Source organism: Trachurus japonicus, chromosome 15, assembly GCF_045865225.1.
Source record: "Trachurus japonicus isolate A0001 chromosome 15, Traja_1.0".
Lineage (NCBI taxonomy): Eukaryota > Metazoa > Chordata > Actinopteri > Carangiformes > Carangidae > Trachurus > Trachurus japonicus.
In genome coordinates, this window is record NC_140921.1 from 22,562,534 (window position 1) to 22,633,965 (window position 71,432).

At 41.0% G+C, this 71,432-nt stretch overlaps 2 protein-coding genes across 4 annotated transcripts; one reads left to right on the forward strand and one right to left on the reverse strand.

The window, feature by feature from the left end:
• The first annotated feature begins 12,430 nt into the window (after window positions 1–12,430).
• hs3st1l1 (heparan sulfate (glucosamine) 3-O-sulfotransferase 1-like1) lies at window positions 12,431–38,663 on the forward strand. Of its 3 annotated transcripts, none has more exons than XM_085800549.1 (2): window positions 12,431–12,779; window positions 37,182–38,663. In XM_085800549.1, the coding sequence occupies exon 2, from the start codon at window positions 37,359–37,361 to the stop codon at window positions 38,298–38,300; it is 942 nt and encodes a 313-aa protein (XP_085656675.1). In that variant the 5' UTR covers window positions 12,431–12,779; window positions 37,182–37,358; the 3' UTR covers window positions 38,301–38,663. The 3 variants fall into 3 exon arrangements, with proteins under 3 accessions (XP_085656675.1, XP_085656673.1, XP_085656676.1); XM_085800547.1 differs by having other exon boundaries at window positions 12,431–12,764; XM_085800550.1 differs by lacking the exon at window positions 12,431–12,779 and adding an exon at window positions 13,664–13,752.
• A 30,601-nt stretch (window positions 38,664–69,264) lies between these two features.
• Window positions 69,265–70,168, reverse strand: ventx (VENT homeobox). Its single transcript, XM_085799031.1, has 3 exons — window positions 69,991–70,168; window positions 69,676–69,875; window positions 69,265–69,546 (listed from the first exon to the last, which is right to left on the reverse strand). Exons 1-3 carry the CDS (start codon window positions 70,142–70,144, stop codon window positions 69,310–69,312), a joined length of 591 nt encoding a protein of 196 aa, XP_085655157.1. The 5' UTR covers window positions 70,145–70,168; the 3' UTR covers window positions 69,265–69,309.
• Window positions 70,169–71,432: the final 1,264 nt, after the last annotated feature.

The window sequence follows — 71,432 nt, forward strand, 5'->3', positions numbered from 1 at the left end:
TAAATGAGTTGCAACACCTCGCTTGGTGTGATGAATGTTCCAACAGTTTTTCAGAAAGCAGGACATGTTGTGTGAATATGTTTCTCCAGCTGCCTTGAATAGACAGCAAACTGTGGCCCTGGCACCTCTGTTAGGCCCCGCAGATGTCACTTAACTGTGAATGACTAACTCACAAGAAGCTTTATGGCCCCAAAGGACTTCCAGATGAAATGAAATAAATATATACAAGACATACAATTCCAGATGGATGTCATTATATTCATACACATGTGGTTGCTGTAGACCTCAGCGATGTTTTTGAGCACAAATATGAAAAATAAATAAACACAAAGAGATGTAGAGAGTTCCATTACAGTATGCAAATATATAAGAATACGAAGCAGATACTGCTTCATTCAGTGATACCTACTCAGAAACCTGCCTCCGCTTCATGGATGAATTATGAGAAAATGGACCCCTGGGCTTGGAAATGTAAAACTCCTCCCACTCCTCTTTCATGGTGGAAAGCAAGAAATCCAGAGTCTCTCTCAGTCTGTATGATTCAGTTTGCATCTGTTTGTTACCTTTACTGCCTCTTTGTAGTCGTTTTGTGTCTCCTTGTAGTCATTTTTGTCTCCTTTTGATTCTTTCAGTGACATTTTGCAGGGGAGTTATCTCAGATGCTGCTGTTGATTCCAAAAACAAATCACACCCTGAAAGTCAATTTTGATCACATTAGAGAGTGTCTGTCCCACAGTAGATCCCCAGTTCTTACACAAAATACTACACATATAGGAAATTATGATTAAATCATTAAAGAAAACTGACATAGATGTCTTAAAGCAGAGCTATTTTACTGTTCTGCTTTAAATTGCTTTCTCCTTGAGCTCTGAGACTTCTAAACAACCAATTGTAATGGTCATTTTAAGGGGCTGTGTGCCCTTGAAACAATGGGCCTCTGCCCTTCAGGCTCATTCAGTAATCCAACTTATGCTTGGTCACTAGAAGAGGGTTAATCAAGCATGTTTCAGTGAATTACAAAACACTTCTTAAAGTCATTCAAGAATCATCCCCTCCATGCCCACACTCACGGGGCTGATCAGACTAACACTCACTCCTGATTAAAAGAGCACTCACAGAAATGTTCATGCAGTCATTTATTAACCACTAAGTAGGGAAAATGCCAATGAAGTTTGAGTGCCGAATATCCCACTGTGTTCACTGGCACGACCAAAATGACAAAGTTTCTGTGTGTAGTGTTGTTGACCTTTCAACACTCATCACAAAAATGTGACAAAACTAAAATGTTTCAGACACTAGATTTACATCCGGCATAGCCTATTACTTCTCAATCGGTAGTGTTCATCTGCCTGAAAAATAGTCCCCACTGGCCCAACATGACCCCCAAAACCTGAACCCAGTTCACAGCTGAGTCGATGAGAAGTCAGATTAAAATATCCTCTGATGTACTGCCAACTTGTTTCCACATCAGGTTCCCACTGGAACTACATAGCCAATGCAAAATGCTGTAGGTCACCTGAAGTGGATTTGAGAAACTCTTCAACTCTTTTAAAAACTGTCTAACACCTGTATCTGCAAGCAAATAATTCATAATTTCATCATAACATGAAACCTTATAATACAGTTACATACAACAGCAACATAGATGATAGTTGTATTTGTAAATCAGCATGACATGAATTATAATATGAAAACAGCAAAGTGCAATGTTTATTGCTAGATGTTAATACTCAAAACAGTAAGAGAGTGGCTATAGGGATGGTCAGACTTTTCTATGGTATTTCCTCAACATTCATGGTCCCCAGAGTGGAATCTCAGTAACTCAGTGATATCCTGACTTTTTTTTAGCGTCACCATAAGGAAGAAAAACAGATTTTAGTGAAAATATTAAGTCAATATGAAATTTGCTAGAGATTTCCATGGTGCCCAGATAATGAACCGCTGACTTTGGTGATTTCCTGGATTTTTATTTTTGACCACCAGGCTAAAGCTGTCTCAATAGATCGATCAAGCTTGATGTAGCTTAGTTCAGAAAATGTATTTTAAAGAAAGCTTTTATGATTGTTTGATATGTTGTGTTTCAGTTTTCCAGAATACTGACAAGTACGCATAATTTAAATGTTCATGTTAATTAATTCAATTAAAGAGAACCAACCAACCAATCCTAAAAGAGAGACTTGTTTTCATGCTAACATGTTAGCATTTAGCTTTAGCTGGCAGTTAACATAGATATAGCCTAAGTACTGACATAGTTTTAGCTGGTAGTTAAATATGATCTTTTTAAATTTGAAGGTAATTTACATTGAATTATTGTAGCTGTCAAACCTAACAACAGACATGTTGTAGCCTATTTAAGGTGTAATAGATTTTCTGTCGCTACAGCTTATGGCTCTAGTAAAGGTATTTGCCCCGAAACCTATAGGCCAACATTGTGACTAAGGAGAGCAAAACAAATCAAAACAATAAACAAATAAATTTGTCACCAGAACAGCTATAAAGATTTGCCACATTCCTCCAGCGCGTCTGTATCTTTTTATTCAGTGTTATTTTGATCTCCATCGCTAGAACCTAGAGACCCTAACAAGTGCACTCTGCACGCAGACAAGCTGTAACTCCCTCAGGCTCAGCCGCCATCAGTGTGTCTAAAATATGCTACGCTGCATAACAAAAAGTTGAGAAAAGAAACAAAACAAAAAACCAAATGAAACACTGAATAAGAAACTATCACACTCAGTACTTCTGCTTTGCCTGAGGATGCAAATAACTTCAAAGATCTGTCAGAGAAAAGGCAAAGATGCACAAAAAAAATTACCCCAAAAGTACTGCCCTTTCTCCTCTTGTTCTCCTTTTATTTCCAGGGATGAGGGCAGAGCTGAATGTGGGACAAAGCCATCATATTTGGTGATTCCTCCACGGTCATGATTATAGAAGTGATCAAAGTTAGCCTGGACAGCTTCCAGCACCACCATGACAACAATATGACTACAAAAGACGAGAGAGAGAGAGAGAGAGAAAAAAAAAACACCCCCCAAGGCCATCTGTAACTGTACTATCAATACCAAGACACTTTGGCTTTGCATTTCCCTGGTAATCCAGCATGGCCTTCCAGCAGCCACAATAATTAGGATGTTGCATGCAGAATATAACACAAATCCATCAAAGGCCTCTGTTCTGTATGTGCATTTGCATTATGTGCTGTGCATTGTGTTTTCAAATTATGAGCCAGAGAGTGAATTATAGGCCCAGTGAAATGAGTGATAAATGTACAAGGAGTCCATTTGCAGAAGCCCATACTTCCCCATAATCACAACTTTATTGAATCCTCTGCGAGCCATCAACACAGTTGTTTGCTAAGGCTTAAAAGCAAATACATATGCAAACACAGCATATCTAGAAAAAAAGCCTTTACATGCCATTAAATATTTAGATACACTGCATAAAATAGTTATAGACTTTGCAAACAACGGACACACACACACATTCCATGCTTAGCATCCATCCAAGTATGTTTCTCACTTGTACATCAGGTTTCCACCTGCCTGCCACTGTTCTCTTCATCTGCACCATTTCTCATCTGCAAAACTAACATCAAATCATCATCATCATCATCATCATCATCATCATCATCATCATCATCATCATCATCATCATCATTATTAATGCAAGGTTACATCTAAAACACTACAACTTCAAACTGCTGTCAAATCAAAAGAAAACTACTCAACTGTCATCATTATCCAAACATGACAATGTACAGTATCAGCTCTCTGATGATAATTTAAAAAAAAACAAAAAAACATATCTAATCCATGCTACCCTTATACTTAAACTGTAAACATGTCAAATGTTTAACGATGGGCTCATTTATTATTAATTTGTTTATCCCAATAGAAGAAATCCTTTGTATGTTTACACCATCACTTCTAAAGGAAGTGAACTTTGTTTCCTGATTGCAGTGATTGCTATTTAAAGGTTATTATGTACTGATAAGTGATCTGAGCATTAAGACCTGATTGACTTTACGATGGATGTGTCCTGCCCTGCTGAGTGCTTGGCAACAACAATGGAAAACTGAGATACATTCCTTGTCTTTGGGGAGTGGATGCTCTGGAAAGCTGTTACATGAATTAATTGGCAATTAGCTGGTAAGAAACCATAGCGGGTTGCAAGCGGAGACGATATGGTGCAAATGAGCAATGATTAGTTATTTAAAAATGGCCCTGAAATGCCCCTACAACTTCTTTTTGTTTCAAATTGTTATACTTATATACTCCACATTAAGCCTTTATGCATATTTTATTCATATCATTTGAAAACCAGTTTAACTGTGAGCAAAGTCCTACTCTGCATTTCTTAAATTCAGTATTGTTTCAGCTGAACTATTGCCAACACAAAAACATGTTTTTATTTTAAACATGCCTCTCTTCTCCTCCCTTGATTGACCTACTTTTCGGGATGCTAATAAGTCAGCCAGGAGACGTTTGGTGTAGCCCTGTCAGATTTGCTAACCAAGGGCCTGTATCACGCTCCTGTCAGCCTCTTTATTGTTGATGAAGTCTCTTTTTTTTCCAGGGTAGTGAGGGCGTATGGGGGAGTTGATGCTGTGTCAAACAGAAATAGCCTGCAGGATGTATGTTTTAAAGAAGGGAAACAAAATGCTTTTCGACAACACTGCTTTTGTCAAGTAACTACATAGGTGGTAAGTTCAGGAACTTGTGCACCATTGTTTCAATCGAGTGAAAGCCTGATCAGTTTCAATCAAAGTCAGCATTCCATTGTTAAAAGGAAAGTTTCAGAGATTTGACAGGGAAGCCATGCACCTCTGTCACTTCCAAACAGCATGTCTAAAAATACCTCTGTCTGTCATACAAAGTGGCTCATTCATAGGCTGAGTTAGAATAAACTAGTTAACTAAAAACCATGTGATGGGGTCTAACACCTGCTCATTGGTTTGTTCATCAGTTGACACCAGGTCTGGAGCAGGACAATGAACTTCAGCCATGGTGCATATTTCATATTACAATGAAATCCACTCCAGTTCAGGGACTGTCTGACATTTTAATGTATCTATTACACAAAGCACTTTAATTATTGCCTACCTTAATCTGGACTATAGTACTATGATTTCATGGTAAATCACAACTCTTTTCAAAATGAAAAAACAAATGGCACACCAAGGAACTGCATTCAGCAGCTCAGCTCCATTAATTCCAGCAGAAAACATTTGTCTTTTGGCAGAATTCAGCAGTTACAAGGACGCTTAACTTGGAAAATTCAGTGAAGAGTGTAACTAATAAAAAACAAAATCTGATTTGGAAAAGAAAACCTTGGTTGTCTCTAAAAACTATTTCCCTCCTCATTGCTCATGTCATAAAACTGTTATCAAACCACGGATTATGAATCATGTTTTCTTGTCTAATGTTGTTTTGTGCAACCAGTCAGCGCATGTCATTGATTGTTACCATGGTAATGTTGGTTTTGGGCCGAATTAACCTGAAAGTTATCCCCAGATGTCAAATAATAACGGTCCAATACATTTAAGTTGCGGATGAGGGTTGAAGGGTTAACAAGGATGAGGATAAGGACAGAGGAAGGTAGGCTGTCAGGCTAATGGAGAGATAGAGACCAGCTGAGGGCTGAGGACTGGTGGCATGGTCTGGTGGATGAGTTGGTGGTGGTGGTGGTGTGAAAGGAAAGATTAGTCTGGCACTGGAGAGGTTTGGTCTGTCAGAGCGCGAGAAGCAGCACAAGTAACAACGGTGGCAGAGAGAGTGAGAGAGAAACAGAGAGAAAGAGAGAGAGAGAGAGGGGGGGGGGCTACTTGTCAGGCTGAACAATCTAGCAATGAGTGAGGGAAGAGCTGGGGTACTTGAACTGAAGGTTGATTATAGACAGGTGTGGAGAGGGGCCAGGATTGAGGGGAGGTAAGCCACACCCAACCACACACACACGCACACACACGCGCGCACACTCAAAAGAGAGGACACGGAGAAATAGAAGGGAAGGGGAAAAAATGAGCCTAGGCAGCCTTGCTTGAATTGACAGTATGGTAATGTATTTATGTGGTAGAATATGAAGTAATGCATAAATGTGCTGAAATATGTTACTATTAAAGAAGATTATGTTCTGAATCTCTAATGAGCTTATTTGCAAAGCATGTCAGGATTTAAGTAGCCAGGATGGAATGTGTAACACAAATACCGGGTGAAACCCACATGGCAAACGCAGGCAGCATATTATCAGTGTGCGATTCACACTGTGGCAGGTGGCACATTGTCAGCTGTGAATGTGTGAACAAAAGCACAATTATAACTTTCCCTCATCACCTGCTCCAAATTAGCTCGGCAGATCCTGGGATTCAGCCTCAGTGCTGGACAGAGACAGGAAATGACAGCTTGGAGATACTTCCTGTCACACGCAAAGTGAGTCATTTAAAAATCAGACATCACTTCTTTCTTTTTCCATTGTTCAGGAAATGATGGGATGATGATGAATGATGGTAAACCACCAACCTGAGCAGGAAAATCCTCAAAAATCTGACTTCGTTTCATGTATTACACTTAAGACACTATTTATACACATTCTGTCATCATCATATCAGTTATATAAGGTGATAACGGGGCTGCTGGCCCAGGGGACTAAAACTATTAATGTAGCTATAAGATGAGCATCTGACTGCATGTGTGACTGCAGTATCACAGAAAGAAGTAAAGTTCTTGGTGTGTGATATAGCGAGGTGAGTCAGTGTGAATGTTGTCACAGACACACACATTTGTCTGTGTGTATGTCATGACAGCTACTGTATCTTTCCGTTTAGCTGGTACATTGGGCTGTGTCAACATGCACTGGAAGAGCACATGCATTAAAGCAGAAGTAAGCGGAATGTTTGTGTTAATATAAGTCTTAAATAGTTTTATACCATGGTCTGGGTGAATCCTCGATTCTGATTGGCTGCGGGGTGTCCATTAAAAAGTGATAATGGACACCTATAAAGATGTTCCAGTAAAATAGCCTGATTACGTTCTAAATATTACTGCGCTGGCTCAAACGCTTGTTGGTAACCACGGCAACGGACACTCGGACCATAACAATTTTTTTTCAGCGCATCACGGCACTGGAGTCTGTAAACACACAAGCGGTAAGAAGTGCACTGGCCGTCTGAAATAATACTTTGTGTCACGTAACATTTGAGCCGTCACATCACCTCCCTTCACTGATCAACTATCAGGCTGTGGCAGTCACTGGCTGTAACGTTATGCTGCAGTCACAGCGGGTCCCTCTTTTTTTTTTTTTTTATCGCCGACGAGTGTTATTAAATAGTCCGCTCGGCTCAGCCGCTTAAAGACGTGTGATTTTAACGGTAAAAACAACATTTTAACGGTAAAAACAACATTAAATTATAAGTAATTGATTTATTTATCTCGTAAGTGACCATATAAGCGGGATAATGCCCTTCGAGGTGTCCGATTATCAGAGATTAATGGACTTTGCGGAAGCAACCGTCCTCCGCTTCGCGTCGGACGGTTCACGCCTCCGCGTCGTCCATTAATTTCTGATAATGGACACCTCGTCGGGCATTATCCCTTACATATCTTCCGACAGCAATCACTTACATAGAGTGTTTGGTCCGAAACACGGGTCTGTCAGTCACTCTGCTCTGCTGTAAGCCGAGGAGAAAACTTCTTGTATACTTCCTTGTATCCTACAACCTTTATCCAATGAGGAGAGAGAACGGCATGAAGGGCTGTGTGTGCAGCCAAGGGATGCGCGTGAATGTGGTGACGTAGGGACGAGGACCAATAGATCCATGACGAGGGCGGGGACTGCTAACTGCATCGGCTGACAAAAAGTTAGCCAAAACGACCGGATCGCTTACTTCTGCTTTAATTTGCTTTTCATTATTCGCATGACTCTAAACCACTGTAACACAACACAAAGTGAAAAAATAATAGTTGAGATTTTTTTTCCTGCATTGAAATATTTTGCAATAATACCAGTCCTGTTTTATGGACATGAAATGTAATGGAAACTGTCAGATGGGCCCAGTTTTCACCAAGAGCCTCCTCTGATTTCCAAATGTTTAAATAAACATGAAGCATATGCCACAGTTGCAACAGTTTGGCAAGACACATTGTCCCAAGAGCGAGACAGACGTTTCATTGTTTTCACCCCAACATTAAAGTATCCGAACATGTTTGATGATGAACTGATGCAAGACGTTTGAACTTTTCAGACGTACTAAAAGGAAATATGGTAACCAGCTCTATTAGCACGTGATGATGCATCTCGGAACAAAGCGTCATCTCTGTCCTCGCTCGAGGAATCTCACGCATCGTGACGTGTTTGAATCAGCATTAAATGTTGACCACAGACTTCTGCAGGGCTTCGATTCTGTGCATCAAGGAGCAATGAGGACATTTGAGTCCCTGCAGTGACTTTTATTGATGGATCCCTCTAATAAACCCTCTCAGAGAACTCATTGTTCAAGTATCTGCTTTCTCTACTTCACAGAAGATATTCCAGCAGCTAAGTCCCTGTTGGGCATTCCCTTGAAGTTGGTCATCTTCTTGTCACTTCAGCCACAGAGCATCATTGTATTGACAGCTGAAATGCTCGGAAGGAAAAAGTCCCACACCCTCTCAAAACAACATGGTGCAATTCAGTGAACGCACCATGAGGTGAGAAGGGGAGGATCTCCCTGCAACTGAACGGGCTCTCCGAGCTATCAAGACATCAAATGTGCTCTTAGCAGGTCCTGATAGGACGATATCACTACAAGCTGATGCAACCCGCTGGGGAATTATGAAACTACGCTCAGCTTCCACTGCTCAATGAAAATTTCATCAGGATAGGACAAGCCTGAGCAGCACTGGAGCAGCTCTCTGGTTGTGTCGTGGAAGCTGATTACACAACACAGCAACAACAACAACACAGCATGCTCAAATGACATAAAAAGGCACTTGTAGTGAGGTTAGACGGGGAGTGATTTAATGCATGTGTGGAGGTCAGTTCACATATAGTCCATCCTGCAATGATCCAGCGTGGGGGATAAGAACAGACAGGGTGGGATAGAAGTGAAACGAATGGGAAAGTTAGAAAATCCCTATAGCTTGCGCTGCAGATTTCATCTTCTCGCTTAAAAGTTAACAATATTAAGGGTATAATTTTCAAATATCTATCAAAACTATCACTGAGTCAGCATGAAAAGTTCATTCGGAGCATCGAGACGTCATGACTCAAGGTATCCAGAAAGCTGTGGGCTGTACGTTAACGCTGCCTCTTGGAGAACAGGCGCCTGATAAATTATCAAACACATCTGCACGCTGCAGTACAGCCTCTAACTAGTCCCAGCTCTTAAACCCCTCCGCTCCTCAAAGAAGGGTCAGAACCCCTTGGGGTGTTCGATTTCCCATATCCCAACCCTTTTCATCTGGCACAGCATGATATTTTATTAAGAAAGACAGAATTTAAGTCTCCAGTCCCCAAACGGTTACCCCATCACTTGAAACTGCTCTTTTGTGCTCATTTACGGCTAAAACTGACTTTCTTTTCAGATTCGGATCCCCATGCCAGACCCAGCGGTGCTGACGAGGCTGTGACTTGTTCAGTGTCCCCGTTTTTCTCAGCATCAGGATCTGCATACAGCTGCCATCTTCTGCCCTACAAACACCATGCATTTTTAAGCAATCAAGTATGATCTCTGTCTTTCTCGCTGTCTCTCTCCCTTTCTCCCTCTCTAAAGGTGGACTCTGGGCTGCTGAAATATGAATGTTTCATTTGCTCGCCCTCTCTATGGCTCTCCTTTTAGGCATCCGGCTACAGCAGCCAGGTTTCTGAGACAGTCTCTAGCAGGAAGTAGTCGGTGTAGTCAATGGGGGATGTCAGACACACACGTACACTTCCATTATGAATGGGGATTTTGGATTCACATGTCGCTCCCAGGCATATCTGACCGTTTCTTTGTAAGAGCGCTTTGTCTTCCTCAGACATTATGTCCCACCTGCGAGGTGATGAGTCTGTTTTTAGACTTGCAGACTCCAGCAGACATCAATAGAGGGTGGAAGAATGACTGACTACAGTGTGGAGTTGTGCATACACTAATGAGTGTAGGGTATACTTTAAGAGACAGACTGCTTTAAATGAGGGAGAAGTTAAATGTTTCCTCTATGTTGGGTGCATACTTATTTATAATCAGTTATAATGCAGTTATGGCACTGTATAACTATAGTTATATGTAAACACTCATAAATGATCAGAATGCTTTATAACAATAATCATAACACACAGCATTTTATCATGACTTGTAAGGTCAGGTATTATAATACGTTATAATTGTTAGTAACTCGCTGACAGTGCACATCGATAATGCATTACAGTATTAAGGTTTATAATTGGCTTATAAACGTGTATAACTATCATTATAAACACTCATAAATTATCATAAGGCTTTATAACAATAAGCATAACACATTATAGAACATTATAACTCTGTTATAATACTTGATCTTACAAGCAATTATAAAATGCTCTATAATATGTTATACTTATTGTTATAAAGCATTATGTTAAGTGTTAAGTGTTAAGAGTGTTTAAAACAATAGTTATACACGTTTATAAGCCAATTGTAATACATTATAACTATATTTATAATGCAAATAAAAACTTAGTTTGAATGGATACAGATGTGGGATATTTTATGGGCACTGTGCTCTTAGACATGAGGGTCCCAGCAGATCAATACAAAGATATTCTCAATCATCATCCTTATCTTGCTGATGGCAGATTTCTATCCTGATGGGAGGCTACACATGAGCAAACAAGTTGAAAAGAAGGCAAATGGCCACACTCTGCTGTCTCATGGAGGGACAAGACGTGACAACAATGTTTCAAATGGAGGGTGGTGATCTTTCCTGAAGGCATTTAGAGCATTATACTCACAAGTGTGTAAAAGAGTGTGGACAGTTTGAAAGAAAGGTTCAAACCCTGATTTGTCAGCCCAGGGGAAGTATGTGTGGAGGGGAGCTTCAGCAGCTGTTCCACCATCCGACGAGCACTTCGGTTTGAGGACTGGCACATGTAAGAGGCCAGAATATTGTTTCAGAACTGCTTGTTGCATGGTTGAATAGCACCACAACTATTTATGTTAAATGGTTCTGTCTGGCTCCTAAAATCTGAAGTGCCAAAAACTTTGCATTTGAATGAGCTCTCGAGTCTGACTCCAGAAAGAGACATGTTTACAGCCTGGTGGTTTTAGTCTCTGTAGCTAATTTCCTCTGACGACTGTACGTGGGATGAATTTTTAGATTCCTTACCTGTTTGAATTTTATTATGGCTTGAAATTCTGCATTTAAGTTTTGGTGACTGGTGCTCTGCAGTGAAACAGGCAACCTTTTCTTTACTAATCATCTTCACAGAAAATTCAGAATGTCAACGTCCTGCTCTTCTTTGGCCAACATGCAGTTAATGTGATCAATTTTTTAATTTTTTTTTTTAGAAAACTATTCATACTAAATCAGCTGTCAATCAACAGGGTGTCACAGGTGCGACAGGTGCAGCTTCAGTCTCAGCAGCCCCACCTCCTCATCCCCATACCACAACGAATGAATCAGTCCTAGGCTCAGCTGAAGAGGGAGGTGAGCAGATACTGTGTTCTTTGATGTTATTTGGAATAATTGCAGAGTGTGACATGGTGGGGAAAAAAAGCTAAATTATTAAATCCCTTTTCAAAGAGAGAAAAAAAAACTGTGAACGACGCTCATGGCACTTTTCATATAGAGGATATCAGTCTTGCATCAATTCATGAATTCCACTGTCTGCAGAACATCTGCACAGTCTATGGTGTTGCATTTTCACAATTGGTGTGAGCTGCAGGTGGTGGGCCCCAGTATGAAATCTTTTCAGGCAGGGCCCCTGTTGTGCCAGGGCCCCTGTTGCGGCAAAGTGGTGTGTGCCACTTTTTGTGCCAGTGAATAAATGCAACACTGGAAAGACTGGAATTGTGGAAATATGAAAATGTGCACCGTCAAGCCTGCATGTAAAATATATCCTATCACCCCTTTGTTGAAAAGTTTAAGGTCAGCACTGATGAGGGGTGAACTGAACTTCATGAGTGACATCAATGCAGTTTACTGTCTTAGTTCATCCATGATGCTGCACACAGTAAACACATTAAAGTTTAATATGGGATTATTAGGCATCAGATAAACTGATCCAATACTATTGGCCTCCCTGTAGATTTTTTATATTGAGCTGAAATAATTCATGAAGTCACTAACGCAATATATCCACACAAGTATAAGTGGCAGGGTAAGTAGATGATTAGATAGGATTAGTGTTAAAGTGAGCTGCAGCTCTGTGAGGCTGCGGATTGCAGAGTATCAGAGAGAACACCTTGCCCTGATCATCTGACGGCAGACGGCTCCTCCCCGCTGCCTCCAGTCTGCTACGCAAGGCAGCGGCTCGGGCACAACTCTACCCGCGTTTCAACAGCCTGCACTGGCTCGCCTGCGTGAGCCGGAGACGGAGTCGAGTTATCCACTTTGAATAATCAAGGACTCCGTTCCTCCCCTCCCGGTGTCTGCTTTCAGATGAATCAGTGATGAGAGTGGCCAAGAGGAGAGACCGAATTCTTTCTTGTATGTGGACCGGCGGTGTGCAGAAGTGCGCTCCGTGCTTCAGCACCATCATCATCCTCATCCTCCGCTCCTGAGATCAAATCAGACCCAAGAGGCGCGCTCAGATCCTCAGCGAAGCCCCCGCGCGAGGTAACCAGATTTTCCGTAAGGATTTCCTCTACTTTGTGTGAAATACACTGCTGCAGCTCTGTCTGTCTCTGTCTCTGTCTCTCTGTCCATCTCTCTCTCACACACACACACACACACACACAGACACTCGCTTTTATGCAACACTTGAATCTCCAGCGTCTTGACAAAAAGGATGTTTTATGCTTTTTGAGTTTATGGGCGTTTAATTTATCAATTATTAAGCAACCGAGTAAATCTCGTATCGCCGTGCTGCAAACGGGATCTCTGGCATTCATGATCACTCATTCATGTGAAACGAGTGTCTTTGCCTTTCCCCCCGCTGTTCACATTGAAATCCTCTGTAATAGAGTATTGGTCAAACTAATTAAAATGCTACCTCCAATAAATTAGCTTGATAAGGTCCCAGGAGAAAATCATTTGTAAATCTTTTGGGCTGTGGTGTGTAAATTTCAACTTCACATTAACATGTTAATGCAGTGAAAGTTTTTGGCTGAAATGTTCAAAGTTTAAAATTGATACAAAGGCGAAGCAGACGTTCATAGAAGTTCAGTTCTCAGTGCTGAAAGCTGCGTTTGGCTTTTACCTGATGTTCCAGTATTTGCTCAAGTGACCCAGCAGACTTAATCACCAGGCAGTGTGCAACTAATGGTAATTGCTACTACCCTGGTCTTGGTTAAATGTAGCTTTGATGTGGCTTCCTATTGTGTTTCCCTCTGCACCACGTCTCCTATATCTGGCATCAGGCTTACCTTGTGAAACTCCAGCAGGATGCAAATTGCCACAGGCTGTGCAATTCACCTTTAATTATGAGCATGTGGGTGTTGGCCTATGTGAGCCGTTGCTTGAAGCTGCAGGATTTCTCAAAGGCATAAGCCAGTGTTTGACTGGAATAAGTTCTCTGATGAAATTCAAATGAAACATACTGTTTTTTTTTTCTGCGGCAGCAGCACCCCCATCCTGTCCCATGGCTAAAAGTGGGCTTTAATTGGTGAGTGTTTAAAAAAGGTTCATGCTTTTGCAGTCTTTAGTCATAGGCAGCGCTTAGCAACCATGTTCCTGAGAGCGGAGTGGGGGTGTTAATGTTCTCACAGTTTCTTTATGTGAGTGGACTGCTCATTACTTCAGGAGATGCTGTGTAGTTACTGTAAAGGGGTAGCATTCACAAGCCCTCGGCAGCCTTTTGGATCATCTTCTAAATTTACATAAGTATATACTTTTGTTAGAATTGGATAAGATAGAGTATTAAAAATCTTAAAAGTAATAGATCTGTATTGAATTAAATGTGAGCAAAAATGTAGATACACTTTAATCAATGGGTAGACATGCTGAAAAGAGTAAATACAGAACATGAGTGCAAAAAAAAATCTAAATTGAAAGCTCCTTCTTGTAGTGAGAAATTAAATTGGTCAAAAGGTCAATATGAAAGAGGGGTTGCCCTCGTTATTTTCATACCCGACTAATCAACATGAATGGGGCCACTGTTCATCTGCAGCTAAACTGGGACAGATTTTTTTTTTTTTTACTTGTGTTCAAATTTGAACCAAATGTTAAAGGTGAAGTTGGAGACAATAAGTGTGAGTGGGTCTGTGAAGACAATGGCGGTTTAGGGAGGTGTTATGATTTCTAAATCCCAGAAGAAAACTCAAAGTGTCTCCGTGATGTATGACTGGTCAAATAAACAGGGTCAGCGGATGATACAGCGTAATGTGTGGAGAGTTTCATGTGAGAAGGATAGAGGAGAGGAGGAGGGAGGTGGTGGAGAGAGAAACTGTTTCTTGACTATAATTTCCTGTTATTATGTTTGTTTGATGGAGTTTATCCAGTTGGCTCCACTGGAGCAAAGAGGGGGGGTGGAAGAGAGGAACAACAAAACAAAAGTGCGTTTTCTTTTCCTCAACTTTTTCTATTTTTTTTCATAATCAGGAGCAATAGAAATTAACAAGAGAATGGAATTAATATTTGATGAACTTGTGTTTGTAGAATTAGAGGATGAAAACTGTGGCATACGGGAATATTGGTTAAAAATGCAAATGAATTCCTGACTTTTTTCTCTTTTGTGATTGGGGGTTGTTGGTTGATTCTCTGCCTTATTAGGAGATAAAAGAGCTTTCATGAAAGAACCAGTGTTTCCTGTTGTACAATCTGCTCGATGCCATCTCAAGGGCTTAATTTCTGTATTAAAATCCAAGTAAAATTAAAATTCATGTTTGCTAAGAAATTAGAATATATATAGTCGGTATTTGTTTTGATTTGTGTATTTATTTGGTAAAAAGGAGGAAATGAGAGTTGTTTTTTTCCACATTTATTTTTCTGCAGTGATAGTAGCTATACTCTCTACATTTCTGCGCCTCAGGTGGTGGATTTAGCTCCAACTGACACTTTGTTATAATTTAATTTGTGCAATATCTGAGTGGGAACGGACTAAAAATAGTTTGTAATGTAACTTTAATTGCACCAACCACACAGGCAGGCAGCCAGCTGGGATGTTGTTGTTGTGCTTGTTAGCTGCTGCGTAGTTGTTAGCTGCTGTGTAGTAGCACCTGTGATTTGAGAACTCCACATATTAGCGCTGAGGTCACAGGAATCCTCATTGTTGTGAGTTTTAACACCACACCGGGGGAAAAGAGGGGGAAAAATATCTCATATTCAAGATGGGGTAACAATTTGTGGAATTCAGTGAATATCACCTTACGTTGTGTGCTGTGGAAAATCTGACGTTCGACAGTGGGCATTTGGGCATTGGGAGCGAGAGAGGGTGGGCATTGCTGATTTAAGGTTTATCTGAGCAAGTCTTTATTTCTATTTTGGAGTTTTGAATGGAATTGATTGGGACAATTCAGACAAGAGACTGTTGATGAAGGTGCGGCGAGGAACAGTCAAAGGTCAGATCAAGAATAAAAGTAAAACCAAGAGAGGCCCATTAAAAAAGCTTTGCATATAATTCTTTATGTTAGTTTTAACAAATCAGCCAAACACAAGTTTGCTGTCTCAGTAGATTTATTTAGTTGGATGCATAACGTAAAATGCTTTGCCAGCTAATGTTACCTTCCTTTGTTGGCTTAGTGAGAAACCTGTGGTCCTTTCTTTTTATGTAGTCAAAAACAAACAATGAACTAAATCTGAGGTGTTATATATACAGTAGTTTGTTTGTTTCAGCTGTGAGAAAGAAGTCCACTTACATGCCATATTCTATCATTTCTTGGGGGTTTATGAATTTCAGGAGGCAGAGCTTTTGAAGGAGCACTGGTGTAGGCAGAACATTGGTGTAGCCTATCAACTATCTTAATCCAGCAGTGCTTACTCACGTACTGCTGACTGTCAAATGTCAGTAAGACACTGCCATGGAAACACTCCCCCAGAGGATTAGACACTGATTCCACTAAAAAAAGATAACTTTTTTTTTTTCAGAATGGTAAATTAGGCGCAAAAGCTGCAGTATCATTAGAGATACATTTCCTGACACAGAGAGTAAGAGGAATTTCAGTTCAACTTCTATATTCTATTAAAACCAAGCAGGACTTGTGACAATGGGACAGTGTGAAGGAGTGGCTTCCTCTTGTTTCCATAGCGACTGACGAGGACCATGCAGGTATCATTATTCCCCCTACACCCAGTTAAATAGAAATTGTCAGCTGTCATGTGCCTGATGACTGACTTTGATCCGAGCTAATGATCGCTGTGTTCATCTCGGCGCAGCAGGACTAATTCATTATGCCCTCGGCCGGAGCAGAATATGTTCATGATTTCAAAATGGAGCCATTTGACCTAGCGGGCTCTCAGTCCCGCTGGCTTCTTGATTTTGGATATTTACATGGCTGTGATTAGGTCAGCCGAGTACAATCACTCATCATGCATTGTGATAATGTCATACGGAGGCTGATTTTTGTGTACATGTGTGTGTGTGTGTGTGTGTGTGTGTGTGCGCGCCTGTGGAGTTGGCTGGGTCCCCTCTCTGGCTCCCCCATGGACTGATTACTGATCAGAGTAGCATTTCATATCAGCCTTGTGGGGGGAAATTAGAGGATTAGCAACAACTTCATGCTTATTCCCTACGTATCTCTCAGGATTCCAAATCCTGTGGAAGGCATTGTTATTTTAAGTAGCTTGGCAATTGAGCGTGGAGGCAAACTCTAATTCTCCCGAGTCTACGGAGATGCGAAGCTGCAGAAAGTGAATGTTTGGAGCTACCTCCCCCCTGCTATTCATACTCTTTCATGGTGTGAAAGTGAGCAACTGAGGGCCGTGAAGCTCGCTGCCAGGACCTCTTCACTCCAATCCTTGGTTCATACATAATAGATAAGTCACTGTAACTTACAGTACAGGGGCATAACTAGGCTAATGCCCAGATTTGCATATTTGTGCCGAATTCCATAATTCATGAGTGTGCAGCAGGCAGCGGTGCACAGAGCCACCTTGGTCCATATGCTGTGTGCCATATCTCAGGGGTTGCATCCTACCATGTGCACCGACGGCGCCGTATTAAAAAAGGCAGCTTCGAAAACTGTCACAGCCAGGAACTGGGGAGCTGCGTCTTCATCATCAAAAGCCTCCGAGCCTGAACCCAGCCTTTGGGAAAGCCTTATTAAAGGCATGTAGAAACTGATGACAGAATCAGACAACAGGCTTTTTCCTGTTTAATTTACTGCCTCTCTGAAATAATGGGACAGGGTAGGAGTGTGTGAAAGAGGAGTGAGAGCAGGGCACTGACACCTTCTAGTGAGCGCGTTTCACGGGCCACTTTTTCATCAAGAGGTTCAAGAAAGCCCAACGCCGCCATCATCGCCAAGTGTTATGAAGTAGATTTATCATTCCACTTGATGACGGGATAAGTTATTTATTCATTACCTTTGTTCTCTGCCTGTCTCAGATGAGGCAGCCACATCTCTCATTATTGGTGACTGTGTATCATACATCCTTTTTTTTTTTTTTTTTTTCATTTCACACCCATGTCTTGTCATAGTCGTCAGATAAATAGTATCTGCCGCCTCGGAGAGATCGCGACCCCGTCATGTGGAGTGAGGTTTGTTTTGATTCAGATGCCTCTCTGCTGCCATATGTATCAATTTATTTTGTGTGGGTGTGTGCTGTTTTGTGAGGCTGAGGAAGAGAAAGTAACAGATAGTGATATGAGATGTCTGTTTGTGAAATGTGTTGCTCATCTGTCTGCTGGCCTGAATATTTAAGCAGCAGTTTAATGAAATGAGGCCAGATCACTCGTTTAAAAAAAAAAAAAAAAAAAAGAGCAAATATTTGTCTGTTGTTTGGAGAAGGACCACAGGTTGTTCAACGTTTATTCAGCTTGTGAGGTAACTGCAGCCATTTCCCTCTCTTGTCTGCTTCCCCTCTTCTTTACACAGCACTGGTTGTAATATTGCAGGAGCAGATGAATACTCATGAGAACAAAATGTCAAACGTTGGTCGGTCTTCTTGCTTGCGGCCTTGCCACCACCAGAAGCAACATTTGACATTTGTTCCAAAGGCGAAGATCTGGGGTTTGTCAAAATATGAAATTTGATCTCGAGAGACATTGATTTGGGTTTATTGTGGGAAGGTCAGGCACCTAACAAAGTCAGCGCAGACAATCTGTGCTTTGATTTCCAAATCAACTACACAGAAGATGGGAACGACCTCACGGTGTCCTTCAGATCAAACCTTTTAGTCCCTGTTAAGTTTTAAAACACAGCTGAGCATCTTGTTGCAGTAGAAACTGTTCAACAGGTATTTTACAAGTAGATGTACTGTTTACAGTAAATATGTAACAAGGACTGGGGTAAGTCTCTAGAGGAGGCTTTCTGCTCGGATGTCTCGTGCTTACTGACAAAGGCTGAAACATTGCAGCATAACAGGCTGTGCAGGGCTGAGGTATGTGGGCTCCCAGTGCTACTACATCTATAATGTTAAAAATCTTTTGGTTCAGGGAGAATAGTGCTGAAAATACTTAAATTATTTTTGAGTTCTGATTGGGTGTGCAGCCTGCAGCCCGCCTCCAGAGTCAACCTCTGTCTCTCGCTGCCAGCCGCAAACAGATCTATAGCAGACCTGTGATGAGAGGGGTGAGGAACATTGGGATTTGCCTGGATTTATCACCATAAGGAATTAAATACTCTGTTTGACTCCGTAAATGCAGTTTAGGATTTCTGTGAGCATGTCTGTCAGTTGTATTTGGCTATGTGGTGTAAAGCCTGTATTGTGACAGTGTTTACCGTTTAGTCCACATGGACAGTGTGACAGGAAGATGCGATTGTTGCTCAACTGAGGTAGTACGTTTTTTTCTACTTTAATTAAATTTCTTAATTTTACTTCAAATGTTCTTTTAATCCTTTTCAGGGTTTGAAAGAGTTACGCACTAATCCCACATAGAGTAAAATACTACTCTCACCTTCAGTATGTCAACTTACACTTTCTTAGTGTTAAGAACCAACTGCTAATAATAACTTGTGCAGTATGTTTAATTTAACATTTACAGAGTTTGATTTGAAGAAACACCATGCTCACCACTACACATACTTTCATTTAATGAAGTCATTGATCAGTTAGCTTTGCATTTACATTTAGAACAACTTAACAGTTGGGAAACTGTGTGGTTAAATGAAATCTGAAATAATATTGAAGCTAATCAAAAGGAGTAAATACAAAAATGGAAAAAGAAATAAAATAAATTTGATTATTTAACGATGGATTTGATTTATGGAAACATCATGAGAAATTAATGAAAAATATTGTACCTTAGACGTGGATGGTATTTGTTTGTTATGGGATGGATGGATGGATGGATGGATGGATGGATGGATGGATGGATGGATGGATGGATGGATGGATGGATGGATGAGCTACCAGTTTGCATCTCAGCTTGAGTTGCCCACCTATTGTTTTCACCGGCCCAGCCTCATAAAGAAGCAAAAACAGACTCTGGTGCAGGAGAGCTGTCCATGGTGCTGAATGAGACAGTTTGTCTTTTTGGAGCGAGAATGCCCAGATGAACACATCTCTTTTCCACACCTCTAAGGGGAATACCTCTCATCTGAAACTTGAAATTGAACTTTGAAGTATGATTTTCCTCAGGCTTATATTTCTTCTCCTCTTTGGCTTATAGGCAGGGAGCTGACATGAGCTGTCTCTGAATTTGAAAAAAAAAAAACCCCGCTGCAGATGTAATATAATAAAATGATTAGGTTTTAACAATGCTGATGGTGATCGGCAGCTGTCCGTCATTATAGTAACCATGTGTCACATAATAAATGCCAGTGGTTCTTTTAGAAAGAGGATATTGCTGCTTCTCACTCATTTTCTGAAACTTGGTGGAACAGTGGCCCCTCTAGATTTCAACAGAGCTGCAGGCAATTTAAAAAGGAACTATGCAAGATTTTTTACCTTAACCCTTGCACGGTCTTAACTTCCTGCATACACTGGTTGTCAAAAATTACCCTCCTCCCCTTGAAAAGCTCCGGAGTAATTGTGATGGTTACGTTAATAGTCATGGGGAGAATAGAGGCTCTCTGCCTTCCACCTAGCGTCTCTTGGCCGAAAACCAACCTGGCAAGATCAGTGTCTCTGACCCGGTGTCCCAGATCTTGTCTCATGAGAAACATGGACTGCTTTACGGCTCAACGACACAAACACGCCCTGTAATCTGTAATCTCTTGTCAATGATACCCACCACGGTAGACACCACTCCATGGATTGCCTTCTGGCTGGCTTCCTTGAAAACAAATGCACATGGGGGGGGTGGGGGGTAGCCACTCTGAAACTGTAGGGGGAGCTCTGTAAAGAAAAAAAGCGACCAACTTGCATTGTTTACCTTTAAACTCATGCCCTGTCATGAGCACCATCCTGCAAAGCAACTCCTCGATGATAAATTACATTGTTGTTGATTGAATTAATTGGTAACAAATATTTACACAGCTCAATGATATGAGGTTGACTATTGTGTTGGCTGGACAAAAAGCAATTTAGGGTTTGTAGAAACTGACCGAAAATTGATAAGTATTTGGTAAAAAATAATCAGTAGATGAATTGAAAATTGTAAAATAATTGATAGTTGCTGCTCTAATATATTGCAGTGCAACTAAGTGCAGCCTTAAAAGCAGGGGCATTATGAGTGGGTGGGACAGATCTCCCTCCCTTCTATTGTTGTTTTTACCTCTAAATGTTGTCCTTCTCCCGTTCAGCCACAATAGAGTGGATGATGTGTAGATCAGTCCAATTATTACCATAGGCTGCAATGGGCTTAACAAGCAGCAGAGCTGTCAGTGCTCTGCAGACTTTTTTCCCTGGGTTTTTGGCTCCCAGACCAAGCACAAGCTGCCCTAACTTGTTGGTGGTGGTTCTTTGGGGCTGAATGTGTTACTGACACCAGACCCCGGGGAAATCTTCATCAGAAGCAGGCAGCACCCCAGCTGGGGAGTACTGGGTATATAAAGATACCAATGTTAGTGTCTGCACCAGGGCGGGGCCTACTATTTCCATGGCCAGTGTGACTGCAAATTATATTAAAACTTAAAGATTCAATGGATTAAATAAGTAATTGCAAAACCAAATCTACAAGAATTTACATGAATTAAAATAATTCAACATATATTACTTAAAACATTAACAGGTTCCAATGATAATATAATAATAATACAGAATAAGTCATCAACTTGTTCTAATGTGATACTGTCACTGACAGCACAAATAGTTAAACACTAGCTGAACATGGATGTAATCATTTTAATATTAATAATTATCCACTGATGTGGAAATATGCACAGTACAGACAACAATAACAGACCTGATTCTAGATTAAGACCCCATCTCCCATAACCCCTTGTTTGATCTTGCTTCCTCCGTCACCACATTCCCTGCAATCAGTACTCCTCCAAATCTGGAGGGAGTAGCTGGCAGTCTTCTGACCAATGACCTCACTTGATTACACAAACTTTGCTAAAGTTGCAAGCTAATGTGACTATAATTTATCCATGGAAACAAGCCTCGCATACATAGCAGCTTTAAAAATCTGTTTAATTGAGGGTGAGTTATTTTGAGTGTCTTAGCTCCACAAACCCCATCTCTTTGCACAGTGTTGGTTTGTCCATGCCTTAGGCACTGCCAAGATAGCAACAGTGGAGCAGCCCACTCTGAGCTTCAAAACCTGCTTTGATTGACGACATCTTGTTACCACCCTAATCTGTGGCATCACAGCAATATAAAGCTAATAAACATTAAAGATTAGAACAGAAAAGAGTCTCAGTATCATTCATGGGGGTTTAAAGATATAATCAGCATCTATCTACCATGGCACCAAGGAGCTAAAGCTTAGTAAAATGTTGGAAATACGATACTCAGATTAACTTTTTAATTTATCCATGTCCGTTTTCCCATATTTGTTTAACTTTTCCATCTCAGTTGATACAATGTTTGTGTACTGATGTTAATCTTGTAATTACATAATTTGTTGTTCCCACAAATCTACTGTACGTGTACAGCTGATGTTCAACATGTTTATCATTAAGTTCATTGTTTGATCACTTAATAAGCATGAGCAGTGATAATTTGGGCCTAAGAGGATAATTATTAGCATTTTTGTTGATAGTTTTTATTATCCAGGCAGAAAAAAACAGAGTTGCATTATCGTATGAATGAGATTCAAGCAAATGCCAGTAATAGACAGCCTGAAATGATTTGGAAATGATTTGTATTTGAAAAGCTGGATTTCTCTCCTTGTCAGTATGTTAAAGTAAGAGGAGATGAGTCATTTGCAATGCATCTTGTCCAAATCTGTGTTTCAATATTGATGTGTAATTATAAATTAACCCACTTACTAGTCTGCATTTTACTGTCAGGTGAATATTTCATGACACGCATGCAAAAGATATGCCTAATTAACTGTATGTGGGTATATTCCATCATGGGAGTATGGGCATTGGGAGCTGACAAATGCAGTATTTATCTTACACATCCATACCAAGCTCTTACACAGGGCTGAGTTTTGTTAACAGATTTTGGAGTGTAGTTTTCACAGTTTTTCATCATGTGTTGATCAGATGGTTTAGTTGGTTTAAAGCATGAATGTGTCCTAGTTAACAGGATAACTCAGGGCTACCTCAGGGCTAGTGAGCCCCAATAAAAAACCAGAACAGAAATTGACCCTCACCTTTGCAATGAGTTTTCATCACACCGCTTCCTTTTTACATCACATCCCCTTAATAAACTGCAATTGGATTTCAAGTTGTGGGCCATGATCTTCTCCAGATGTCTGGAGCACAGTAGATATTAGCTATGGCATTTGATGTCAGCTTCCAAGGTTTCAAAGAATAATATACCATCCTCATTTCATCACACTGTAAAAGTACAAAGTCAGTTTTGGCTGTTGTCCACGATGGCACTGGAGGTGAGCTCAGGTTACTGCGCTTTATAGCTTTGAAAAGAAGTTGATGAGCTGGAATAAAAGGTTGACCATTATTATATGAGCAGAACATTAATCATCAGTATTTTGTTTGTTGTTTTAAGCAAAGATACCAATGAATCGCTGATTTATTATTGGAATTATTGCAATATCCAAATCCTAGAAGCTGCATTATTATTTATAATGTTTTGCTAAAGCTGAATTATATCACAGCACAACCCAAATTAAGTTTTGTAGTGCAACAGAGATGCTTGTGATATTCTCCAGTGTAAGGAAAAAAGCTTGTTTGGTAAAAGCCTGAGGAAAAATCACACAATCACCGTTTTCATATATTTTCTTTCTTCAAGGATCTTGACTGGTATGCTGTGGTGTGTTTGAGTTTGTCTTTAGGTTGGTGAAGCCACTTGGGAAGCACTGTTAACTGTGACGTCTGTGCTGCTGTATGTGTGCGTAGAGGATTTCCGGATCAACAGATGCGGTCTGGCCTGTGATTTAATGCAAGGAGCCCTCCACATGGGAAAACTCATTGCCCAGCAAATTAAACCATTACGTTCCCAGTTGGAGTTAAATATGGAGAAATGACTCATTTAATGTCTGATTACTCTCTAATACAGCCGTCTAAACAATGACAGCGACCAGTAAATTCCGCTTCTTTGCAAGATAAGGATGGCGGTAGCTTGTCAGGGTCACAGTGAAGTTTTATTAAAAGATGCGCGCTAAGAACGCAAAAGAAGTCATCTGTTTGGATTCATTATGAGATGGCTCTCTAGTCTGAAGATTCGTCTTCATTATCCAGCCAAGCACCAGGCAGATAACACTGCCTCATTTGCTTTCAGAGCCTCAATTTTCCCTGAACGATAATGCAGCCTCTGCTTTTGTGCGGCTGTGGTAAAGACAAGCAAGCCATTTTCAATATGCACGCAGGATTACAAAGGTTAATCATCAATTTAAAGCTAATCTTTGTTAAATACCAATAGAAGCATGGTGTGTGCTCGAGACAGATATAATCAGGCAAACCCCAAAACAATCCTCCATCTCAATGAAGTGAAAGATGGTTAATCTAGGCTTTACAGGAGGCGTTGATGAGCGAGGAAGAGAGAGGATTGCATCACACTTCTCCACTGATGTTCCATTGTTTCAGTGTTTGCTAAATTTAGTTGGGCTAACCTCAGAAACTGCACCGTGTCTTGTTTTCTTCGCCCTTGTTTTCAAGCTAGATTAAGTGGAGGCAGTCTCCGAGCCTTTGCTCCGGCTTAGATGAGTCCGCTGGAGAAAATGTAACCCGTGTATCCAGCCTTGCTTCATTGTTGCTATGGAGTTGAGATAATTATGGAGTTTTAAAATTATGCAATCAAGGATGAGATCCCCTCTCCCCCGGTCTGGGAAAAAAAGTGTAATTAATTTTTCTCTCTTTTTTTTTTTTCCCTCAGTTGAATATGCAGGCGACTGGGAACACAGGATTCACACAGGAAATTAAAATTTGAGCTATAGTTCCCAGCCCGTTCATATTTGTCAAAGGTGGCTCTTGATGATATCACAACATAATGTGACAAGATTTAATGCTTACAGAATATGACACACACTGAACTGTAGCTCACACTGGCCTCGGAGCGTGTTTTAATTGGAATAAAAAAAGGCATCGTGTCATCTTTATCGGGTCACACGGACATGGACTGAGATTTTCTGCATATAGACACCAGCTTGATTGGATCGTGCTCAATCAATTAATGAGACGACTCAATACAGAATGAAGATAAAACACATTATCAGTGCTTGAAAGGATCATAGACGAAGTCAGTGCTCTTCAATCATTTTTCAAAAAAAATAAACATTCCAAAGGCTGTGAAAATTACCATAAACAGCCAACTACTACAAGCTGTGTGGACATTTACCTCAAGTTAAATATAGTGTATCTCAACCTGCTTTCTCAAATTAGACGTTGCAATGACGTTCAATGCCTCAGATAAAGACTTGGCCTCTTGTGACTCATCTTCATCTAACGTAGCATCATTACGACACTGACAGGTTCAAACTGAGCTGTTCAAACTCATGACTGACCGCGTAGGAGTGGGCTGTGATTGGTGTTTTGTGATGACCTCAGTGTATGGTCTGATATATTTTACAAAATAACATTTATTTAATGAAGTCAAAAGTCCAATATTTGTTTTGAAGTATATTGGAGTAAAAGTATTGTACCCAAGTATTTATTTATTAGACTGTACTGAACAAGGAACATTTTGTAAACAAATTCAAATAGAGAAACTTTATATTTCATGACAGAGTTTCTCAGATTTCTCAGGCCTCCTTTGTTCTTTCTGAGTCATTGATGTTAGAACTGCAGAAAATTCAAAGTTCTCTTTTATATTTTGTCAAACTTTTTGACTAACAAGATAAAGCCGGGAAGACAAAACATTGCATTTCCTATTAGTCTAAGCCATTTAAGTCTCTTGGGCAGGAATTTACAATAATGGGAAATAGAATCAACTCACCTTAATGGCTGAGGCTGTGATTCTATTGACAGGGTAGACTCCTTTAATAAGGATGAGCCCCAGAGAAAATCAATAACCTGAACTAATTTCTAAAGGACTCAAACTTGTCTAGACAAACACAGCATTCACACCTATAACCAAACAAGCCTCATAAGACCCCGTTTTTCCTATGATATTGCTTTTGAGTACACAAGGCTGCTTCCTGATCTTTGTTCTAAGACACGGCAACAAAGCAACCAATGAACAATCCTGCATACACCCTCTCTCTGATTCCTTTTATTCTCCCATTAGGCCCTGCGATGCTGGGTCCACAAACTTCTCTAATTAAGAATTCGTCTTCAGCAAATTCCCCCATAAAAACGGCCCTCGCTGCAGAACGTGGGGTGATAAAAGGAGTTATTGGGCCTGCGACCTCCTTTGCCTCTTATCTCCCATAAACACTTCAGTAGGTTTTGCAGGACCATGGAGGCGGTGGAACGAGCAATAAGCCAAGGGGGAATAGTGTGGGGGACTTGATGACTTATTCATGAAGAGCGTTGCAACAAGAGGGCACAGATGAAATTGACAGTGAGAAGTCCTCTTACTATAAGTTGTTATGTAGTTCTGATAAGACTTGTCTCATACTTGAAGTTGATTAATCTTTGGCCTGGGCTTCATTTCAGTATGCAGCATGGTGATTTTAAAAGGATAAAATACAGCATGCTAGTGCTCTTTTTCTTTCTTTCTTTTTCTTTTCTTTTTTTTTTTTGGAGGGGAGAAATAAAAAATTATATTAAATATTCATAAGCTGTACCAGGGCTCTAACATTAGCTTGTGGGTTTACCATCACACTAGCAGAGACAAGGCTCTGCTCTGCTATGAAAGTCACCCTGCTGAAATGACATGATGTTTTATTCCTTCTATCTTCTTAACCTGATTCTGTCACATACCCAGAGCTCGCACATGCACGGATATTGTCATTAAGTCTCAGACAGGTCTTTTCAGCCATTTAAATGAGTTTGAGTTCTCCGCATGTACCTCACTTAACAGCTCTGTTTTCCTTTTCATGTCTATTAAATTCAGTTAAAGAAAGCCAGAAGTGATTTTTTTTAACCCACACCTCATCTTGGTTTGTGCATGCTCTAGTGATTTGAACTGATGGCAAATCCCTCCTCGCTATGCAGGCTGAACACATGAGGTGTGTGGTAGGATTGCATTCAAACCGAGAGCAAGAGGAGAAAGTATGAAGTAACAGAGAGTGCCAATACTTGTGGTTAGCCTTCCTTGAAAACGTCTGTAAATAGAGCCGTGCTAGAAGTTCAGCTTCAAAACAGATGTGAAGCTCAGCTTGCATTAGAGTTTTCATCTCCTGTCAGGCAAGGGTGGGGAATTTAGCAGGAGAGGTAAGGCGACCAGCAGCAGTGCTACTTATGAGCAATGGTGCGGAGAGGCACGAAGGCAAATGCAGTAAACAATGTAATGATGGAGTTTACGACGGCCACGTGGAGCAATGATGGCTCACACGTCTCTGCCCAGGCAGACCCCTGAAGAACTCAGCACCAAGAAATGGAGCTGGAGATTGTTATTATAGATAAACACTTCTCTTACAATCTAGTTTGCCCTGCAAGTAGGAAATTACAAGGCTGTTGCTCAAAGTTGAGCTCAGAGGCGACTGATTTTATGTGGCTCCGAGGTGCCAGTGCCACCAGCTGTGCTCAGCAAATGATGCTGAGCACAGCTGGTGACCGCTGATGGTCGTTTTGAGAATACATAGAGTGCAATTTTAAACTTTCTCAGTTTGTTTAATTGAATAAAAAAAGAAGAAGAATTTGCTTTTTCCAGGTGCTCAGATGTGAAAATTGACTCTTTTTTTTTTTGTTAGAGGTTGTTGGTCACAGATCTGAGAAAATTGATGTCGGTTCCAAACTTTGAGATGTATGTTTACACAAGAGTTATTTACATTTACAGTACATGTCAATTGTGCTTTTCTAAAAACAGTTACAGTAACCTCCTGAATCCATCATTCTAGGTATATTTAGCCTACCTCAGACTCTGATTGGTTAGATTATTGACATGTGATTTAATGACAGGAAGTGTTGTTGGCAAATTAACAAAGTGTTATAAAGCACAGGTGCTCAAAAAATGAATCCAGTCCCATCTCTTTTATGTTTCTTGGATCAAGAGTGATCAGAGTCAGGCAGGTCAGGATTTAACCACCCAGTATAATTTCTTCTGGCAACAATAGTCTAAAATAAAATTCTTGTCATCAGTACTCTGCGGCATTATGCACAGTAGTAGACCTCTGGGTTCTGTGTGAGATCTTGGTGAAGTTATTCTTTGAGCACCTTAAACACCTCTCCTATACTGAACTTAATTCAGGGCAGGAACAGAGTCCCCTGAATGTGTGTGCCACAGTTTCTATCTATCGTTTCAGTGTTTAGTGATGGGCCTATATTATGGGCCTAGTATTTGAGAGAATAATAGACAATGGAGATGGAAATCAGTAGCTGCAGCCCTATGTCCTTATGTCAACTCATTTCTCAAAGGGCTGGAATATTTTAATGATCATGAATCATGATATTACTTTATACAATGAACATATTGACACCTTTTTAAACATGTCAATATCTGACAGTCACAGTCTCCTTAGTGCAAATTTTTCTTTTTCTTTATAGCTCAAGGGAGAAACACAATGAAGAAAGTTTGTACTAAAGTCTGTAACTAGAAGAGAGAGATTGACTTGATTTGTCTCAGGCCACTGAAGCCTCATATTAGCTCCAGATAAGCACATTAGGATAGATCTCTTAATGCAAGCAAAAACTCTCTCTATATGGGAACTCTTTTTCAAGAGAAACTTGTGCACCTCTCCTTTAATGAAATGCTGTGAATATGTGGACGTATAGGAAACAATGACTGAGCAGGTTTCAAATCTTGCACTAATAAATGCCTAAAGCCACCTTGGCCCATGCACGCAGGCCGATCTCCCTGATCCAGTTACAATCGATGACTGGCATGTGAGGCAACAACTTGAATTACTTAATGCAGATGAGGTGGAGCCGATGCTGTGAAAGTTCAGGTTCAAGGTCTTTCTCTGCGTGGCTCTGTCAGTGTCTGGTAGACCTTTTCCTGTTTCTGATCTGCTTGTCAAACAGTCCCGCTCCACGGACTTGTCATTCACACGCACTGCACAAACAAATAGAGCTAATCCAGGCCGTGCGTTGACGAGGTGATAGACAGGTCATGCTCACTCAGGGTCAGCTGATAGCTGCTCTTCGACTTCATCTAACTGAGTCTGTTTTTTCCGATTGTCAGTCACACTAGATTGTTTAGTTGCAGGTTTCAGCTTTGTTTCTACTCTGTGTAATCATCAGGGTGGCTATACATAGTGTTTTGCCTCTTTATTTGGTTTACTGTATGCTGCAAGGGAGCACTGCAACCAGTACTGACAAATCTAACTGTACAATGCTTCAACTTGTCGTGCAAGCAAACACACGCCGCCCCTTTGGGAAACAGTTTTTAAGTTGAATCCATTATTATCAGCTCACTAACTGCAGCCCCGGTGTTGAATCACTTCAGCGCTTGGCAGCCAAACAGCACATCAAAGAAGGTCCAAATACTAAACCTCGGGTTCTGCTGTGCTGAATACATATTTGTGATGGCGGGAAAATGCTGGCAGATCTGTGGGGTGTGCCTTCCAATGGGATGCTGTTGTGCCAGAGCGAGAAAGGTTTTCCAAGTTATGTAGAACTGCATACACCAGCTGTAGTTTTTTGGAAATAATAAGGAGAGTCAATGCTGACCAACATGAAGAAAATACCACGCCCCCGGTGTACATATACCTTACTAAATATGTATCATTGCTTTTCCCTGGAGGACAGCCTGCACAGAACATAACTCAAGACTGACTGAAATGGAATTACTCTCATTGTGTTACTTAACACTATGCATGAGCTGTAAGATCGATGGAGTTTAATAAACAACGCTACAAGATCATAAAAGTCTGAAAACATTGTGCATTTTTCTGCACTTTGCTCATCAGAGCTCTGATATCTCTGTCAGCACCCAACAGGCCTTCACATCGTTTTTATTTTCTCATTAAACTATTTATCAGATTGGCCTCATCAAAGATTAAGAGTATCCTCACAGTTCATTACAACATGCCCTGCTTTTTATTTGATGAAGTAATTCATCTATAATGTATGTGTATATTGCAGTTTGCAGGATGCCTAGGAGACTGGAGAACAGCATTGGCTTTTTCCAAAGGCTCCGACCCAAGGATGGAGAATAAAGTTGGTGCATTTGTTTTGATTAAGTCGGCATTTCAGAGAGTTCCCTCGATGAACTGTAGAGCAATTACTTTACACAGAGAAGATCAAACTCTTTGCAGAAGCAAGGAAAGGTTTGATGCGAAAAGCATGATAAGAATTACATGAACATTAAATTGGTTTAGAAGAATTAGCTTTATCTCAGTGCTGGTGATGAGGAGGCTGCAGCAGTGGGGGCATCTTGACGCTGTGGAAAGCATAGGTGCTTTATCAGTTGTGGCAGCCTGAATGAGGATCATCAGGCCACTCTCTGATTGAATTCCTTCTCATGGTCTGTTGTTGTTGCTGACCGACCGCGGGACACTTCCCTGAGTGAGTCAGCGTCCCTGTGATTGGTCGCCTCCACTCATCCAAGGGTGATGATCAAGTCGGCCAATTTTATCTGCGAAAATGCCTCCTGGGAGTCCAGACAATGTCAGTTGATGCTTGAAATAAATCTCGGAACATTGACAAATGTCAAAGCTAAACTGAAGGAGGCCTGGGCCAGGGGAATGCAGCGAGGTAACAGAGGCTGCTAAGGGGACACTGTCAGTTGAACTATGGTGTGCTAAGGCCGGGTAACTGGAGGGTCATTGCTGTGGTGAAATGGCATTTTGTGGCTCTGTGTAGTTTAGAGTGACCCTGACAAAAATCAGTAAAAACCAATGCTGGCTCTCCTCTGAAAATGTATGTAAATTGAAGTGAGATGCTGTTTGTTGATATGGAGCTTTACATGCAAATTGTGCCAGTGTAGCATAAACATATATTTGTTTATGAGGCACAGACCTTCTTCAGGTTGGGTGGCTCATGTTCGACTTCGGCACAGATGGCAGTGGGCAGAAGGATTGGAAATTGGAAGAGACAGCGTTGCACGTGGAACCATTTTGCAGGGGAAAAAGGAGCTGAAAAGACGACTATCATGTGAGGGTTTATCTCAACGTATAGAAGATCCCGCTTAAAAACCACTGTAATTAGTGCCTGGAGTCACATGTGGTGTACCAGCAAATGACAGATTAGACCCTCTCTGAGTCCGTAATGAATGCCTGTGTGAACATGTGGGCGTGGATTAGGTCATTGTCTTACTCATACGCTCCCAAAATAGCCAAATATTGCTTACCATAGGAGTTGCAGTGTAATTTCTTCTCAAAACAAGGGAATGTTGTCTTTCCATCCGCAGTGTCGGTGTGAGAAATGCTGCTGAGGTGTCAGATAGACTCGTCTGTATCAATATTAGATAACACCTGTCCTAATTATGGCATAGATCTTCTCTCAGACTCAAGGTTGAAAGTCTGTTCAAGGTTTCCATCGTCTATCCAATTCATAATGCAGACCCATTAGCGGTATCAGTACAATAGGCTCAAATAAGCTTTATTGTCCAGCAGACGCAGAGAAATGTTCTTTAACGTCGCAAAGACAGATGAATGCATCAAACATATCCACAATTTATCTCAACCTGAACTTTCAGTGCCCACATAGAACATTTCCACTCTCACAGCATAAATGTGAAAACAAACTGAAGCCCAAACACCCAACTGCAGGAACAAAGAAATAATGTATAGCTCTATAGCTGGAATCGGAAGGATGCCACAAGAATGAAGACCAAGCTGTCTGGGCTGTAATGGTGGGATAGGAATTTGTGGTTTCAAGTATGAGGCTCTAACAGGGATCAATGATGGGCTGGGAGGTGTTAAGGGGGGAGGACCGGTGAGTGAAGGTAGGGGGCATCTGTTGTTCTTGTAAAGAGAGGTGGAGGTGGCTGTGAGAGCTGAGACAAATTAAACAGGAAACAGGATTAGAGCACACGTTTGTCCCTGAATTTAAGAGAGACCTGAGGAAATGGACATCTTTAAGAATTATTGTGTTGTAGATGAAATATATTAAATGTAAATAGTATGATTGGCTGTATCAGCATTTGTCTAAAAATGCCAATGATGTAGTAACATTACTTTTGGAACATTTTTTGGATTTATTTTTTTACATTGACATGCTTATCCACCAGGGGCTCCCAGAGGGGAGTATTATGTGATGCTGATTCCTGTGACACACGCTCTTCACTTTTGGCACGCCTAACTGAAACTAATGTGCTTAAACAGTCCTGCAAACAATCTCACCTTCATGCCAGTTATAATCTTCACTTTTAGAGCAGTGTCGATTCAACTATTTTGGAGGCTGCAGTTTGTGGAGATATTGAATTGTATTAATGTAGCACATTGAACTTCTCCAGTCAACAATATTCTCCTTTAGTTGATTAACAAGCTAGTTTGAAGAAAGTGAAAGAAGGACTTGCTCACATATTGAACACTGTTGAATTGTTAAAAAAAAAGAAAGAAAAAGAAAAACTTTGGCTAATGCTAAACATTGTAGTTAAAGCTGTGAGCCTTTATCCAGGAAAAACTGGCTCAGGGTCTTGGACCTCGCAGCCTTTTCCTGTTCAGCACTGAATAGCTCCACAGGGCAGCTGAAGGGTAAATGCCTTGCTTTTCGGTACCTCAGTCAAGGGCACCTCTGCTTTGCTTTTCAGAGGAAGGAGAGCATTACTCATTCCCTACTTTCATTGACCAGGCTGGAGATCTAAAGTGGCAACTCTCTGTTCTCGAGCCACCACAGCCTCCAACCTATAAACTCACCAGTAAGTGGATGTAATATAACAGTAATCTAAATAGATGGGGACTACTCAATCATTATTTCTTAACATCATGGTCAAGTTAGTTTGGTGAGTGGATTAAAATGCTCAGCAGTGTTCAAGGTGTCCCTTTAAAAACCCTTGCATACTGATGCAGTGTATTTTTAGTGTTGTGGATGCTTAACACTTGGCAGGGAATTAAGGTTTTTTTTTCTGGCCTTCTCTTGCCCCAGAAATGAATATGAACAGTTTTAAAAAATAAAATAATGTTAGTTCCTGAGAAATATAAATCCGGGGACTGTGTTGTATAAGAGTTATCACTATATCTAAGAATAAGGTCAAGGAAGGGAGAAGAAATATTACATCGCAATCCTCAGTGAGGCACTAAAGCCGTAAGTTGTAACAGAAATTAATAAATTGAGCCAGTAATCCCACTGTGAATGAAATTGCATTCATAATTTAAAATATATCCAGCATGTGGGAGCGCAATTTCAGAGTTACAGTTGGATGTGTGTGGGTGGGAGATATATTGTACTGGCTTTTTGAGGGCCTGTTCAAGAGAATAACTGAGGAAAAGGAGTAGGAGCAAAGGGGAAAGTGCAGAAGAAAATAGAACGAAGGTGCGTGTGTCTCTGCATCCCAAGTGATAGTTTTTTTGGGGGGGAAGGGTCAGTGCATTTTACAAGAGATCATCCAACAATGCTGTGAGCCAGTGGAACAGAAGATACAAGAATCGGAGATGGGGGGGGGGGGGGGGCAAAGAAACAGCTAGGCAGGAGATAAGACGGTCTGTCACTGCTCTGACTTCCGACTCAGATAACATTTAATGTCTCTGGGCCGTGGTGGAAACAAAACAATCTCCAAACTCTGGCATAGCAGCATGTGTGTCTTTAAGTATGTGACCGCAAAAAGAAAAAAAAAGGAATAGTACGGTAATAACGATTAACACATTTAACTTGCTCACTTGAAATCAATCCATTTAATAGCACAGAAGCCACTCTTTGTAATCAAGCTTTATTGCATTGGTAATTGTTTTGTACTAATGTCTCTAATGAGCACCCATTAAAAAAACAAAGCTGCCCTGTACAATACCTGCTGCCCACCACGGTTAATGGCAGGGGGCCCTCCTGAATATGAATGAGGGTTTGTTTTCTAGATGTATAGAGGCGGCTGTTTGGGTTAATTAGTGGGGACCTGGATCCCTGTGGTGCTGAGAACCTGTGGAGCCCTCCCCTGATCCTGAAGGAACGTAATGAATAGTAGAGGTCTGTTGGCTGTGCTGCCTGCTCAGCGTTTCTGCTCTGGTGCCAGACAGGTTTTTTTTAAGCCTATAGATAATGGTCACCAAGTGCAGATCTCACATATGAAGGCTTTGTGTCAGGAGTTTAAGTATAGAGTAGTTCAGTGCCCACTTATTCATACTCAGGGTCAAAGAGGGGCTCGAAATACATTTGCTGCATGCAAGACAGGAAGACATTTTGAGCATATTAGTGGCCAATTACAGTGTTATTGTTTCACATAACGCTTACTCAGTGTGAGTGAGCTAAAGCTGGAATTCACTTCTCCTTCGTTTATACTAATGATGAGTTCAAGATCTCCCTGGTTGCTTTTCTACTTTGTCCCTCTTCATTCCCAGTCTGACTAAACCTGAAGCACAAATGCAATAAATTACCGATGTCAAGCCACTTTAAGAGGCAATGGGAATCCTGCCGTCTTCTGAGAAAAAAGAAAAGAAAATCAAGCCCACAGGTCATCAGTGCAGCAGGTTATTGTGACCCATAATTACTTTTTGATGTTTTTTGGCACAGTGGTGTGTTTATTATGGTAACAGTGGTCTGGCATTTAGATGCACCATGTTGTGAGACACTTTTATTTATCAGAGGGTTAAACCAACCAACCTATATGTTTGTTCAATCACAGTGATATACATCAGTATGTGACTGAATAGTGAGATAATACATGCAGCAGAGCAGAGGAATGTGACATAACAGCAATTAGTGCAGAGTGACATAACATAAGACTCTTCAGATTGCTTTCAGCTTGTCCATAGCATTTGCATTTGCACTTACATGTTGTTACAGGGAAATTTGGACCTCGCCCTCAGGCTCACCAGGATTAGGATGGTGCACCTGGAATCTGGAAGAAATGCACAAAAGCAAAATATGTAAACTCCATAACCAAAAAAAGCAGTGATACGTACTTTTTCCAGGTGACACCGTGGCTTTAAGTCTCCCCCATTGTGTAACCTTCTACTGGCCTCACAGCGTGCAGAGGAAATAGTCTTGGTTAAGTGGTCTTCAAGATAGCGTGGCTTCCATGTGCCAAATGAAAAGCTGGAAAGATATACATCAAGTGCTGAATAAAGCAATAATGCCCAGTGGAATGTGAAACAATGGCTCCTTCCAGGTGGTGGTGTGCTGTGAGAGGAGTGGGGGGAATTGAATGAGACAGAAAGCTCGTCTGGCGGCCTGGCTGTTAGCATTGGACTTGGCAGCTCTCTGCCAGGGACATGCTGACAGGCAGGCGCGGCTGTCACAGCACATAAGTGCCTCCTTGCACAACCCCCGGCCCTGTAGTGCAGGTTGGCTCTCCCGCGTTCAGCTCACAGATGCAGTCCCACACCCAAGCCACAGATCGTAGTGTGAGTCAGGGGCATGTGTCATAGCCTTAGTTTATATGGTTGAAAGATTCTGTGAGGTGAGAAAGAGGCCACCGGTGACATGGTAGAAATGTGCAATGCACAGTGGTAATTATGTTCCTCATTAGAGAGATAACGTCTGTGATTAATTGAGCCTGAGGTAGAGTATTTTTTTGCAAGCTGAGACATAATAATAAGAGTTGGTCATCTAAAACAATTCAACTGCACAGATTCAAGCAGAGTTATTTTTATTTATGCCACAGAAATCGATGATCCGTTTAGAGCATGAATTTCACAGTTAGCACACTAGACAGTTCATAAACAAATATGTGCAACTGCGGCTCGGCAGGGGGAGCAGGTCGGCCACTCAGCTCCTCCAGTCTACATTTCAAAGTGTCCTTGGGCAAGATACTGAACCTTAAATTGCCCCCCATTGTATCATCCTTGTTGGAGAATGTGTGTATGAATCAATGAAAGAGTGGTTAGTAAAGAAGAAATGCCCAATAAATAAGTGTTTTCCAATAATGACCTATTACTTTAATATTGATTCATAATGAATGTGTCTCACAAACAGGCATTCTTATTATGTTTAATACCTTTTTTTCATGTTATTATTTTTATTTACTATTGTTTAACTGACATTTTACAGCACAATTTCTCTTAGCCATGGAATTGAAAATGTAGCCTGATTTACCCTGTATCATAAGTGATATCAATAGAAAGTGATGCAGGAATTGTCTGGATGCTAAAAAACAAAATTGTTTGCTTTTATGCTGTTATTTTTAAATGTTTTGTCTCTATGTAAAACACATTGAGTTGCCTTAGTATGAAACGCGCTATATAAATAAAAATGCCTTGCCTTGCCTTGCCTCAAATCATGAATAGAAAATACTTAAATGTGGCTAGACACAGACTTGTTTTGAATTTGTATAAAAACAGTCTGTGATGTGCAGTACAGTAGCATAAAATACAAATGATAGGTAATATGCATCCAGAATGGTGCTGTATGTGTGTGTCTGCTAGTCAGATGCAGGGAATAGCTTTGTTTGTTTAGATTACCTTACCATGACCTTTTGCTGTTGAAGCTGGATGTTTGCATAGCCCAGCCCAGTTGTTTTGACTAGCACAGTGTAAGCAACAGCTTTCCCAGCTTGTTTTCCTCATGAAAGAATCTGAAGACTTTTATTTTTTTAATTAATTCTGTGACATTTAAATAAAAATAGTTGTTCTGCTATTTCAGCTTGCTACAGAGCGCAGGGACATTTTAGCACATTTTCTCTTGGTTTAGTGCAGGTAAACCATTTGACAAGCGTCTGTTGGCGGAAGGAAAACAAGGCAAATATTATGTAAAAGAGAGAAAAAAAGACTTGATTTTCCCATGGTTCTGAAAGGCTCTTCAGTAATATTATAAATCTGCCTTAATGCTGTAAATCCGTCTCCTTGTGTTCACTGCATTTCATATTGATCTTTCTTGGCATGTATAGGAAATCAAAGTCACCTAGGAGTGGGAACTCATCTGATTTCCTGCAATAAATTTGTCTTTGTACGCCCCCCCCCAAATGCCTTTATTTCATTGCCCAGGGGTCCATGTTGAGTGTATTGACTGTGGTTTGGGTTTTGACCCGGTGAAGGAAGACAAAGCACCCTGGCCTCATCTTCTGGCCTCGTCTTGTGGCCTTCAGGCGCACTCGCATATCTCAGGCACATTTTCTAACGAGCTGTCGGGCTAAATGTTTTTCAGCCAGAGAAATTACAGTATCAATTGGAAGTGACTCTATAGAGTGAGAGGAGAAAGCAGATGAGAAGAGGGGAGATGAAAAGAGACTCCAACTGAGATTATCCTTTTGAGAAGATAGAGATTTAACAGACCTGGTTTGTATTTATGGCTGGATTGCTTTTTCTGGGGAATCAGAAAAGTGTCATTTCAGTACAATGTGTTCATTCTGCTTTATACACCTGAAGTCTGAAAGCCTTTTCTTTGTCTTTCTTCTCTCCTGCAGATGTGCTGTGGACTGCCGATGATTCTTCCACCTCCACCAGTTCAAATTCGATGGCAGACAAAGACTGCACTTCCCACTGCTCTCGTTACCCCTGAGACAGATCAGGTCCACACCTAAGTGACTGTCTACTGTATTAGCATCTGTCTCTGCCAGTGTCCAACTCTTCAGTCTGTCGCCATGACTTGTTTTCTGGTGTCAGCCTTTCTTCTGGTTCTCCAGACATTTGCTGCCCCGCCCGAGTTCATCCAGCCAGGATTTGGCATAACGGTGGACTCCATGGACCTTGATTCTGGACTACCAGCTAATGTTTCTGGAGATGTGCCCTCCTCTCCACCCCCGGGAACTAGTAAAAGAGCCCCACATAGTATCATTATTGGGGTACGCAAAGGGGGCACAAGAGCACTGCTAGAGATGCTGGACATCCACCCTGAGGTTGCTGCTGCTGCCACCGAGGTGCACTTCTTTGACTGGGATGAGAACTATGCCAAGGGCTTTGAGTGGTACCGTGAGTTGATGCCCTACTCTTATCCACACCAGATCACAGTGGAGAAGACTCCAGGTTACTTCACGTCACCCCTTGCGCCAGAACGCATCTGCGCCATGAACTCCTCCATAAAGCTGCTATTGATCCTGCGGGACCCGGCCGAGCGGGTCATCTCCGACTACACCCAGGTGTATTTCAACCGGCTGGAGAACCACAAGCCGGTGCAAGCCATCGAGAACCTGCTGGTGCGCAACGGAGCCCTAAATATCCGGTACAAGGCGATTCAGAGGAGCCTCTATGACATCCACATGCGCAACTGGCTGCGTCACTTTCCCCTGGAACAAATTCACATTGTAGACGGGGATGCTCTGATCCATGACCCCCTGCCAGAACTTCAGAAGGTGGAGCGATTCCTTAACTTGCCCCCCAGGATAGTTTCCACCAACTTCTACTTCAACCAGACCAAGGGCTTCTACTGCATCCGGAGTGACGGTCGAGAGCGATGTCTGCATGAGTCCAAGGGACGTCCACACCCAGCCGTCAACAGCACCGTGCTCCAACAGCTCCGCTCCTTCCTACAGGAACACAACCGAACCTTCTTCAGGCTGGTGAAGCGCACCTTCGACTGGCAATAAGAAACCCTGATTGCAAATTGGACTCAAAAGGAGCCACCGCCTGTTCTGTGATGAGGACAGAAAAGGGGGCATAAAGCACTTTATAGAACTGACACTGAAAACCCCTTTGAATAGCCTCTTTATAACTACTGTTGTGATCTCTTGTGTCCACAGAGCGGTTATATTTACATAATAAGGCAAAAAAAAGAAGTGAGAAACTGTAACTAGAGGTGTAAAATTAAATGGAAGAGTCTCCAAGCTTAATAAATCATTCTCTCTGTGCTGGAAGCGTTTAAGTGATCAAATTGCAGCGAAAACAAGTTTATGAAACCGATGAACTTTTTTTCCTCTCTCTTGTTTGATATTCTTGTTCTTGATAATAAATTGTTCTGCTTTCAAATGTAACAAAAAAAACCCGGCATGTTTCTGTCTCTCTCCATTTCGTTCTGGCCATCAAAAGCCCCCGAGCCCTCTAACCTGTATTATTTAGGGAGCATACTAAGGTAGGCAGAGGCATTAGAATAAGCCTTTGATTTGCTGTGGTGAAAGTTAGACATTAATGCAAGGAAATGGGTACCCTGGAGCAGCGCTTTAATAGTACAGGAATCACTAATGGCTTTGGACATCGAAGGTAGCCTGTGCCTGAAGCTAAATCAGTCAAAGCTCCGTAGTCAGCAAGCAGAAATCCACAGAGCTTCTGCTGCATTTTCCCAACAATTTGCTCAGGTGTAAAATGTAGTCATTAAAGTATATGCCTAATAGTGCCGTAAATCATTCACAAATGATACCGTATCTGTGTAGATATTTTCTTCTACACATTATCTCTCCTCTGAATCATACTGAGCATGCAGTTTTCCCAGAAACATCTTGTCGTCCTGTACACAACAGATAGTCATGGGTCATGTTTCTTTCATTGATTAGGCTTTAAACAGCAGCCAAAGCTACAGCTCCGCTGGGAACTGATATCCATGTGATCTCCCCACTCTGTCTGCTGGAATAAGCACTATAACTCTCCTGAGGCAAGTGGTCATTGATGCTACATTGGATCCATATCCAGAACAGAAGATAGGAAGGGGAAATGTAACTGTGGGCCATATAGAAATATGCTGAATATTTATATGAATAGCACAGTTCATGGGTGATCGGAGGTTTTAAATTATGCTTAGGCTTGAAAAGTATATGATATTCATGTGTGTACACAAGCTCTGTTTGATGTCTAAATGAAATCACCCATAGCTCATCTTGCTTAGGGACTTTTCTCCTGTCTGTTCACCAGGGGGCACTTGGAACCCAGAGTAACTCATGAGGGAACGGTGTTAAAAAATGTGTCTAGACAAACTCTTTCTAGGATCCCCGCCTCTGTCGGTGCACACACAGGTGAAGGGCCCATGACAGCTACCTCGTGACCCTGGCCGACGCCTGTCTGCTCTGGTATGTATCACCCACTCGTTCATCTGGAAGAGAACGAACTGTCCTAGGGCACAAATAGCCTCCCTCCTCCACCACCACCACAACACACACACATTACCAATCATTCCCAAGGTGTTAGACTGGCGCAGCACAGTGTTTTCATTAAGCAGGTGGGCAGGAAGGACAAAAGGGCATGTTTTGCTTACAATATGTGAGTACACAGTGAACAAATTCCCATTTACAGCCTGTATTTATTTGAGGCAAAGTTGACTGACTATGCTTGCTGTTTGCAGAAACACTGGGAGCTGCACAGTGCAGATGTAGCTGTCTAATGCTGGAGTCTGAGAAGCTGCAGTCGAGCAATGGGTTGTTTAAGGATATGGATATTTTTATCAGCAAATCCCCTGAAGTTCATATCATCACAACAAAATGCAACGATAGGATCTTTTATGGCTTCTGTAGGCACAGGCTTTTAAACATTATGTCAAGCTCTGACTACACTGGATTTTTTTTCTGGGGTAATCCAGCGTTGGTTTAAGCTTCATTCATTTGGTGACGATAATAAAAAGATAAAATGAGACCGCCATGCCAAATGTACCCATGTGTTATTCTCACTATATATCAAGGATACTATTGAAATTCAGTTTTTTATCACATGATTCCCAAATAGGAGTCCATAGTCCTGCTAGCTGCTGTTTTCTCATGAACCAATGAATGAATCAAACTGGAACTTAATCTGTTTATGTTACTAAATATTAATTTAAATTAGCGTCAAATTGAAGGATTAAATTTATGCACTAAATTTAATGTCAAACATCTGTCAGGTTTTAGAAAATATCACAACAAATGTTAAGTTAATGATGATTGATTACCAATTATTAAGTCAGTTAAATGTTATTCAATTTTAAATTCAGTTTCATTTTATAGCACTTCACAGCGTAAGATCAAAAAATTACCATGTTTGTTGCTCAAAGTAGTCAAGACTGAAAACCTACTGCTGCTGTTTTGTGTGAGCTGCCACACAGTGACAAAAGTGTTTTATGTGGTGAATAGAAAAACCAAGTGATGTTGCTATATCAGGAGCTAGAGCACTGTATGGCTAAAGACACATGAAACATAAACTACATTATACTGATGCCAGCCTTATCTCTCTCTTTTTTTTTTTTTTTTTTGCTTGAGAGCTTGCTTTGACAGGGGACTCAATGGAGTAACCATCTGGTTACAAAGTTTGCCACTTAAATCTGAAGGGAAAATCCAGCTGAAGTACAGCTCTGTCTTTAAAAAGTAAGAGGACATTTTTTTAATGGGTTATTTTGAGCAGTGCTTTTCTGTGTGTATTCAAAAGTACATGTTGCCTTGGGTCTGACATACTGTAATGCAAAGAAAGTCATTTAAAACCCTTGACACTAACAAGTTGCTTTAACTAATGGCTACTATTGAGTGAGTCACTTATCACTACATGTCTTTGATAACTGCCAACCTCAGGCATAATTAAAGGTTTGAGGGGTGGTCTGGAGTAATCTGCTGTAGATGTTTTGGCTGGTCTTGTCATCCTAGAAGCCTCTAATGATCTGTCTGGGATTGTGATTGATGAAGCACTTAGCATCGAATCAAAGCACAAGAAACGCTCGCTGCTTGCTAAGCTGTTTGCAAACTAACAGCCACTGTATTTGCATGATACAAGTCTATTACAGAGGTGTCCTTGGTGTGAATTAATGACCTCTGTGTCAACATTGGAGGCAAAACCATGTGCACATGGTAGGGGTTGACTGACATGGCTCAGCAGGTATACATTAGCTATAAACAGCACGGGTCAGTGAATCGTGCCACGTTCAATAACATGCAGGCAGCAGTGTCAATTTTGAATTCATGAACATTGCAGCATCTGCACTGTCTCTGCGAGTAATTAATAACACAATGACTGTTTTATGTAGTTTAAAAAAATAACCTTAGTGCCAACTGAAGGAGTGTCTCTGTGTTTATTTCTCTATTAAATACATGGTATACACAGGTGTGACCATCTGGATGAAGCATTTGAGCTCTCACCACTCTATAGCTCTTTCTAAAACAGTCCTTTGCACAATACAAAAAATCATTTAGATCTTCCAGCCAAGACATCCGCCAGCAGCAGTGGGGTGTTTTTAGTTCTATATTCATGGCTCAAATGCAAGAAGCCTGGGGGGAATGATGCATACTATATAGCCAACAATGCCGTACACAAAACCAACCCACTAAAGCCTTTTACAGCTTGCTTGATCAGAAAAAGAACAATGAACATAAATCTAATGAGATCAGGGACCCGCAAACTGACATGTTTCCCAAAATACATGTTGGATTATCACAAACACAAAAGGCTCAGAACACAAGAAGTGTGGAGATAAATGTGTTTTTCACACATATTTTAAAGGCTTCTTGTGTTTTTTTCCCTTTGTGATTACTTATTCATTTGTTTGTTGATTTATTTTTCATTGCTTCAGGTGCAGGGGGCATGTGTTTGATGTGCTCCCATGGCAGTCTTTACCAAAGGGGAAGGAAGGCTGCTGCTGCTGCTGCATGCAGGTCAAAGGGAGGAGAAATAAACATGTCTGCTTATTTGTGGCTGCATTGTAAAAGCCTCTGATTAATCCTTAGAGGTGAGTGGAAGAAAACAATGTACATTAGAAAAAAGATGTGAGATCAAGGCTTCAAATGCAGAGCTCATTGTAAAAACTGTGAATGTGTGAGTGGTGGCAAAATGAAGCGCATGTTCTACATGCTGATGCTCTGCACAGCGCTCTGATAGTTGACCTCCCACTGTTCAGCAGGAGACAGGATGTCAATAGAGAGTCACTGGTGCAGAGTGCACAGCTCCTCTCAACAAATACCCTTTCATACCAGTTTGTTCACTTTATCAGCCTCAATGCAAACATGAACAGTAACTGGACACGTTCATGTTCTTGCAGAAAAACAACTTTGGCAGATACAAGATACATGAAATATTGATTTATGATGACATCAATTGTTTCTATGTCTTCCTGACATTTTTCAGTCATTTCAACTTTACATGGTAATATGTTTTTACTGTAAAAAGACCTGCTTGGATTGCACAATTCCTAAACATGAGCACACTTCCGCAACTGCTTTGTTAAAGAGTTGTGAAGTGGAAGTAGCCATATTTGTGTGGCGAATGGTGCCAAAAGTCAATTTTGACAGGTTCATCAACTTTCAGGTTAAATGATCAATAGAAGAGGTCAACAATGGTTGACAGTTTTTGGTGTTTTGTTATAATAGTACAAGACTGTAGAAGAAAAGAAAAAACTCTCAAGGTGCATTTCAGTTAGAAACAATCACAATTTTCAAGCACCACTAATAGCACATGCAAGATCAAGATTAAAACACAATATGCATCTTGACTCAATTACTTTAATTATAGATCAATTCAGGATGAAATCAGTGAGTCTGTTTTGTTCTCAACTGTAACAACAAAGCATTTTGAAAACCACCAACAGCTGGGGCTCAAGAGGTAGAGCTGGTTGTCCACTAATTGGATGGTTGGAGTCCTTTATTTTACTGTAAACTGACAGCAAGCGGCACTTTGTCAGATTAGATAAGAATTTGAAATAATTAGTAGTAAGAGTGTTGACATGCCACTCAAAACACCTAGAGCCAACAGGAATCATTCCATTATCAATTTGCAAATGCCCATCACTCCTGAAACATGAAACATGTTGTTCATATTCATCTAGTCTCTTTGATATACAGTATATCTGGGATATAAATATTCAACTAATCCTCACTGCCTCTGTCTGGTAAGGTATAGCACAATGCTGATCACCAGTTATCTTTGATTGCTGTTTTGAAGCTAAAGCAACTTGATGTGATTTTGTACTGGAACTCTGCTGAGCTTGGGTTGTTTCCTCATTTTATTATTAAAATGGAAATAAAAAATGATCCGCCCATTTACCTAAACTGGCGCCATGCCACCCCTCCTTCATCCTGTTTTAATATTATCAGGGTGACAAGTATTGGTATAAGGCCAGAATGGTATATAGCAGCAGTATATACCTGATGAGGTTGGCTTAAGTTTTGGATCTGATATGGCATTGCATTTGATGTTTTGGTGTAATAGTATTAATAGTGTAATTAGGATCTCTCATTTGATCTCTAATTAGTGTATAATTTGGTGAAACAGTGCCTAACTATTGTTTATTTTGGATCTAATATGGAATATGAGGTTTCTAATTTAGGTGTGTGGTTTATAATTATGTTTGTTTAGTGTCTAATAAAGAACATATTATTTCATTTTCTTCTTATTAGATACAAAGTACAGCTTGTTAATGTTATAAATAGTGTGACCAAAGCTTCTATATTAAGTAAGCATATCATTAAATGGGAACAGAGAGGGGGAGAAACACTACACAAAGCAGCTAGCTCTCCCACTTCGAACCAGACAGGTTCACACAGCCAGAGAGGTTGGGAACCATTGCTATATATATATTACCACACACACACACAAACACATAGGAGGTGTAAACACACTCCACCAACATTATATCTGTGGTGGTTTCGAGTTAAAACCAAACAAGACATGCATCTTCTTTTTTAGTGTCACTTCACATTCAGCAGTCAGTTTTTCCATATGTCTTAGTGCTGATACAGCGTATAGACTTTGTGTCTGTTCTTGAGGCTCCAGTCACTTCTCTCCCTCAGCCTCTTTTATCCCTCAATCCTCCCCAGCAGCTCTTGTCTATTCAAATCAAGGGCTGGCGGAACAGTGCCAGAAGGCATTTCACTCTGGAATATGAAATCTGCTCTCCTTTGGGTGTACAGTAGAGCCCCGAGTCCCTGCTCTGATTCCTCCACAGCCAAACAACAACAACAGTCTGAATGCACAGCCGTGACAGAAAGCATTGCATTTCACTGCTGGCTTATAGCAGCCGGGGCTCACAGGAACCAAGTGTCACACAATTGCTTTTTCCAGGCGTAGCAGAAAAGGGGCAAGAGGGACCAGACAAAAGCAAGAAGGTCTGTGTTCCCTTGAAGTCTGTCAGTCTTTTTGCCTTTCTTTCTCCTGGGATCCCAGTGTTGGATGCTGAGCTCTTCTTTCGATCATTCATCTTTTTTTCCCCCTGTCCTTTTTTTCATGGTTGCTTGGCTGCAGCACTTCAGGGGTGAAGGTGACATTTTGACTCTGCTAATTTTTCATTGTCGTCCCTCATCACTGTCTGGATTTCATTGTTTCAATCTCGCTGGGAGCCCACTCAAAGGCTGGATGAGGTTCTTATTTTTAGAACATTAATCTACGTTATACAAATTAAGTATGCTTCACAAGTGGCTCAGGCACCTTCCTATTGCTAATTCATTTCAAAGCACCCCCTGTGTGTTGCTCTATTTGCAGGCGAGTACAGAGATGTGAAGATAAAGTGTGTTCAAAGGGATAGCAGAGACTTCAGAGGAAACGATAACATCACTTCAGTCCCCCCGAAGTCCTCGGCAAAGTGAACAACCTGCCCCTTGGGCTGGCTGCTAATCTACCAGCCGTGTGGCAGCTCGAACAGGTAAATAAGCCAAATGGAAAAAGAGGTTGGCAAAAGGGGAATAAACTACCGCTCACAAATTGATGTTTTTATTTTGAACAATGGCATATCATACAAACTTGTTAGTAATAGGATCTTTGCGTATTTAGCGCATAAACACTTGTTTAACAGTGTGGTTAGTACAGAGTGGTCAGAAAGTTTTACATTGATATGAATGTTTCTGTTTCTTTTACAGTTGTATGAGAGGAGAAAGGATAAAATCCAACAAGCTCGCAATTATTTCAGTTTAGTACATTGAACCACTTAATGAAAACCTGCATGAGGCAAGATACTTAGCCCAGTCTTATCAGACTGCAGCATAAAGGGGGAGTGCAGCAGAGAAGAAGCTGGTTGGTGTGTGTGTTTCTGGTGTTTGGCTAAATCAAATTCTTGTGTCAGGTGTGGTGAGTGACTGGTGTTAAATCTCGTCTGGCCACCGGAGGAAAAGTACTAAAAGAGTAGAATTGAAACGCTCCCTAAACAACAGTGAGCCAGAGATCCATCTGCAGAGAGCTGCACTCGCTGGTGTTGGACCTTTTGGTATCATAAAGTGTCAGAGCAGCCAGGTGCAGTCCACTGATGTTGCACTGCAGAACTTCAGGAGGAGTGAAGTTTTAAACTGTTTTCATACTTTTACCTGTTGATATCGCTTGGAGCTGCCTGTGTTGAAAATTGAAGCTCTAAAAATGGCAAATGAAGCAGAATTGTGTTATTATTAGTTTTATGCAAGGCAACGTAATGTTTGAATTAATTTACAGCCAATTTATTCTAAAAATGAAATTATCCTATATGTAAATTACATTCTCAAGATTTTCTTTGCTACACTTGATCTGTTGGTTGAATGTAAGCTAATGTGAGCAAACTTCAGATGTTATTGTGTATAACAACAGTAAGTCATTTTTGCTCACTTACCAACTCTTCAATAATCTGTAACCAATTTTTGCAATTTTTCATTTGAACATGAGAAACTGAAAAATACTCAGTGTCAGTTTACCAGTTTGGTGCTTAGCTTTCACCCACATCTCATGTGTGTTCAGTTGTCAGGTGGATATGCAGCCCAGCTGTCATCACTACACAACACTTTTGGACCTCGTGTTAAAACCTTTTTGATCAAATTATTGATCCAAGGCCAACAATTACCTTTCACAGTCAAAAACTTGAAAAAAGCAAAAAGTTTTACAAAGACTAAAATAAATGGACTGAAAGATTCCTACTGATAATGCATCCCATAATTATGCCAAATGTTTAAATAATTAACCATCCATTTAAAATTGATGTGAAGCGTATGAAATGTTGCTGTGAAATGTATGGTGAAGTATACGATTAAAACCATTTTACACCAAACCAGCCAGTGTTTGGTAGATCCCTGTTCCAAACTGCTCTCGTGGTGCAGGTCCTCATCAGGACTTTGTGACAGTGGCTTGAAATAATTTCCCTCCAAATCCACCCAAGGGGGTGTTTTCAGAATACATTATTTAGTTTGACCTCCCCTGACAGTAAACGGAGGATTCGGCATTATCATGCATATAAACATGTTGTTCATTTATGCTCCTCTGCACATAGCTCATTGATTCAGAAATTTGGAGCATTTTGTGCACACATACACACACAGTTTTAATGAGTTTCCCCCCTCAGCCAATGAGAGTAGAGTACATGTGTGTGAGTGGTGGTCGGGAATGAAGGGCTGTAGCTGGTCAGCTTGAACACAGCCTTGTTAAAAAGTCAATTAAAAAGAAACAAAGACAGAAAGGGGGTAAGGAATTGTTTCTCCTCGCAGCTGTTTTCACTTACAAGGCAGCGAGCAGCCTCGGCGAATGAGTGCACGGATTACTTGTAGGCAAAGCCGGGTTCTCTGAAGAGAAATAAGTCTGGGTCCAAGATTATGAGTTGTTTTTTTTGTTGTTGTTTTTTTCACTCTGGAATTTGACATCAAAACCAGTTGTCACATTTTACAATTTCACACTTGCTCACCATTCTCCTCCGGTCCTCATGAGGAGAGAGTTTTAAGTGTCTCCAAATGAATAAACTGTGGCAGTTTTTTTTTTTTTTTTCACGCTGTGTGGCTGTGGAGATAATCTAAGCAAACATACACTTCAGGTCCTGAAGCTGTGTCTACTGCACTTTAATTTCAATTAACCAGGGGCATCCACAGGCAGGGAACAGCAGAACCCAAACTAACAGGTTATAAATCTGTCAAGTATAGTATTCAATCAGTAGATACAAGTGATGTGTGAAGAAAAAGTATTTTTACCTTATGTGTAACCTTGAAAATGTATAACAACAACAGTAATAATTTTCACTTGCCAATTAATTGTACTGGACAGTCACTTCATTCACCCCCCAGAGAAAAATCAATATATGAAATGTGCCAAAAAAATAAAATAAAATGTCCCATGTTTCTCTCTGCCAGCTGTCCACTGCTTTTCATCCTCTGTCCTCTCAGACTACAGCGCTGACATGTGGGTAGAGCAGAAAAAGAAGCAACTAACAGTGAAGTTCTGCTGTAATTGCTGCCCTGTGGATGTGTACAGGGAGCCTTTTCCTCTTTATGGGCATAGAGGGCACTGGCAAGACACTTTTGTTTATCACACCACTGCTTGGTGCCCTGTCCTCAATGAGAGCCTCTAACTTATTCTGCTTTGATGTTTGATTAGCTGGGACAGGCTGAGGCTTCTGATCTAATGCTGACCCAATTTCAATTTAGCAGACCATAAACAATATTGCCGGTCAAGATGCGGATAGCACATTTGGAGACAAGTTTATTTCTTGAGCTGAACTTTTTTACAAGAAAGAAGGTAAACTCAGGACACCCACAGTTTCTTTCTTCTCTTTTCTTTTCAGTGCTAGCTATAGAAAAGAACTTGCACAGTTGTTCACATTCACAGAATCTGACCATGGTCTAACTTGTCATCCGGTGACCAGCTGGCATTAAGTGGGGTTAAGGGCTTAAACAGCATCTATCAAATGTTCCACCTCCTCCCTCCCTAGCTAACATTTCAGATGGAGTTACTGAAAAGCCTTTATGACTCAGCTTCTTTAGCTTTCAGGTAGCATTGCGGTCCAGCATTGTTTTGAAGCTGTGCAGCTCAAGACATCCAAAACAACAAAGCATTTTAAGGTGTGCAGCTTTTCACAGAACACAATATCTGAGTAAAACCTTGAGAGAATTACTTAGAATTTCGCACAAATGTTCACTCAAAGACGGACTGATTAGATTTAGGGGTAAAAGGTCAAAGTTCATGTATACAGTGAACCCCTGATCTTCTGAATGCAATATACTGTATCAGGAGCACCAAGATGGGTTAAATCTCACTTGGACTCAAGGATGAACTGATTAGACTTTAGTAGTGAAAGGTCAAAAGTCACAGCAACCTCACAAAACATGCTTTTGGTGTTAACTCACAAATTCATAGTCTGATTTTGACACAATATAGGCATAAGGATACATTGAAGTGATGACATTATACATCTAAATAGGCAAAAGTCAACTTTAGTGTGACATCATAGTGTTTTCCCCAAACCAGTTGCTGTTTCACAGTAGATTGTGACCATCTTTCCTGTAGTAGCTTTGCTTTTTGGTTTGCTTACTGTAGTTTGCTTGTTTTTGGAATCCTGAAGGCTACAGCATTGCATGACTATACTTTTCTATGCTAACATCAGCACATGTGGAAAATGACCAAAACACATGGTCAGAAATAGTGAGCTAATTGTGGCTCAATTGAAACCTCAGGGTATCAACAGCACAATTCATCCTGAGAAGAAGCATAAAGGTCTGTGCCAAAGGTCAAGACAACCCACGCATTTCATCCTCATTCTCAGCTGCTGCTGAAAGGGCTGTTTGTGAGTTTTCTCTGCATTTCTTGCTGGAGGCATTTGGTGGTGATCATCACCTGACAAGCGTCACCCAACACAAGAGTTTGAAATATGCCCATTGAGCAGCGCTTCTTCTTCAGAAGAGACAAGGCCATGGTGAGTCAGTCAGAAAGTGATGAGCTACAGTAGTTAGCAGTCTAGCCTTGAAAAAAAGGTTAAACTGATGTTGCTTGAAGTTGATGCTAAAGCTGAAAACAAAGCAACATTTCTTGTAATGCTAATGCTGGCTTAATAGCAGTAGCAAATGCTTTTTAATGAAAGAAAAAATAGTAAGACCTGCTAACCTTGGACTTTCATTAGCATGACAAAAGGTTTTATGCATTCATACATTCACACAGGGTCAAATGCAGAGCAGGTATTTATCAGCTCTGGCTCTGATCAAATATGGTGGTGCACTCATTTTTTGCAAATTTGTCAGTCGCAATCTACTGGTAGGTCTTTTCCTAGTAAATCTCAAAGACAATAGAAAAACTAGTCAAAAACGCTGAAAAATGGTAAATGCAACCAAGAGTGTCAATTTAACAAGCTTTGGCGAATAAGCAGAACAGTCAACAGTGGAATTTAATATGATTTGTTCATGGCCAATGTGAAGATTTTGTGTTTAATATGAACAAGCTTATTTCTTGGAGAAAAAAAAGGGCTACATGACATTCAGTACTTAGCTAGAATAGAAAGTATGTTGTGCTGTGAAATTCTTAAATCAAAAAGCAGTGGCTTTCACATTCTGGTTTTAGTGCATTCTTGGTTAGAAAGCTGGTCTGGTCAATGAAGAGATTTCAAGTTGAAAACTCAGTCAGGATTGTCTTTTCATCTTGATGTTAGGTAGATCTCCTTTCTCTCATGCTGAACTCAGGGATGCTTGGTGGGGGATAGGCCACCTATTTTCATTATCATCACTATGCTACTTTTCTGAAGATTTTCTTATGACTTCATTTGACATTCAGCTTAGATAGAACAAAGGGAGTGTGACATGTACCAAAGCCAGGGGACACTGTGCTTATGTGTTGTCTGGAAAATTAAAAATACAAATAAATTAATTAATAAATAACAGCACTGAGATGCCACTGTAATCCTGCATTATGAGAAAAGCCCCTGGTGGTTTGCTTTGGAAAAGTCACTTACATAAATATGTGATGTCATCCCTTTCCCACTCAGGTGTTTGCCAGTTTGTTTTAAGTCACCTTCAAAAAGCACCTGAACTGACAATACTTCAAAACTTTCTTTTTAATTAGATCGACATTGTGAAGTGGATTTACTGAATTTTCAGTATTGAAAGGCTTTTTGGCATGAGCAAGCTGGATTCAATCTATTAACGAGCAAGATAATGAATGCCCTATAATTACAAACTCTGATTTTGGCCCAAAATTTGAATTAATTGAATAGATTAAGCATTAACCCTAACCTTGGTAGGGAATGTCTTGAAAAGAAATTTAATGAAGAGACGTGAGAAAAAGTAAGAAATAGATGTGTATCAGTGCTGAAGATGAGAATACACATGTTTTAATTGAAATACTGATGCTGGGGCAGAGAGCTCCTTCAGTGGGAAGTGGTCCCGCCTCTTCCAGTGTTAGATGCATGAGAGTGAGTGTGTGATGTATAGATTCATACATCTGGGACCACTGGAGATGTGAACCCGTCCTCTTGTGAAGAGGTTTGGAGTCTAGATGAAATGGCATACCAACCTCCACTTTAGCAGGCTTGTTATTATGAACAGATCTTCTCCAGTGCTGATCCACTGCTGATAAATCATAGAAACTTTTCCACAATGTCTCCACAGTGAAGAGCTCCACAGAGGATCAGCGTTAATCAAACACTGCAGCGCTTTACAGTCTTCGTGGAGAAAGCACTGCTGAAAAGAAAGCTCATGTGCTCACTCAGCTTATTATAGCTCATAGTTAGGTTTCATAGGTGACCTATAGGAGCAACATGTTTTACATAGAGACAAAGTGACATGTCTGTGAGCAATATTTTTTCTGGTATATGACAGCTTTGCCTTTGTGGTCTTAAGTGCATGTACCTTACTGTAACAGCGACTATTGAAAGCTGGTACACAAGCTGCTGTAGGAGGGATGCTGCTATGGGTTGTGTCCAAGGGTAGCAAGCAAAAACCTATATTGTCTTCAGGTTTTACTGAAATGAGAAGCAATAAAAAAATTATTTACCTTCCTTAATGTCAAATGACGCAGATGTAGAAATATTTGAATTATGCATCATCTTTCCATATCACTCTGTATCTTCACATCAATTTATAATTGTTTTTTTCAGCTCAGGATCCTGTTTTCATCTTTTAATAACCAACATTCTTGTAAAGTTACAATCCTTAAGATCTGCCACCAGCACGCTATCTAACAGCTCACTGTGATGTTTCTATTTTAAAAAATTATGAAAATGAAAATGTCTTTTTTGGTGAATATCACAGTCAGTAGCGACACATTGTTCCACCAGAACAGTTAATATGAAACAGCAGCGGTGAAAAATGTTCTGTTTGCATTAGCTATAACTTAATACAGCTCTGACTTGTGTGAAGAGAGGGAACAGTACACAGTGAGGATGATATCAGTAACATTATAAAATGAGGAACTCATGCTGGAATATATGCACAACGTGTTTCTTTTAATAATAAGTTTGATAAAGTCATCTTGAATCCAGTGTGGGGAAAACATACTACATATAGAGTTAATTACTACATGCACATAATGCAAAGGGCCAGTAAAGCAAAAATACTGATAAACAGTAAATAAATAAACAGTATCAATGATGAATCCTTGGCATTAAAACTTAAGTATAATTCAGTTGCATTTTTCATCTGGAGCTAATTTAATCTCTGAGGCCAGGAAACCATTGTTAAAGACATGAATATACATTGCTGAGAGGTTTGTTTCTAAGGTTTTGACACGGTCTGTACTGCTGTCAGATGCAGTGCATGAGCCTTGGACAGGGTATTACACTGAATACTGAAAGATCCATTCTTGACATTGATTGGTCTTTTTTTATTCTTCGTGTGTATATTTATATTTATATATACAGTATATAGTTGAGGTGAAATGCCAGTTCTGCTGTATGTTTACAACTCAGCATCACTGGTGTCTTGGATAAGATGTCATGTCAGAGACTGAGATAGATCGCTCATTAGGAAGTGCATGAGAGCAACCCATATATGTGTGGTGTATAAGACAAGGATGTAAAACTACTAAGTATTGTTACAAGCAGTTGTGTTGTGCTCTGTGGTCACCTAAAGGAGGCGCTGACACGTTTTAACCTCACGGTTTAAAATGTACATATTAGAGGAAGATGACTTTTCCCTGGCTCTGATATCACAACTGGACATCAGCTTCTCCCTCTGCCATTTATCTGCAAGGGAAACATTCACACAATCCTCTGTGAGCTACAACAACACGTTTGGATGAAATGCTGTCAAGAGGAAACTGAAAAATCATGCGTTAAACAAGTGAAGCTCTATCTCTTATATAAAATATTGAACCAGTCAACTCCACTGTGAACCTGTTGTTGCTGCTGAGTGCCAGCAGACTGTCGTCTTTGTTTTGCTTTGTGACATTCCTATTAAGTGAATGAGTCAGTCTGATAATGCCTCTTTTCCTGGTATATGTGTTTGACAGTTAAACAAACAGCAGGTGAAATAAAATGCTGTAATATTACATAGTATCTAACTGCGTCTTCTCAAACTGGTTTTTCTAAGCATTTTTATGATTACAAGTGTCCATGGTGCATATTCAGCATGGCACATTAACACCAAATGTTCGTGTCAATACTTTGATTAAATAAACATCCAGAAGCTGTGTTTTATGCTGGTGTTGTACTGTGGAACAGCTTGTCATTATATACGGTGTAGAAAAAATAAGAAGGGCTTTTAGAGGTCAGGTTGGAGCTTATTTATGGGCTAAGGTGACAGGTTATTAACTGGAGCCATTAATCTGTTTTTGTTGTGCCTTTGTGCCTTGATGTGGAGATTCTTTTTATGATAAACTTGAACTGATGCTCTTGTAAATTTCTGCGTGTACCACGTCTGTGATAAGTGCTACTTTAACATGGCAGCTCTTCAGTCTGTGAGTTCAAATCAAATTCAATCAAGTTAACGATGATGTTTACTTGATGTTAATGCATTTGAGATGTCATCAGCCTGTTTCTTTCTCTCCTTGTCTTCGTGAGCTTGACAGGATTATTAACTGCATCTCCACAAGGATTTTCTCTGTGTTCTCTCTATGGTGCTTATCCAGGACCAGCGAACAGCCCCCCCCCAACCCCCCTACCCTCCCCAGCACACCTGTCCTCATCATCTTGATATTTCACACTGACTGGACACCTATTATCTGTAAAGTGAGTCCTGAAGTTTGGCTTCCTCCTCTCCAGACCACAATCTAACACCTCCTCTCTGTGGTGCTGATGGGCTGATAAATATATCACATATGTCCTCCCCCTAAAACATCAATGTGTGTATGTGTGTGTGTGTGTGTGTGAGAGAGGGAGAGAGAGCATGTGCGTGTATGTCAGTGTTTGTGTGTGTGAGGCACCTTGATTTGGCGTGTATGTATGACAGTCCCAGCAACATCTGGCCTCCCCAGCAGGAAGCAATGTATCTAATAATGAGAGAAAGTGTCAGGGACACACAAGGTGCATCCAGCAGAGTGGGGTGCATGAAGACGACCACAGACTCCCTCCTCAAGCTGCTGCCTAGACACACACACACACACAAAGAGAGAGAGAGAGAAAGATTTTGCCTCCCTTATTTTTCCATAAACCAAAAGAGGGAGAGAGAGATAATCACATCCTCTGTCAAACTGAATAGGTGATGGCAGCCCAGGAAAAAGAAAATAATCATACAAAAAAAAAAAAAAAAAAACTAGAGCTATGCAACTGTGCCTGTTTGTTTCCTTTTCTGCAAGCATCAGCTGTCATTGCAGCTCTGGTTTCACCGGAGCAATAACTCTGTCATCCCTGGGAGCTACTCATGAATCAAACCCTGGTCATTTGATTGACAGCTCATTACCCTCCCCTTAACACAGACAACAACCTTGGAAAAAAATAAAGGTAAAAGTGGACGAATAAAGTCGATTTTTTTCTTCTTTTTTTATTAAAGCTGGGCAGAGACATGGCGGGACGTGGGCACAGAGGTGGAACGGTTTCACTTCTCAAGTGATAATGTCCACTTTTATGTTCCACAACTTAAGTTTCCCTAAGATAAGAGATGAGATTAACGAGAAACCTCCCATGACAGATCCTCTATTTTTGTTGATAAGACCATCACTGCCAACTTTTGAGCTTCTAACAGCCACTCAGTCATCCAAGGGCACATCTTTGAGGAAGTTTTTTTTTCTCTCTTACAATCTTGCTGATTTATCTCTCACACTGGTTTGAGTAATTACTTTGAGTGTTCCTTAAACATATGCACAGTAGAAGTTCATTTTCTCCCTCTGCAAATTCGGAGTTACTTCAAGTATGAGGCACTTTGCTCCAAGCGAGGTCGACCTGACCTGCGCTCTGATTAACCTCATCAGATATTAGGTGCTGCTCTGCCTGGGCATGATTCTCAGGGATGTGACAGTTTGAGGCTGACAGTAGGTTTATATTTAAAATGTATTTTGGGAGTTCTCATTTGTTTGATGAAAACTTGAACAAAGACGTTTCTTGCTTGAGAAGGCTGTGACGATGTTGCATGAGAAAAATGCCAAATGCATTCTGGGGGTACAAACACAAAAATGCCAACCACACACACATACTGATACACACATACACACACAGTAACCTTCATCCCCTCTGAGCAAGAGTATCAGAGGAGTCTGAGAACTCCTTGTTCCATGGAGAGGGCAAACAGCCACCCTATCGCCCACCTTATCTCAGCGTTCCCACAACCGGCGGAAGGGAAGGTCTTTCATACAGCTCTTATCACTCAGCGAGAGGGGGGGAGGCAGGAGGTGAGAGCCCCTGCCGTGCAAGGCCACAGTCCCACTTTCCCATGCCCATGTCTGATCATCAGTCTTGCCAGGGTGAGAGAGAGAGAGAGAGAGAGAGAGAGATCTCACCTCAGAAGAGGAAGAGGAGATGAAACAGGAGCAATGTCAAAAACTAGAATCAAACCTGGCGACCCTCACATCTCACCTCTGCAACCCCAGCACAGCACGGGCGCTACATTACGTTAGATGTAGAACGGCTGAGCCAGAGCGCAGCATTTCCATTTCCATCAGCAGCTCGGATGTGTTGCTGTTTGTGTCTGGGTCGACTCGTGTCTTTACACACACCTCTAGTAGTGCTGTTCATTTAGCAGCGCTGGGAGAAAGACAGATTGTGTGTCAGTGTGTGCATGTGCATACAGTGTGTGTCAGCATTGTAAGAAGAGGACTTGAAACAGGGTTTGAATAGAGGGCGGCTGGGAGGGTCCTGATCCTGTATTAGAGTTAAGTAATCCTCCACATGAAGAGATACTGTTGAACTGGAGGGTTTCTGTTTTATTTCACTGAATACAATGAAAACATTGTCTGTCATAATTAAAGTAATGACTTGAAGTCACTTTAGTCTCTTGTCCCAGTTTTTATCAGTGAATGTTTTTGCTCAAAGAAGAAAAAAAAAAGTTCTGTCGAGCAGCAGCTAAGTGTGGATCAGCATTTAAATGAGAACATACTTCGCTCATCTGATTCATTGTGTTTTAGTAAACGCAGTCACAGGATAGAGCAATAATATGACTTTGTGGTTTACAGTTAAACCTGTTGGTGCATGTCAATACTTCAAACTAATTACAATTTAATTCATTTAATGCAAAATTCAAAATGCCAAAGGCTGGTTTCACCTCTGGGTAAAATGCAATGGGGAGGAATGTGTGTGTAGAGTGGATCAACAGCTCATATTTGCCTCTGGGGTCAGTCTGACCCTGCCAGAAAGTACATGTCAGAAGTTTATTTTGTAACCAGCTATGTTTTTAAACCCATTATTTATGCAACAACTAAATGAATGTTAAAGATGATACATGACTTCTTCATGCTGGTCATTTCCTTTCAATTATTTATAAGGACATTACATATTCATCTGTTACTTTTCAGCTGGCTACATGGTTACATCTTAGTCTCCCTCCAAGAAAACAGCTCAAGCTCTGATTTCAACCTGATGTAAACCTTTGTGCAGCAGCTGAGTCAAAGGCCCAGAGACCTGGCCCAGGGAAGCCCGGTTGAACGAAGTGTGAACACTAAATATTTCATTACGCAGCATTTGATCTTTAATTGCCATATTAGTGCACCATTAGCCCTGATCAAACCAAACAGAGCTATTCGACGGCAGCACACCACATTAAAGCAGTGGTGATGCATGGCAACTCCGGGAGTGTCAGTCATCTCAGACAATAACAAGCCTTCACGATCTGTCAGCTCCCTGCCAGGCTCTGTAATGTCTGCTTTACTCACTGCAAAGCTTATTACAATCCCTCCAATAATACAAGAGGAGCAGCACGCTCGCTGAGGGATTGTCATCATTCATTTACCCAACAAAACAAAAAGTTACAGGGTGAAACAACCGCAGCATCAGGCAAATCTCTGTCAACACCAATCGGTCTCCTCACTAAGGAAGCTGGTGTTTCAGTTCATGTATTTATACTGAAGTTAATTCCTCAGGTCATTTATATTTTATATCATATTATAGGGTCATGGTTAATGTCTTTATCTGCAGTGACTTACAATGAGCAGGCAGGTAGGATAGCAGCATCTCATACCTCTTCACACACTCAGTCTGAGAATATTAGTGCCGCCAGGCTCATCTCTGAGAGACGCAATTCACACCAAGCCTCATGAACACATCTCACAGGAGTGTGATTTTAATGATTCAGCTTCATGATGGAAGAGAGTATGATGGCGTCAACGGAAAGTAATATAAAATGTACTTCTGTTGCATTTAAAACTCTGATCTTTCATCAAAAAAATTAAAAAACAAATACAAAAACAAGAAAATGACCCAACAGACAGTGTTTATGGTGTGTGAAACGTCTGTGGGCCATTAAATGGACTTCACAAAATAAACACTTGATGAAAGAAGGCTTTCACCGTGCAGTGTAAATAGAAAGCTGTATATGATAAGTGTCTGTGAACATGAACTTGATCCATTGTGGGTGTTGATAGATTAAAATGTCAGTTAATAGCTTTTGGTCTCTAAGAGGTTTGACAATCAGCAGTTTGCTGAGTGAGTGTGAAGGAGAAGTCCAAAGAGACAAAATAATAAGTGTCGAAATGACAGGTCCATTAGTTTGAAAAGTTGTAAAATAATTTAATATGACAAGATAAGAGGCCTTGAGAGTTATGACAGATGGCACAAAGATTGGTGTCACAGATTCACAAACAGTACATCGAAGTATGAGAAAACGGTTGCTGTGATTAGCCTGAAACCAAACTCAGTTCATTTTTGTAACAGTTTTTCGGAAACGATACCCAAAGCGCTTTACAGTATATCATACATCACATTCACCCATTCACACACACATTCATACACTGATGGCGGAAGCTGCCATGCAAGGTGCTAACCACGACCCATCAGGAGCAAGGTGGGTAAGGTGTCTTGCCCAAGGACACTACGGCAGCAACCGGGACAGAGCGGGATTCGAACCGCCAACCCTCTGATCATTGGACGACCCGCTCTACCACCTGAGCCACTGCCGCCCCCCATGCCGCCCCCCATGCCGCCCCCCATGTGTGATGTTTTAACTTCTGAGTCATGCTGTTGTTTACTCCTGTTTTTGTTGGTTAGACATTTGAGAATTAAATTTGAATATTATAACACTTTCATATCTGGAACCTCACTGCAAAGCTTGAGTCTGGACGCTGGCATCAGCCTTTTGCCAGTAGTGCGACACCTGGAGCTTGTTTAAACCAGGGTTGTTTGGTTTTCCCATCATTGTGAAGAGTGGACAGTGAAGTTCCAAAGGGATTCTTGATTTACACAAAAACACTAGATTGATGTGATGAGATGTTTTGAAAAACAAATTTACTAAAAGTGAATGTGTCCTCTAGTGAGGGATTGTAACATGTTTCCCATTTACTTGTTTCCAGTGGTTAAAAAGCCCAAAGACATCACAGCTATCATGAATTAAAGACATCATGCAGAATAATGAAGCATGCTTCTTTTCTACTGCAGAGTTTTGTTTCGTATGCAGGGACGAGTATGCTCACGGGCCCAGGCCCTCATCAGCATTGCTGAGCAGCAGGATGAGAGAGAGAGAGAGAGAGAGAGAGAGAGAGAGAGAGAGAGAGAGAGAGAGAGGGGAGAAAGAGAGGGAGCAAGCATACTCAGGCGACCCCACTGGGAGCAACCTGAGGACTCGCAGCCTTTTGAAGTGGTAATTTGCCCAGACCCAAGGGACAGTCGCCAAATTGAAATGTCTTTTGACAAAGACAGACAGCAACTGTTGTTGAAAGAGGGGAATGAGACACAAGGCCCTGGTACACAGCCTATTCAAGGCGGGAATGTTGCACCTTTATTCCGCCTCGCCCTTTCTGTGTAAAAGGTACAAACACAGAAAAAGGCAGCGGTGGAGGAAGTCCCAGACGTCTGTGGAGGAGTGGGATCTGGCACAGCAGGACAGACACCGATGCTGCTGTGTTACATGTGAAGTCTCTGAGTCAATGAATGCAAAAAAACTAAAAAACTTGCACAGAGCAACAGTATTGTGATGTTTCTTGGTTCAGTGTAAACGAAAAATGAGAAGTTTTCATAGCATTATCATTGGAGCAACTCTTTTTAAAAGGAGCCACAAAAAATGTATTTTTATTATATTTAATTAGATTTTCACTGACATCCAGGTGACATGAGCTCAAAGGTTGGTACAAAAGATGTGCTGTGCTCAACCCAGTGTCTAAAAAGCATATTGGCTGGAAACCAAAGAGCCACCAAACTGTCAAAGACAGCCCTAAAAGTAAATCACTTTTAATGTGGATGTCTGCAATTAAAAACAGCTTCAGGCCTCACACATGGATGTGACCCCTATTAAACCAGCAACCAGCTGGTGACAAGTGACCAGCTGATATTTAGTAAATCATAGAGATATTACCATGAAGACTTAATGCTAATAGGACTAGTAGAGACAAAGACGGTTTAGAAACTGTATATGTATATACGGTCTATATGTATATAGAGTATATCTGGCAGAAGCAGGAGGAAAATGTAGCAAAATATATCACAATATATGAAAGAGTATGAAATGATTATTGGGATTAAACATGTAAGCGAACACAGCTAATGCATATTTTAAGTTCCACTGAGCATTCCACAAACTAATGCCAATTACTTACACATCCACTCTGTAACAGTGGTGTCCCTGAGGTCAAATAGGAAAGAACAGCTTATCTATAGCTATTGAAAAACTATCATAGAACCAGCCTCCTGCTGCTGTTACTCTCTTTGTCAGTGACTCTGCCGGATACAGTAAACGCCTGCAGTAACACAGAAGAAGAGTGAGGGGGGGGGGGGATGATTTCAGGCAGTGTGGTCTACAGCCTTGAATGATATGAGCACATGGATTAGAGTCCTGAAAAAAGCCTGAGGTCAAACTCTGTCTGGTTTGCATTACAACTGCCTGTGAACTACAAATAGATTCCTGTGTATTATTGCAGAGAGCAGAGAAAGACAATTTACAAACACACAAGCAGTAAAAATTAAGCCGAAGACATTCATTTAAATGTAAAATGAGGTTATGCACTCAAAATGTTCACACTGTACTAAAAAAGCGCTGAGGCAATGCGAGCTTCTGCTGGTTTGCATGTGTTCAGAGCCTGACGTCGGGCTTCACAGCAGCTCTTCACCGTGCTCTGTGATTCTCCTCCTCCTCTCCTCCTCATCCTCCTCTCTCTCAGGGATACACACACCTACACGGAGCAGATGAAAAGAGCTGTAACCCCTCAGAGGTGAGGAGAACTTTTAACCCCGGGACGCCTGAACTCATGAGCGTCCTGTTGGGAGCCAGGTGGCGTCATGGTGGTCCGACTCCCCAGAGGAGCTGGTTGAGGTGCATGTCTCACCACTCAGTGGCCTTATTCTGTCAGCCCCCCTGCCTGATGCAGATTGGCCCCTACATGAAGGGCCCCGGGAGCCCCCCACCCCCTCCCGCTCCATCTGTTTAACTGCATCACCGGCATCCTGCACCAAAGCACAACACAACAAGGGAAATGGAGGGAGGGGAAGTTAAAATTCACTAACTGCTGGGAGAAGGAAGAGTGAGACACAGGAATCCAGACTCACAGCTTCCCAGACGTTTTGCAACAAAGCAGCGTTTCACACTGAAAAGAATATTTTCATAATGGCAAGAATTAGAATTTCCCTAGCTATTAAAGGCACTTATCTGCACTGTCTAAATGACCTTGGACCAAAGTGCTAATATAGGTGATAAAGACTGTTATTTTTCATTGTTAAGCAAGTTACATTGTAGTCATTGCACTTCTTTTCCCAATGCTTCACACACAAATCTATATATATTTCACACTGTAACATTTGGAACGGTAGCTCCAGGACAGATTTCACCAAAAGACAAAGTTTCAACAACCTTATTGAGGCTTTGGGAAACGGTGATGTTCATGGCAAAGACTCCCAATTGTTAAACCAATAAAAAACTTACAAAGTTAAAAAGTTTGTTTCAGATTTTTAACAAGGAGCATGCTGTTTTTTGTTCCAACATAATTAACTTGCAAATAATGACAAATACTTTGCAACCCAGAGAAATAGTTCAGGTCTTGTGCCTCTGTTCTTGAATGGCTGTGAAGATATGCTTTCATTACCTTAAAATACAGCCATTGGTTTTAGCAATGACTTCATACACAGCATAATTTATAACACTCATAATTTTAATAAATATAAATACTGGACAAACTAACGTCTGAAAGGCATGACAGTATTAGGCCAGTCTTTGAATGAGTCTCACCCCACCCCGCCAGCTAACTCTGAACTAAAGACCCACATTTCCATGGTAACAATCAGAGGCACCTGCTGCTGTCCAGTGGCACCAAATGACAAAAAAAAAAGGCAAACATGACTCACAACATTGTGGAGTGGGAAGGAGAGGGGAAATCATTTTAAGACAGCTCAGTAATCCGCAGGAAACATACAGCAGTCAGGACAACGCCTGTCATTTTCATTTATCCAGAGGAACTATCCTAAGCCTGACTGACAAGTTAGCAAAAGCACTGAGACCTGCGACATCAGGAAGCAGCTCGGCTCTGGTGCAGGTCGGCCCTGCACTCACTATAGGCTAATGGCTTTTTCTATTCTTATATTATCTGAATTTTGCCTCAAAATTTGTGACTGAAACATATAACATATTCTGCTGGAGTGAACAAATTATTTGACACAGTTGTTTGGTCAACTATATATATTTTTTTGTTTGACAAAGGTCTTTAGAACTTATTGTTCTGCTTATTGGACAGATAATGTCATATTCTTTATATTATTTGTCTTTTGTTTGAGTGCCTTTTTAAGAGTAACCAAAGAAAATGTCCTTTATGTGTTCATAATGACAATAAAGAACTCTTAATTTGCCAAGAATGCATTGAAAATTCACAATCTTGGGACAATGAGTGTGTACAGTTCTAAACTGTGTCACTTCATCTTGTAGATTTAAGAAAAGATGATCAAACAAAAACTAAGTCGAAACCTTAGATAGGCTGAGCTGTGTTATATTTATATTCTGTGCAGAGTGTGATTTCAGCCATTTCACTCCTCCTCTTTGCTCACACATGATGTGTTCACACTAGTACTTCAATACGGCTGAAATCAAAATAAACCTGCTCTTATTCACATGTTTTCTTTTCCTTTTTCTACTCTTAGACAATGGAACGCGTTTGACTGCAACACCAGCCATTAATATGTCATGTTAATTCACACACAATTCCAAGTCAATTAATATTGTGACAAAGGTGCTTAATTATCACAGCTTTTTGTGCTAATTCCTTTTAAATGAGCAACAACCAACAGGGACACTCCAACTTTGCTACTAGACATGCCTTGAGTGGTCACTTTACCCTGCCTCTACCAAGAAGCACTTATGAGAAATGTAATGTATAGAGCAGTGAAATACTGGGATCAGCTCCCACCACATATAACCAACATTGAAAATAAATGGAGATTCAAAAAAATAAATGAAAGAGGCCTTTATTGTTAAATAAATTATGTTTAGCTAATGGGTTGAATATAATGTTGAACTGCTTAATTTAATGTGTTGAACAAGTCAAATCTCTTTCGTATTTGTACATTTTTGTTTTATTTTTATTTCTATTCTGTAATCTTACTATATTATGCTTGAGTGGCTGGACCCCAGGAAGAATAGTCCAAACCGAGGTGAGGGCTAATGGGGATCCATAATAAAACTAAAACTAACAAAAACTCCAAGTGGTGTTACCCAGTCAGTCAGTGTCATTATGGTTTTGTAACACTGACCTCGCTGTTGTGGAGCAGCTAAAAAGAAAACGTCAAACTCATGGTAACATCAAAGAAGAAGCAGGGGATTAACAGGCATTTGGGTTTATCCTCTGGGAACCATGTGTGTGTACAAGAGTTTATGTTTGTCTACCTGCTACATATTTTACCAAAATGGTGAGGCACCCAACAGAGTGTGTACAGCTAAGCTAGTGTGTTTAATAATAACATCTTCTCTCCCTGGATTGTAAAACTGAATATAGAAAGTAATTTGCTGCTCATTCTCTCCTGCAGATGCTCAGAGTCACCCTGAACCTCTGTTCATCGTTAATGAGTATGACAGATCCTCCAAATTGCCAATTCAAGCCTAAAGACAAATACAGGTGTTTGTAGTGTTGCAATTCGGGAAATATTATACCCTCATCCTCATCCTGTCAAAGTGTCAAATTCTTAAAACACGTTTTTCCTGTGAAGTGTTGTGCTGAGTGAACTTGCTCCTGCTCCCTGGAAGATGTGTTTAGATGAACAAGCAGCTTTTGTTGCCTTTTTTTTCCTGTGGAGTGAGACATTTCTGCTTAACTCTGCAAATTTGGCCCTCTTAGATGAAGCACTCAAAAAAAAGGAAAGAAAAAAAAAAGGAAACAAGAGTGGATTTTTAAAAGCAGCATGTTAAAATGGACGCAATTAAAAAGGCAGGGCCTCATGAGACATACAGGGAATGAGTCTGTCATTTTGATGTGGTGGAAACTGCTGCTGTAGAGTACACTTGTAAGCTATTGTTGTATTTTTTTCCCCTTCCATTTGTTTTTCAGATACGTGTCCAATGAAGGCGAAAGGAGAGACGATGCAGGACCTTGAATTTGGTGTACAGAGCAAGTTGATAACAGGGGAGGAAGCTAAACACAGCCTCTGTGTGAATACTACAATCTCTACAGCCAGAGCACAAATATGCTGCTGCACATCAGACCTTCATCAAATAGCTTTGTCTTCATCTAAGCAAAAGGGCACAGCTCAGATACTGTCAGTGAGGGTACGAGACTTTGCTTGTTACCACACACTACAGTGTCATATACTGAGAAATTCACCTAGATGTGATTCAGTACATTAGAACAAACATATACTATATACAAATTGTATTAAACCTTATAGTCTGCTGTCAGTCAGGGCTTGAAACTGCTGCCACCGAGTGGTGGTGTGCAGGAAAACGTCTCCAGAGCCTGACTGCTCAGGAAACAGCCACTGTGAACATCTTGCTGTGAGCACAAATGACAGATCCTGTGATAATTAACGAGTGTCATGTTTGTGTCAAGCATACAAAATGGACATTAAAGACTCCACAAGCCACATGCATATATTTTTCAGACTCGCCACAAAGAGAAAATAAATTGTGGTTTTCAGACCTTTATGTCTGCAGCAAAATGCACAAATCACTACCTGTAATATCTGTACTGTAGACTGGTTACCCTCGAGGAATCAAGTGAATTAAATCGTCCATCTGGTCTTGTTTTCCAGTGATGTGAGACAAAGTTAGAAAAACTTAAATGCATCAAAATCAAACCATTACTGTAAACTATTTCATCTCATAATCATCTGTACACCAGAAGATTTCAGGGTCACTTCCCACTTCTTCCACATCAGATAGCTCAGGCAAACTGCTTTTTCCTCTTGAATATTTTTTGGGTTTGAAACTGAAATGTGCAATTAAAGAGTCTTTTGCCCCCAGACAAGTGAGATGGAGTGCAGGATTCATGGTCAAACTTACACTGTTTCTCCTTAAATCTGCTCTTGACAGGACAATTTTATACTATTCTTAACTGTATCTCCCTAAATTTAAAGCTAATGTGGTTAACATGGAGACACAAATCCTTCGTGTGCCTACATAGCATATCAGTGTCCTCGTAGAGGAAACACACATTAGTCATGGGACAGATGGATGGATGGATGATCAACAAACCCTGATATAGAAAATGCCAAATTGTTATTAATATTATGCAACTCCTCCTGTGCCTCAGAGACTTGTCCTCCCACAGTGTGATGTGCAATGACCTCAACTGGACCAACATGCTCATCCAAGACAGGTCTTCCTTTACTAAAGCCTGTGATATATGACTGCTGCTCTTAATGGTGTAAACTCAGAGATCCAGAGAAAAGAGGTTCATCTTCGGCCGGTTGCACTGGCCGTGACATGCCATAACACTCCCTGTATGTGTGTGTGTGTGTGTGTGTGTGTCACTTCTGCACACCCTGAGAGTCCTTGTCTGCAGACCTTGAGTGTTAAAAAGCATGGGGGCCTCTCTTCTGGGAGAGAGAAAGGGAGCAAAAAAAAAAAAAAAAACCCTGCACAGATAAGAAACTTTTCCACCGGCAGGAACGAGGCGTCCTCAACGTCTCCCTTCCTCCATGCTCTGCTCCACCACGTCTGCAGCATGTGCCAGATAACTGTAAGATAAATGTTACACATGATAACTGGAACAAGCGGCTTGAGCATAACAGACAATGAACTTTGAATAGGCATCTGTGCTATGTGTATCAATGTACTGTAGCTGTTTTTTTTTCTTTTCTGTCTCCACAGGTGTCTCACCATGCCTTGAAAGCAAGGAGGGAGGATAACTGCTGAGTGAGCAAAGACAACAGATACTCTGTCTTTCTCAAACATCTTCAAGGTCCCTTAGAGGGATAAATGGCCAACAGGAGGTGCTTTCCCAGGAGACACTCATCTGCTGCTGTACGGGGTAAGTCCTCTTCACCTCTCATGCATTTTAGAAACAGATTCTGGTCATCTTAAAGACAAAAGGTAGAAATGTTTACTTATTTGTTGCTTGTAAAGATGCATTTCTATGTTTCTACACTCAAGTGGTCAGAAAAATAAGCGGGACCTTTCTTCTGTTGAACATGCAGTCATGTAATTGACTGGGTGTTTTTTTTCCCCTCTCCCTGAACCTCCAGGCTCCAGTGAGCAGCGACCGGGGCAGCAGGGCTCTTTGCACTCGCTGTTCCTTTTTCCTATGCATATACCTCTTTGAGATGTAACTTTAAAGAGGCATAGGGCATGGGAAAATGGGGCTGCAGAGGTATTCCACCAGGCAGACAGCCATTTCATCAGCTACTCTGCGTGACAGCTGACCTCAAAGCACGCATACACACCTACTCACATACACAGGCACCGCAGGCTTCAGGCTGCCATGGACTGGCAGAGGAGGATTTAGACCCTGACATACTGACCACAGATGAAATTCATGTGCCTGTGATTCATTTTTATGTGATATCATAACTCAGATTTCATCATATTCATTGATATTGTGTGAGTGTGGAATGGGATAAAATTGCATGTTTCTTATTATATGGTTCATTTAAAACATGTGTTTCTTCTGACTGTACTGGTTTAATGTTGTTTGTGAATAAAGACATCTCGGCTGTAAATGCCACATTATGCTTCCTGACTTTTTATTTGGGCTGTTTGGGGTCTTTAAGCTAAGAGGGCTGAATCATTTTAATCATCTTTACATGGTTACATTTACCTACCTTATTTTTTGGGCAACTCTGGTGGGCAACAGTGCCCAAGAAACTGCCTCAGTATTGCTGCTTTAATCCATAAAAACTGATATTTTAATGTGTTCTTCAGCTCTTTGATTCATTGTCAGTGAAAATGTTTTTGCCACACTGTCAGAACTGCCCAGTGTGTCACCATCATTCTTTCATCTTGTTTTTTTTTTTCATTCAGCTTAAAACTGAGGCATTAATTTAAAAAGTTAAATGAACCATCAAAACAAAAGTAAATAGCGGATGATGTGTTCATTACTGAAATAAAAACACCAATAATTCTAAAATACTTCATTACAGCATTCTTGTTTTTGTGACTGGTATATATATTTCATTATAAGATTCTTGATGAATAACTTTTTTAATAACTATTTCAGAAACTACAGATGAAATTTAGCTAGTAGCTAACTCTGGTATGGCTGATAGCCGTGCACTGCCATAAACAAATAAATAAATAAACTGCATACATTGCATTTTCCCATTGTATCTGGTCAGGGCAGAGCTAGTTTTAAATACTTAATATAAAGTTGGTAAGTGTGGTAGTGTTTCCCAGCAACAGAGCCCCGGCCTCTGTAATAAGAAACAAAATGAAGTTCTGTTGCACAGATCTCCCTGACCCAAAATGTTTATATTAGATAGTTTTACTTCTCTGACTCTCCTGTGGGTCAGACTCACAGAGGATCACAAAATAAATCTGAGGGCAATGACTGGGCACAAAGGTGCAGGAAGGAAAACTGTGTTTGCATTATGTTTTGCTTTTATTGTTAAATGCTAAACAGAAAGGTTCAAAGGTGAAATCAGAGAATTCACAGATATCTCAAATGGACGCAGCTGTTTTTCTTGTGTTTTTTTTTTTTGTCATATAGGTCCAAAAAGCTGATTCACTGGTTTAATCTTTAGATTTCATGAGCTGGGCCTATTGTTTTCTAATGTAAAATCATAATCTGCAGAGTAATCTGTAACAACAACTGTTCAGTAAATGTGCTGAAGTAAAAAAAAAAAAAAAACGAAGAACCTATTTCTCTCCAAAAGGCAGAGTAGAAATATAAAATAGCATGAAAAAATCAAATCAATCACAGTGCTTCAATGTTCAACCTTAGCACAGTACTTAAGTAAATGTATTTTCCATCAAATCAAATTAGATTATCAGACTAACAAAGAGTCCTGGGAGTTTTCTGGACATAACTAAAAGCTTTTTCTGACCTGACCACACATAAGTGATATTCTATCTACAGTATATACGTATTAACATCCAGAGGCTGACGGTAACAGTGCTGAGACGCTCTCTCTGTCACTCCTGCTCTGGAAGTGTGATTCCATCACTACAATCAGCAGATGATGTTGTCGATCTCATTAGCGGGTCTCCCACTGAACTTGTAAGCGACCTTTGACCCCTACCCATCATCATCCATCCTCGACTCCAGCCCGTCTGCTGCCATCCAGCTGCTGTATCAGTGAGACAGTGAGCACCTCTTCACCTGATTCCACAGGATCAGCGAGACACTCATTGCCATTCAACTCGCCAACTCTTTGTCCTCTCACAATGGATCGTTTATTGATGCTCATGCTGCCATTAGTGCCAGGAGCCATCCCAGTTACTGCGGCAGACTGAGGCCTTGCACTGTTTTGTATAGAGGAACTGTATTAATGGATGTATGGTCCAGTAAGCCTCTAAATGAATAATGTTCCTCTCCTTGTAGCAGTCACTCATGCATGGAATTGTAATCATCTCCTTTGATAATTGTGCCTCCTGGTGGGAGGTGTCAGTATTTATTTTCTTCTTAGAAATACTTGTAAATCTAGGCAGTACTGTGCACCACTGGAATCAGGTCTGTGGCTGCTCAACATTAAAACCAGCCAAAGGAAGCAGATCTGAATGACACAGCATATGTCTGTGTCTGATAGCCTGCAGTGAATGTAATCACTCCAGCAGCAGGCGCTTCCCATCCTCAATCCGAATTGCAAATCATAAGTGAACACGGCATACAGCCACTTTATGACAGAGTGACTCAATCAGTCACCTATTTAGCTGCAGCCACCTAATGACTTCAATGTGAGGCAATACACACCTCTGGCAGACTCGAGGGCGCCGTCCCTCCGCGTCTTTCAAGAAGGTGCGAATTGTTCAATCGTGGAAACAATAGGGCTCAATGGATCTCAATGATCTGGCAGTTACCTCCGCTTTGATGTCCCTTTGAAGATGCAGCACTACAACGAGCAGGGCCCGATCACAGCTTGGAGCCACGCCAACGGCCGCTAAAGGAAAATATTTGCCCGCCAGCAGCCGCTCCCCAGGACCGAGAGAGACACGGCGGCCATGCAGGCCCCGCTGCATGCAGCTCTGATGATGTGTTTCTCTAACATGATGTGTGATGATGGTGGATGTTCCATCAAACAAGCGACCTGATGGGGAACTGCTCTGTGATCCTTCATTCACTGTGAAGCTCCTTCAAAGACAGAGAGGGGGTGAGACGGAGAATGAAACACTACACCGTCACAGTGTGGTGAAGAGAGGAGCACAGAATGACGCACCATTTGTTCCTTTTTTTTTGTTAAAGTCGACATCAGTGTTGCAACAGATGGGAACGCGGTGGATCTGCTGATTCAGTAAAGGCTGTGGTTTTCGTGCCCTCATTATTCATCAGTTGCTGTTTTTAGTATTGATTTAGGAGTGTCCGTCCCCCAAATAAAGTGATGAATCGATCTAAACCGAACTTGATGCAGTTATGCAGACAAGAGAAGAACACGTTAAATGCTGGGACACATCCAGCTAATATATGGTGAATTTCATTTGTTTTTGTTTTTCATTTTTATTTCTGAAGTCTGGTTTATGCTGTTTGACACCAAGTTCTTTGCTATTACTCATATATTGTTTTTCATATTGCTCATTTGTTTGATATTTCCTTGGTGATTTATTATTTCAACGATAACAATAAAAAAAAGTCCCTGAATAAAACTCAGCTGTGATTTGTAAGATTTACATTTTTAGACAACCTGAAAGCTAGAATATTCAAAACAATCTTGACTGAAAGACAAAGAAGTATAAAGACAGTGTGTCATCTTAAAGTTTACTTTATTTGTGACATAAAAGAGACAATCTGCAGTTATTACATTCGCATTATCTTAATACATAATTTACATCCATATAATAGCTAGTGCTTTAGACATATTAGAACATTTATATTTACAACCCCTCTTAGAGAGAGCAGTACGAATACATCTAGATTCTAGACAGGAATTGGGTCGAGGCTATGGTCTGGAGGTCAGTAGAAGTGTGGAGGAGGCAGGATGACCGGGTGCAGCGGAGCGGGCGGAACCGTCCCGTGGAGCGGCTGCAGCTGAGGGTAGAAGCCGCTGCCGGCGCGGAGCTGTCCACTCAGGACGTGGTGCTGAAACAGCAGAGGAGGCAGCAGAGCCGCGGGGACCGAGAGAAACTCAGGTCTAAGATCCTGAACCTCCCGTTTCAGCTTCATTCTCCTGTTCTGGAACCACGTTTTCACCTGTAAAACAACAAAACAGTGTTAAACTGATGCTCATTTTACACAGTTATGCATTAGAATACATTTTACAGAGTTTATAATACAGCACGCATATTGCTGTTGCTCTGGCCTCTATAAATCACTGCCTACCTGAGTTTCGGAGAGGTTCAGCTTCTCAGCAAACTTCCTCCTCTGCGTTGCACCCAGGTATTTGTGCTTGCTGAAGGTATCCTCCAGTTTCCTGATTTGCTCGGAGGTGAACTTGGTCCTCATCCTTCTTTGCTGGGTGGCCTCCTCCTCGCTGTCATCAGCAACCTCACTCTCGGACCCTGAGGTGTAGCCGCAGCTATCTGGAAGGAAGAACCGAGCATTTAATCAACTTTGTCAAAAAAAGAAAAAAAAGAAAAGAAAAGCAGTGCACACAGAAGCCCGTCCATCTCAGCTATTCAGACACGGTGAACTTACTGTTTGGAGATGTGGGGGCGAATTGGCTTCTTGATTCCTTTGTAAATTCCTCCACTTCATTATGGACCTTTGAATGAATTGCCGCATCCTTGGCCTGCGGAGGCATGTCGTCGTAATAACTTCTGGAAAGCCACTCAACCGAGAAGTTTGCCATGTTTCAGTCAACCAGTGATCCCAATGAGTGTGCAGGTCAGTGTAGCTGTCGGTCAGGGGGGACTCTTGGCCGCTGGGATATATAGGAGGGGCACACTTCTTTATTTGCATATGCAAAGGCTTCTCAGCGGAACGATAGAAACTTGATGGTGGTTGTAATTGAGGTTAATAGAGGTTGGGTTGTGGTTTTTCTCACGTTCATGGCTGGCTGGAGATGCCCCGGCGCCACTGAGTCTGAGTATCAGTTAGCTGGCATCTCAGACTGAAAGATCTCTGCATAAAGTGATTCAGGGCCATATCCGCCATTGAATACAGGACCTGCAATGTCAGATATGTAACCCTGTTAAATAACAGCTTTGTCAGCTTTCACTGAAAATATTCCCTGTATCAGATAAGCAGACATTTAATTGTAAAAGCAGCGATTTATAACATTTTTTTCCTTTCTGACTTATAAAATCTCAAGCACTGTGGCATCCATGGCTGCTGATGTAAATGTGGAGATATTTCCAAGCCGCCGAGGCTGTGCGTTTCTTCTGGGGAGCAGACAGGCGCGCCCAGCTGTCTGCGCATCAGGCATCCTGGTGATGAAGTCTTTGTTATGTTGGGACAGGGTGGGTGTGACCGCAGTCAGAAAGCATTGACAGAAAGTGAGAAAGTTCTGTTTGATCTTTGTTGCCCCATCTGAATGAGACGTTTGCTGAAGTGGGCAACTTCAAAAGTGATAAACCAAAGTGGCGGTGTTCTGTTTCCAACCAAACTTAATATTAATAATAATAAAAAATGAGTCTATCATTAAGTTGTAAATGTGTTCACTGGCTGGAAACATGAAAACAATGTAAATACAGGCCTACAGCTTTTTATTCAGGAGCTTTCCATTATCTTGAAGTTGTTGTGAATCAAGTTTGGTATCTCCAAAGCTCATCACATAATCAGGCTTTAACCTCAGGCCTCAGACTTCAAACCCAGAGATCAGATTCGTTGGTCACACAAAAGCCCAGACTCTCTGGAGCCGGGCCGCGGGGGCTCCTGCTGTAAGTGTAAACTCATCAATGGGCGGCTTAATTAGGACTAATTGTTGACCATGATCTCCCCGTTAGCTGGCGTTTGAAGTGCAGAGATGAGGACAAACAAGGCATATGAAAGCAGAGCATATGGTGAGCCCTTTGTTGACAGGTGAGGAGGAGGACCCACCCAACACAATGTCTGCATCAGAGTCTCATCATGACCTCTGTGGAGAAAATTGTGTGTGTCCAGACTGCGACATGACAGTGGAATCACACTCTATACAA

Coding starts and splice junctions, on each gene's coding strand:
- hs3st1l1 (XM_085800549.1), top strand. CDS start 37,359: ATGACTTGTTTTCTGGTGTCAGCCTTTCTTCTGGTTCTCCAGACATTT.
- ventx (XM_085799031.1), bottom strand. CDS start 70,144: ATGGCAAACTTCTCGGTTGAGTGGCTTTCCAGAAGTTATTACGACGAC. Junction 69,876..69,990: donor CGCCCCCACATCTCCAAACA/GTAAGTTCACCG, acceptor TCTTCCTTCCAG/ATAGCTGCGGCTACACCTCA. Junction 69,547..69,675: donor TGAACCTCTCCGAAACTCAG/GTAGGCAGTGAT, acceptor GTTGTTTTACAG/GTGAAAACGTGGTTCCAGAA.